We start from the raw sequence: 63,642 nt of genomic DNA, 5'->3' as shown, positions 1-63,642 counted from the left end.
TGGTAAGTGTTACATATGTTGAAAAGTAGAAGACACGGCTCGAGCATATTTCGCATCACAAGATTTTCACATGAAACAGTATAATTCTCGCAGAAATCCTCGATACTTCAATAGACATATCACCAACTAACTCTTCCCCTCGTCGATACTTCCGCATATAAACCAGGTGGGGAATTCTGATTAACACCACATGATTCATATGAGACACGGAGCATCATACAGTGAAATGCCATGCTAACGTTTTTCTTTTTTGAGACGGAACCGGGAACCCCATGTTGAGGTTAAGGAGTAATGCATCCTGACAATCCCAAGGGTGCATTGACTTTTGCCTGGGTCAGGTAAGGCAACACACTTGTACTACACTACGGCCGACTAGCCGGGACGTAAAAGGCGAACCAAAATCCAGCATGCATGCTGCATGCATGTCCACATGTGCTCGATTGCCGAAGCAAGACTACGAAGCTGCAGCCAAGAAATGGCTCAACGGAAGAGACAAGCGACGCATGCAACACCAAACAAAAGCCTCACCCTTTTCCATCCAGACATTACATGGTTGATCGGCTCGCCAGGCCGCATGTGTGCTCCGGAATCCGAACCTACCCCCGCGCGTGCCGCGCGCGTTTGTTCACAACGGCACGGTGTGGGTGTGTGGCGTGGTGTGATCTGCTCGTGCGCCGCGTCCGTTCGCGGGGAGCCGGCCGGGCGCGTGATCTGCTCGGGGCGGGAGGCGCAGGCCGGGGCTTCCACCGGCACCCGCCTCGGGACCCGCGGCCCCTGGTCGGGCCTGCCCCCCTCGCCCGGGTCTCCATCCCGAAGGCTCGATCGTGTTCGTGTTACGCGCGCATGCACACGGCCGGGCGCGCAACAACGGCGCAGGCGCGCGCGCGCGCGGAGACCTCTGCCCCTGCCCCGTCGCGCGCGGCAGGGGGTTTCGTTCCTTCCTCTGGTTCGATCTAGGAATTTGCCTACCTGCGCTGCGCGCCTCGTGGTTTGCCGACTGCATTGCCCTGTGCTGCTACTAGTCACATGGAAGAGAAAATTTCATTAGGTATGCGGACGTATGATTTTTAGATTGTTTATTTACCTTAAAATTCATGCTAAAGATGTGATGAAAAAAATTATAACATAGATAAGAGAATTAATAAATATATGAATATCAAATGTAAGGAAAGAATAGATATCGATGAAATTGTATTTCCCTAAATGCATGCCAACCCTTAGGAAAGGAATTCCGGTTCCTATAAATTGGAAATTTCTCACAAGCCACGCGGGTTAATCCATGACTAGTTGCTGTTGATAACATGAATTGGCATCTATGATCATTAGGACATGAGTATTTATTTGACTGTTTAATTTTCCGGTTTATTGTACAAATCCGGTTTCGCGGCTAGTTCAATGTTCTTTGGTTAATTATGTGATATTTTCAGTTTCGTAATTAGTTTATTGTTTTATGGTTAGTTATGTAACATTTTCTTGTTAGTTATACAATATTTTTCGGGTTTGTTACCAAATCGACTTTTTTCGGTTAATTATACAACATTTTCCGGTTAGTGATGCAATATTTTCCGGTTTCTATAACATATTTTGGCATACTTTGAAAATACATACGACCGAATAAAAGTGATGTTTTTTCAATTTAGAAATGTGGGTTTTCCGTATTTGAATACACAGACCGAATTGTGCGATATGTGAGAGACTATTCAGTTAGGTGTTTATTTTATAGTTTAGAGATATATTTGGAAACATATGTGATTGAATAGAAGAAAATCTTCTCGGCTGGGAAAAGATAGAATTAAGATATTCTATAGTTATGTGACCGAGTTGAAAAATGAGATGTATTCGGTTTACATGAGGGGGAGTCCTGGGTGATTACTAGCAAAGACCCGCGCCCTAAAAAAAGCATGGACCGTTTGGAGAAAGACAATCAATTTCAACATATCGGAATCATTCTTTTTCTATTATCTACTTTTCGCATTCTAAAAGTAGGTTGTAGAATAGATCTATGCTTTACTAATTTGCCTATAAATTAGACGGTGCCCTTATTGAAATTGAGGCATATCCTCTTTGCTGATTTGCTTGTAAATCAGATGAGTGCTCATGTGAAATTGGAGTAGTTATCCCATTTGCTGTTCTTGCTTGTAAAGCAGCCGGTCACCTTGTTGTAATCAAGACTTGTACCCTTTATTTGGTTTGCTTAAAAACTATTCGTGTGCTTCCACGTAAATGGGGTAATATAGTACCTGCGACTTCATATGTTGGAGGTCTGTGTTGGTGCGATGTTTAATTTTTTTATGCCAACACAATTTGGTAACTCCGCTGGGGATGATTGGCCAATTGATCCGGATATCCGTTGTGGCAAAGAAACCATCACTGGCATATGTTATCTGCAATCTGCAAGTACGTTACTTAATCTGACATTTCAGTCATAATGAGTACATATGTTGATGTTGCTAGGCCTATATTTAATGAACGTATTGTATCGGCTATAGGTTTTTGGGACAATTGTTTTAGATCTTCAGATTTTGAATCACGAAGTGATAATATACAACATCCCATGCAAAGTATATACATACTTCAAGTTTTTGGGACTGAAACTTATAGCCGATGCAATACTTTCATTACATATAGGCCTAGCACGATCAACATATGTATTCTTTGTGACTGAAATATCATATTAAGTAACATACTTACAGATTGCTGATAACAGATGCTAGTGATGACTTCTTTGCAGCAACATAGATCTTGATCAATTGGCCAATCGTCCCCATCGGAGTTACCAAATTGTGTTGGCACAAAAAAAATGATCATCGCGCCAACACAGACCTCTAACGGATGAAGGTCACAAGTAGTAGATTACTCTGTTTACGTGGAAGCACACGAATAGTTTTCAAGCAAACCAACAAAGGGTACAAGCCTGGATTATGGCAAGGTGACCGGTTGCTTTACAAGCAAGAACAACAAAGGGGATAACTACTCCAATTTCACAGGAGCGCTTGTCTGATTTATAACCAAATCAGCAAAGAGGATAGGCCTCAATTTCGGTGAGGGCACCGGCTAATTTATAGGCAAATTAGCAAAGCATGGATCTATTCTACAGCCTACTCCTAGAATGCGAAAAATAGATAATAGAAAACAAAAATGATTATGGTAGATTGAAGTTGATTGTCTTTCTCCAAACCATCCATCTCCTTTTTATAGGACGCGAGTCTTTGCTAGTAATCACCCAAGACTCCCCTTCATGCAAACCGAATACATCTACTTTTTCAACTCGACCGCATAACTATAGAATATCTTAATTATGTTTCTATCTTTTCCTAGCCGAGAAAATTTCTTCTATTCGATCACGTATGCTCCCAAATATATCTCTAAACTATAAAATGAACACCTAACTAAATAGTCTCTCACATGTCGCACAATTCGGTATGTGTATTCAAATTGGAAAGCCCACGTTTCTAAATCAAAAAAACATCACTTTTATTCGGTCGTATATATTTCCAAAGTATGCAAAAATGTGTTATAGAAACCGAAAAATATAGCATCACTAACTAGAAAATGTTGTATAATTAACCGGAAAAAGTTGATTTGGTAACAAAACCAGAAAATATTGCATAACTAATAGGAAAATATTGCATAACTAACGGAAAAACAATGAACTAGTTACAAAACTGGAAAATATCGCATAATTAACCAGAGAACATTGAACTAGCCACGAAACTGGAAAATATTGCACAATGAATCAAAAAACTAAACATTCAATCAAATACTCATGTCCCAATCATCATAAATGTCAATTCATGTTATCAACATCTATCCCCGTAGACTTGAAATTTTCAAACAGGTAAATGCAAAGGAAACAAATCCTAACTTTGAGATGCATTCAGATGCACAACAGAGTGGAACTCTTAACCCGCTTGATGTTTTAGCCCCATGATTTGGTACAATTGTTGTCTTATGATGTGTGCAGTGTGTTGTTGTGCCTCATGCAAACTTGCTATTCTATTCAGGTTGTTTTCTTCACAGATTCTAGAAAGGATGTTGTAGCACATGTCAATCACACGACATTGATCCTGCAGTCTGGACAACATGTATGATTTAGTTTGTTCATTGTCCCCATACCTTACCATTGTTTCTCTTTTAGTGAATGATGCAGATTTTTTAGTGAATCTTGTGAGTTTAGCTCTGGAATTGTCCACCACAATTCATCGAGTGGATCTACATCTTTTTTTTTGTGATACTATGTGGTTATTTATTTATCTAAAACTAAATACCATGCCTTGCTCATATGTTAATATTTAGTTATGTTGTAGGTTTGCTTAGTCATGTAGGTTTATTGCCATTCTAACTCTACTGTGTGGTATCTCTGAAATAGGAGGATGGATAGCATCAGAGGAGGTTACAAATGAGAAGTTAAACAAGTTGCTGTTTTTCTCTAAGGGTAAATGTGTTCTCTTTGTTCCTGGTTGCCTCAGATTTGCTTAGAGCTCTCTTATGAAACATAGATTCCCTCAACATTTAGCTTTAATTGTTTTAGGTTCTCAGCTTGCAAATATTCCTTCCCACCTATATCATTTTTGCTCAGTTCAGATGAACCAGTTCAATGCTACAAGGCTATTAAAACATGGAACTATTGCTTTAGTTTTTCATTGAGGTCCTATCTCAGATGAATGCTATAGGGTTGTTATGTGCTAGGTCCTACGATGTTTGGCTATGTGTAATTTCCATGTTTTGCTTTGCTCCAAAGATCAAAATTTTAGAGTCATTTATGGATTTGTTAAGTTTTTATTCATTGATATCCATTTTGTTTTTGGCAGGGAGCAGAATACGAAGAATTTGCGAAGGCAACAACCATAGATAATGAAGTACAGTTTGTAAAAACCAATGATAGGAGTGTTGCCATAATTCTTATTCCATGTGTTACATCTAACGAGCAATTTTTGGATCTTGTTAAAAGAGAACCAGAGAAGTTTGAAAAGTTAGGTAAGTATCTTCTACATGTATTTGGATGCATCTGATGTTCCTTTTACATGCTATTGTTGTAAATCATGAATCATTTAGTAAGATTTTCAGTATGAATCATGAAATTTATTCTAGGCTTGCAACACAATAGTTATATGGTGCAACTTATAGCATATTGCGTATTGTGTAGTGTTTAGCGTAGCCACACTAATTTTTTTTTAATCATATGTGTAATTGTTGCATTTTCCCCTTTCTAAAGGATCTTTTATATCTCCATGGATCAGTGACCCAGCCCAAGTACCGGAAGGAGATGAGCCCTCAAATAGGGATCAATCAAGATGCAAGGTAAGTCAATGAATTTATTCTAGATTTTGATATGTTTAATGATTATAAGTTGAATTGGTTTAATTATAATAATTTGCAGGTCATGGATACATAAGGATCGAGGGCCAGAGTTCGTTGTTGGCGTTAAGATTTTTTTGAGGCTATCGCGGCATACAAGAAGCCAAAAAGGAAGCATGTCGATCACTATATATGATGTCTGTATGTCGATTGCAAAAATGAGAAGCAATTTTTAAACATAGAGCAGATCCATGCACACTTGATTCGTAGGGGTTTCAAGGCTGGCTATACCTGTTGAACAAAGCATGGTGAACTTGAAGATGTTGGGCATGAAGAGCAACCAACAATTGAAGAAAACAGAAGCAACGATATGACGGCTAACGAAGACTTCAATATGTCGGTATTTGAAGATACTTTTATAGAGAACGATGGAGGGGATATTTTTATTGGTAACAATGAAGACGACATAGAACAAATGTTGCGCGATAGGGAGGGGGACTTCACTAGTGAAAGACAATATCAAAAGTACCAGCGCATGATAGAAGACTCTAAAATAACAGTTTACCTGAACTGTAAAGATGAGCACAACAAGTTGCATGTGGTGCTGACACTGATAGAAATGAAGGCTAGCAATGGTTAGACCAATAAAGGTTTCAATGAATTATTAAAATTCTTGAAGGAATTGCTTCCAAAGGGGAACTTGTTACCCAAAAACATGTACCATACCAAGCAGGTTGTCTGCCCGTTGGGATTGAAAGTAGAGAAAATACATGCATGTGAAAATGACTGCATGTTGTTTCGTGGCGAGGATGCGGACTTAGAAGCGTGTCGCGTTTGCAATGCACCACGGTACAAGCACAATGTTGATGATATCGAGAGCGATGGCGTGGGGGTGAAGAGAAAGAAGAAAAGACCCCCCGTTAAGGTAGTTTGATATTTCTCTATGGTCCCCCAAGCAATTGTTTGCTAACAGAGCAAATGCCGAGTTAATGCGATGGCACACCGAACAACGCAAGAAGGATGGAATGCTTAGACACCCTGCTGGTGGCATGCAATGGAAGAGATTTGATACAAAATACAACGATTTAGACATAAAGTGAGAAATATAAGGTTCGGGTTGAGTACGGATGCGATGAATCTTTTTGCCAACACGAGAAGTACTCATAGCACTTGGCCCGTGACTCTCCATATCTATAATCTTCCACCTTAGATGTGCATGAAGCGGAAGTATCTTATGATGCTTTTGTTGATTGGTGGGCTGAATCAACCAGACAACGATATCAATATGTACCTCAAACTATTAGTTGAAGATCTTCTTGTATTGTGAAAAGATGATGTATGGGTATGGGATGAGTACAGACGTGAGAATTTTACCATGCGTGCAATGCTGTTCGTGACGATCTCAGATTGGCCTGTTCTTGGTGACCTATCAGGGCAGATTGTAAAAGGGTACAATGGATGTGCTCAGTGCTTGGAGGAAACCGGGGGAGGGGGGGGGTGACGAATAGTCAGAAAATGATCTTCATAGGTCAACATAGGTTCCTTCGTCCGGATCACCCATACCACAGGAATAAAATAGTTTTTGAATGGACAATGGAGCATCATCAAGCTCCAAGAATTCACACTAGAGAACAGTTATTTAAGATAGTAAATACACTTAGAGTTGTACTTGGAAAGACGCCAGTCATTACAAAAATTCCAGCTGCGCAACATGCTCCTATGTGAAAAAAGATATCAATATTTTGGTTGCTGTCTTATCGAAAGTATTTTATGATCTGACATGCAATCGATGTCATGCACGTGGAGAAGAATGTGTTTGATAGTTTGATTGGTATCTTACTAGACATATTTATCAAGATAAAAGATACACTAAATGCACGGCTAGATCTATAAAAAATGAACCTCAAGAAGGACCTACATTACATACAATTAGATAACGGCAAAAAGAAACTTCCCATAGCTTGCTACACTATGAGCAAGGAAGAGAAGATCAGCCTGTGTGGTTGCTTGCGTGATGTCAAAGTTCCGACTAGTTACTCCTCCAACATTAGGAGCTTGGTAAACATGAAAGATAAGAAGTTAGTTAGCATAAAGTCTTATGATTGTCATGTGATGATGATATAGATGCTTCCAGTTGCAATTAGAGGTATTCTATCGGATAAGGTCCAATACCCAATCATACAGCTATGTTCATTCTTCAACACAATTTCAAGAAGGTCATTAATCCGAACAAACTGGCAAAATTGTAGGAACACGTAGTCCATACTATATGTCAGTTTGAGACTATTTTCCCTCTAACATATTTTGATATAATGCCCCATCTAATTGTTCAGATTGTGGGTAAAATAAAGAGTTTTGGTCTTGTGTTTCTGCATCAGATGTATTCTTTTGAAAGGTTCATAGGGGTTCTAAAGAAATATGTTCATAACTGAGGTGCCTCGGAAGGTTACATTGCCAAGGCTAGAGTACGAAGGAGGTCATTGAGTTTTGCATTGACTACATGAAACTGAACGTGATTGGTATGCCTATATTTTGCTATGAGGGGAGACTAAAGGGGAAAGGGACGATAGGTCATACTTCAATCCATATCAAAGATCATGTTTCATTCACTCAAGCACACTTTACAATAGTCACATGTAGTGGGCCCGTATATCAATATACACGTGAGCATGCTACGCTCCATAAATCCATTGAAGTCAGAGGATTGGATCGCAAGAGGGTACATAGATAATTTTGGTAATTGATCGCAAGAGGGTACATATATAATTTTGGTAATTGGTTATGTCAACACATGACAGGTAAGGATACCGACGATGCTCTATTGGAACTACTGGCTAATGGCCCGTCAACTATGATTCGCACATTCCAAGCATATAAGATTAATAGCTATACATTTTATACGAGAGCACAAGACAACAAGAGCACTAATCAAAATATCGGTGTCCGTATTGATGCCTATGACCGCGCTGATAATAGGGAGATCTACTATGAATTCATAAAAGGAGATTTGGGAGTTTGAATATGGCAAGTTGATGGTCCATCTATTTCGGTGCCAATGGGTTAGACTCCCAGGGAGACTCAAGGTCGATAAGTATGGTATGATTACCGTGGACCTCAAACTCATCGGATACGAAGAAGAATCATTTGTGTTTGTCAAGGATGTTGCATGGGTCTTCTATGTAAAGGACCCGAACCCAGCTAATAAAGAGGAGCGTCACGTGGTTCTTCAAGGAAAAAGAAAGATTATCGGTGTTGAGGGTGATGTCGACGAAGAAGACTGCGACAAATTTGATGACATACCTTCTTTTAGAGAGAATGTCGAACTTCCTCTCATTGATGACACCGAGGAAGCTACCTACATACACCATGACCGTAACGAAGCATTAATCGTTTAATGAAAGCAACTTTCATATATTTGTTGAAATTTGTATAAATTTAGGATAAGCTTTCATTTGTATCGAGAACATATATGGTGAAGAGTAATTTTTTTAAAGTTCTGATCTAAGTGTCGGACCAGGCGATCGGACTTATGTAACACCACTCTTATTCTCACATTGATTTTTATGTAAAGAGTATGAAAAATTAAGACTAACATAATTGGTTTCACACGTTTTTTCTATATGGATATTTTATAATTTCATTATAGAATTAACAAATTACAGAATTATTAATGAAATAAAGATAATCTAGTTCGCATTTCATGCATGCAAGTATTTTTTATCATGTAAGCGATAGTAATACAAACTCAACAAATTTGGTTTCATATTTTTCTCAACTCTAATCATTTTCTATAATTTTTCAATTTTTAGCCAAATTTAACAATAGAAGAATATTTTTAAGAAAAAATAATTATTAGTGCCGGTTCTAAGTAGTAACTGACACTGATACTACACATGTCTGTGCCGGTTGGTAAATAGAACTAGCACTGATACATGTATCAGTGCCTGTTGGTACCTAGAACTGACACTGATACATGCTTCAGTGCCGGTTAGCAAGTAGAACTGGCACTGATGCTTCTACTACATAAATATCCAACACTTAGCCGCTCTCCTCGTTCGCTCCATTCAGCATTTCAACTCGCCGCTGCTCCTATGTGCTTTGCCGACGTGCCATGCCGACATGCCGCTCCTCCTCCCGACGCGTTGCCGCTCCTCCTCCTGACGTGCCGCCCTGCCGACTCCTCCCCGACATGCTGCCCCATAGCTGGCCACCACCTCCTCCTAACGCAACCCTAACATCGGCCACCTCCTCCCTGACGTGTCATCTCCCCCGATTTCAGCTACCTCCTCCCAATCGGCACTCCTCCCCGATGACGACCTCCCTCCCCTACTACACTCCTCCCTGATGACATGCCTCCCCCGATTTTGGCTTCCTCCTCCACGCCATCGACACTAAGATCCTCATCCACTTTCAGTACCACCGACGCCTCCTCCTCCGATCGGCGGCCGCGACGGCATCCCGCATCCAGAAGAGACTTATCGGCTACCTCTACATCATCATCGACCTCTCCCGAGTTTGTCCCCTCATGTTATGTGCTGTTTATTTCTCTCTTGGTCATTCGGCTGGACGCTCCATCGAGCACCTGGCGAGTGTATTTTTGTGTGAAGCCGGGTTAGTTGCTTAGGATCAATCGAGCTGGCTAGCAATGTCGATCACGTCAATATCATATTGTCCTACATAGTTCCGAGAGTGATGTGATAGTGCTCAGGCTCTGGATTTGGTTCACTAAATATGTTGGCTTGAGCTAGGATTGGTGGAGTGGTGAGCACTGGGATTGTGTCTTTTGCTTGTTTCATATGCTAGGTTCATTTATGTAGTGGAGATGATGCATGTTTGCATAAACAGCTTTGGTTCATTTGTTTGTTTAGAGAACCGCATAAGCGAGATGATTTGATCGGTGCCCTTTAGTGCCATTTGTTTAGACTCATGGCTTATTTGTGTCGATTATCCCATTAGGGCTCATGCATTTCCTAGGCTTGGGTGATGCTTTAAATGGCGGCTATGAGGTCAATTTTTGAAATCTAACCATGTTGCTATGACAGTAATATCAAGGGCAAAATTATAAGCTTGAAGTATGGGAGATAAATCATTTTATGCAAGGACACTGTTAGTTAGAGTGGTAATAGCTTGGTGTCTGAGAAAGACTAAGCTCAAGCATTTCATTGAATAATTTTTATGCATAAGAAATTTTGTGTTAGATGTTTTGACCTCTGGCAAGGCATGCTCCTATAAATCCTGACATCACAATTTTGTGTTAGCTCAAGCACATGCTTTGTCCTCAAAACACTTATTAGGAGTGTGAGGTTCTTTGTTGTTAAGAATATGAAAACAATAATGTCTTTTCGACTGATTGTGCCGTATGTTTGTGTCAAAATAGAAGGAAACTGATATTTGTGGTAGGGAATGAACCTCTCATTTGTTCATCATACGGGTTCTTTTCATAATACAATGAAAACATTGTTATCCGAGTTAACATGCGTGGTAGGGAATCTCATTTTTTTTCTTTAGTCTGTTATAACCTTATAAGTTAGCATCCATAAATGATTTTGTTTTAGCCTAGTCAATTGTTTTTTGGTGAAGCATTGTTCTACTGCAAATTATTGTTACACTGTTCTCTTTGCACCTTTTGCATTCTCAAAATTGGTTCTCTCACACATTATGTTTTTTTGCCTACCTCATGACTACCTGAATCAGCACAAGGGTTTAATACTTACTTGCAACGACCTTGGTATAAGGTACTCAGTATGGTGAACTTATTCAAGGGTGCCATAGTCTGGATCCATTTGTGGTCTTTGGATGATGTGTAATTGTAAAATCTCATATAGTCTAGAATGCATAGTATGATAGTACCATTTTTGGGGGCTCAAAGTTGACAACTTGAGTTCTTCTTACAACAGAGTTGATTTCTATTTGTTGATCAACTGTTGTTGATTGCAAGAAGCTATGTTATCTATTTTCCCCTATATGTAACATACTGTTCCTAACCTATGTAATGTAATTGTAATTTCCTGAAAAATATCTTGGCATGTATTGTTAGTGATCAATTCAGCTAAAGGCCGAAATGGTTAAGCACTACGCTCCTTACCTAGGAAAACTTTTAATCCATGATGGTATGTGTTGTCCCCCTTATCTTTGAAAGGGGATACTGTGTTTTATATTGTAGTAAATAACTAGTACAAAATTATTATCATTTCTTATTGATGTGGTGTCATAATGTGTGATACTTGATTTGTATTGCCTGCAATTGAAATAGATTGTGAAGTCACATTTAGTCGTGCAAATCTTTGGCTCCCGTTGCAACGCACGAACATTTAACTATATTACCTCATGAATTTTAATTCATATCTTATTAATTTTAACTTTAAATTAAGTGCTTCTTGTGTCTAAATTTTTTATGTAAGAATAGCATTTACAAAATCCAATCGTCGTGCATGGCCCCGTCCCATCCCCTCTTTGATACAAGACCCCTCCTCAGGTCTGGGTCCAGCCTTCGTACAAGATGAGTATGCAAACATGGAGCTGGATCAGACAGGAGGTAGTAGCCTGAGTGTATAGCTCAACATGGATCAGTTTGAGTTGGAGACAACCACTGATGCTGTGCAGAGCATGACCGAAGATGATGCTCCGGATGGTCAGGTCGATCCTGAAGCTGATGCTCCGGAGGTTGAGATGTTTGGAGAAGAGAGGAGTGGACAAGGTCCCAACAGGATGTCCAAGGGAAGTTTCATCATCACAGAGATCAATTTAGTTCGGGAACTCACGAGATATAAAGTTATTTTAGAGTCGTTCAAGACAGTAATCGGGTGTCTAGTGAGGGACCATATTGCAGTAACATATAGAAGTTGAAGAGGCAGATGAGATGACAGGTTGGTGGTTCCTGATAATATCTAGGATCTTATATGGGGTAAGTTGGCGGCAAAGTTTAAATACCCTGAAGGATGCAACATGGCCAAAGAGAAGAGTCATGCCATATCAACAATGGTCATCGCGTTTAGTAAATTCAAGGGTAAGCTATGGAGAAATTATTACTTGATGGGCTGAACATCGAAATGGGATGATTATCGAACGATGGAACCATTTTGGAATGATTTTATAGAGCATAGGCGGTCAGAGAAAGCACAACGACTAAGTGAGGTAAACAAGACAAACTCTCACAAGAACTTGTATCCCCACAAAACTGGCTCGTGTGGGTACGTGAGTAAATATGACGAGTGGGAAGAGATAGAAGAATAAGTAACCCGCAATGGTGCCACACCTCATACGGTCGACTGAATTGAACGAGAAGAGCACTACTTGTATGTGAGAGGGGTGACTTTGTCGACAGATGTCAGCCTAATCTTCAAAAGCGACAGAGAATAGAAAGTGACTCAAAGAATTGTAGATATCCACACCCAGTCTTCCCAAGGCTCATTCATGCCAGAAAGGGAGAAACACCAGCTAATCTTGGCACTAGGAACCAAGGAGGACCCAAGTCGCACCAGAGGCAAGGGTATGGTGCTTTGGAAAGAGGGATTCCCAGAAGCTGTCAAAAGTTACAGGAGTCGAAAGAGAAGGAGAGAAGAATTGAAAGAGCTGCTGGCTTTAGTACGATAAGAACTTGTATAAGAGAGACAGATGATAGACGCTGAAATCAAAGAAGTATTTCAGCAAGGAAACAAATAACAACAAGCCAAAGATAATGTTGTGAGCCCTAGTGGTCGTTGGAGCAGCTACGCGTCTGCGGGATTTGTAGAAAAAGAATTGGCCCGTTACCCTGTAGACGACATCACATAAAGCAAAGTGTGCAAGCTTGTCATGCCCACCTTGAACATTGCCATCATGGTGGCTATGGGGGCAGGTCGACCAATGCGTGAAAGGGGCTCTCTTCAACGATCTCCTGATATCGTGGGTATACGCTAAGGTTCACGTGGACTCCGTGCGAAGGTTGTACCGTAAGATTGACATAGATTACCCAGGAGAGATGGGTTGCAAGAGGCTCAGATCAAACGTAGGTGGTTTCATTTTGTGACACAAGTACTACATAGCATTTGAAGAAGAAACAGATGAGTCGTATTTGAAGAAGAAATAGACGAGTCGTCTGATGCGGAGTCAAACCCACCACACAGAAGATCTCCAACTCTTCCATGGTCACCGAAGCCATCACCAAGAAGATCTTTAACTCCTCCCTCGCGAAAGTCACCACCAAGAGAGCCAACACATCTCCCTCCGAAGTCAGCACCATTGCCACCAAGAGAGTCAACTCCTCCCCCTCTAATGTCAGCACCACTACCACCAAGGGAGCCAACTCCTCATGTTTCGAAGTTGGCACCACCACCGCCAAGAGCACCTACTCCTCCCCCTCTGAGGTTGACAACACATGCATGTTCTAAGAATTTGAGTTTATCTCAGAAGTCGATTTCATCCCAGAAGCAAAGGGCACCTAAGAAGGTGGCAGCACCTGAGAAGTTGCCTTATGAACAAACTGAAGAGGAAACCAGGGCGATAGTGAACACCAGTGTCAAGAAATGGATGCAAAAGCCAGAGCCTAAGAAGACAATATCAATCTGTGCAGAAACATAGAAGTTTTTCTTAAAGATAGCCACACCTATTGAGACTAAGCATAAATCAGACTACACGTGTATTAAAAGCAAGAAATACTTGAAGGAGTCTTCTATCAAACAGTTACTATAAGAACAAAATTTAGAAAGATTTCTTGAAGATGCCAAAATAACAAGAGAGTAATTTCTAGATGAGTCATTGGCACCAAAAGCAGCCGAGAGATGGTAATTTAAGCTGGATGAACTGTTGGCCATGCCAGACATGTGGGACAAACTGACATTTTAACTTCGAAAATTCCATGTGTGGTATATGAAGGAGTTGAGGGAGGGTAGATAAATGTTCGAGGCCAGATAGAAGGATCGAGATTTTCTCAATGGGGACGGCACTATTTTTATATTATTTGAGAAAATGTATCGAGTGTACCAGCAAGATATCCTCGATATACCTATCTTGAGTTGTTGGACTCTGTAAGTATCGTATACATATAATTCACCGTATATATTTCTGTACTATTGGATTAAATATCTTAATTCATTCCTTGTGTAGAATGGAGGTATAAAGATGCAGGACAGACAACATCTAGCATGTGGGATTCATCGACCCATATCATGTAAACCCGACAATGATCGAATCCGATCAAAAAAATCGAGGACTACACATTAAAGTTTATTCTGGAGCTACAATTAAAAAATACATACTTTACCCTACTACTTTGGATATGTGTTTCTCTCCATGAATGTTCTACTCTTTTTTAGCAATGCATCGTTAGAAATTAGGACCAACTAACATACAATGACCCATGTGCAGTTATCACTGGATTCTCCTTGTCATCAAGCCAGACATTAGCAAGATTGTTGTCTACGACTCACAAAATAATCCAAAATAAACCTACCAACCCGTCATTAACTTGCTATAAAGGTAAAACCCAATCATTTCGTTATTGCTCTTGTAATATTTGATTTGATTGAATCTAAGTTTACTTACGATAATAATTACACACATGCAGAGTGTACCTACAACATCAAGAAGATCGTTAGACACTGGCCATTCACGAAAGAATGGATAGTCTGACATGACTTTTCTTGTAGGAAGCAGGGACTAGATAATAATTTATGTGATTTTTATGTAATAGAATTCATGTACAGATTCAACGGAGATGCGCCGCTCCTGGTGGCTGATGCTAAGGTAGGTAGCATACATATTGATAACTAATTTTCAGATCCAATACGTATTCATAAGGATACATTTATTCAATTCTTGAAATTATAGCTTCTCAAGCTGTCCAGAGATCGTCTCATGCCTATTAAAATCAACACACTTGAAGAACAACTCGTCGGGTTCATTAATGACCAAATCATCAGTCTAACCGACAAGTTCTATGAAATCGGCTCCTCTCTTTTGTTATCTTCATTCAACAAGAAAGGGCAAAATTCAGACCCTTTGATTAACAAGGAATCTTAAACTCTTTATCGTTATTGTAATAAAACTTGACATGTATGCGATGTATATATACTGTGATGAGGCACGATGTTTCATGACTTATATATATATATATATATACATATATATATATATATACATATATATATATAGGGCGCTGCTATTCTTAGCGCTGCGCGTTGAATAGCTATTTAGCGCCCCAGGATACCCCGCGCCCCGATCGTAGATTCGCTCGGGAAATCCGCTCGAAGCCGTAAAACTTTCGACCGCAGCCGTATATTTTGCTTCCGTAACCATATGAAGAGCATATTTGGTCCGTTTCGATCGGGAAAACATTTTTTAGCCGTAAAACTTTCGATCGCAGCCGTAAAATTGCTTCCGCAACCGTATGAAGATGTCCTTTGGTCAGGGAACCGTATAACCATAAAATAATTTTTGTTGAGAACGAGTTGATTTCCAGATTTTTAATCGTACACAAAACAATCAGGGAACCGTATAACTTAGATTGGCCAGTAGTAAAATATACATTTATGAACCATATATGAATCATACAGAGAGTCGTAAATCATATTGTTATGAAGCGTAAAATTTAATTTTATGGTAACGAGTGATCTTTCGTACACATAAACACATAACAAGTGATCTTTCGTACGCAATGACGACAAAATAAAAATAGTAACCGTAATGTGGTAAATGGTAAACCACCCCAAACCGCACTCCGCAGATGGCGCGGTTTCCAAAATATTCGGGGAACAATAACAACCCAAAAAAATAATAAAAAAGAAAAATTGAACAATCGTGTTTTAACGCTCTAAACATGATTGAGTAGAAGTTTTAATGTTAAAACATGAATGACAAAACCGACAGGGCAACATTTTTTTGTAAATTGTCCTGTCGTGAATAAATAACGTATATACGGTTAAAACAAATGAGTAAATACGAATGGGTAAGGTTATGTGCCGCAAGGGGGACCGTGAAAGAATAAAATATATATGGTTATATTATCTAGTTCAGTACGGTTATGTGCGGGTTCGGCGTCAACATGACTGTCAAAGGTATGTTAGATGTATACGACCATATATAATATAAAATTACGGTTGGGAATCGATACAGTTAATTGCCACGTCGAATCGTTAAATAAGAAAGAAATATACGGTTGAAATATGAATGGAACACAGTTGCGGTTGTTTTGATCTGGTTGCTATATGGTTACGGTTATAAAGATTAAATAATTACGGTAAGAATATAATACATAAACGGTCGTAATAACATAAAATTTTATGGTCGTAATAATTGCTGGATTACGATTGTGGGTTGGTTGGCGGGGTTTCGCGAGTTTGGTCTGGGTCGGGGGGGGGGGGGGGGGGGGGGGCGGTGCGACCGGTGCGTTGAATAGCTATTTTTAGCGCAGGGAGTAGAATAGAGAATATATATATAAGCGATGAAACTTAATGTCTCGTGAATTAAATTTAAATGTATGTATCTATAAATATACCGAATACTATTGACGGCAACAGCCAAATTTGAAAATAGGTATAGTATTGGCGGCAACCGCCAGATTTTAAAAAGAGTAAGAAACACCTATCAATATCTGTTGGTATTACCAACCGACACTGTACTATCAATATCGATTAATTAATGATGGTTTAAAACCTAAGTACTAATAACAATTTTAAACTATCACTAATAAAAGATTTTACAGTAGTGACTTCATAAACTATATTAATCTTGTGTATATTTTTTTACTCCGTTACAACCGTACGGATACATAACTAGTTAAAGATGTAAAAGCGTCAACGACCATGTTCAAGAAGGACGATTACATCACTCGTCAATGCTTCCGGCCAATGAAGTCCCGCCGGCCTTTTGTAATCTGGGGTACATGCACAACCACGGTATGTATTGGTGTCGATTCCTTTGAGATCGAAACATGGAGGTGCCAATTGCATGCAGTACGCAAGGTAAACAGCACATTGATGTAACACTATAGCCAGCAGCAGACATCATGTAGTCCTGTGTGTGACTGTGATTACATAAGGCCTCTCCTACTCGGAAACTGCATGACAGTTTCTTAGTTCACTCCACATCATAAAAAAAATAACCAAGAAAATAAGTTTTCAAACACATGATTTCTACTGCATTTAAAATATAGGTCATACTGTTTAATGCTGTAGACCATGACAGTAGTGAGACACTATTTTTCTCTTCAGTACGGTTTCTTTGATATCTATCGATTAGATTTTGTATCTTAAGGAAGACATCAACTCTTCCTCTCTTCATTAAAATCGTTGCCATCTTAGTTTTTATCTTACGTGAACATATAATTAATATCTAAAACATGAGAGTGACCTAAGCCTTCCCACCGGTACATCCTTCGGAAAACTACTGCATGCAATATGCCGGGCAGGCACATCCATGCATCACTGCCACCTCTTTTGAATGCATGCATGGTCAAAACTGAAATGTGCATGCCCCTCACATCTACATTTTTTTCCCGAGGACCTCACATATGCACTTACAGGTGCAGGAAACCAATACGTTCTTTTCCCAAGGGCAAACTTGCCGACAGTATATAACCATCTTAGGGTTCTACAACCCTGATATCACAGAGCCAAAATCTCAAAACACCACAGTATGCGCATCTAACGTGCAGTTAGTGTGACTCGAACCGTGGCCTGTGGCCTGTATGTACAAGATATAGCTTTGGACTAGCCACCGGTCGGTATAGAAACGAAGGTTGTCGTCACTGTAGTTTTTCACCGCTAGCTCAATTGACATTGCATGATGATAACTTGGCTTTCAGTGTCGATCGCGCAACGAAGGCGTAGGTGATGCTTGCACTCATTCATCGATCGACGCCTGAGGAAAAAATAACGCAGAGGAATTATACCTATGCATGCAGTACCGTAGCGGCAAGTAGCATGTAGTTAGACAGCATTGAAGACGTGCACTGGGCGTGCATGCCATGTTGCATTGGCTGCCCATTTCGGCACAGGCGAAGGCCCTCCAGGATCGTTCAAATCGAGTATGACTGTTCACTTGTACAGTGCACAGTTGTACGTGGCCCTGACTGGAGTCACTGGACGACCAACCGGCTACTGTCCCAATTCATTAACCAGCCGCTGCGATTCCTGTGCATAATCCGGTCGAGCAAGCAGAGATCCTAATATACCGCGCGTGGAACAAGCGTACTGATCATGAGTACATGAGTCCTTTGTGATCCTGCCCTAGATGCATTGTAGCTTTTGGAACACAGAAATTTCACAAGAAACCGTTTTACTCGTTATAGGATATTGAAAATGTTCAGTGTTCAGTACCAGGCCTTAACTTTTCTGCACTAAGAGCGGCATCCCAATGGTACGTCTTGGTGGACCCACCTATCAGGGAGATTCAGGGAGATATAGAGGAAGGTCATGCACCTGAACCTTTCACTGACTAAGTAATAACGCACTGATATTATAGTGACAGGAGAAGGTGTGGACATTAATTAGGCATATCGTCGTGGCCTGATGTAAGGTGGAGGATATGATCATATGGTAGAGGATCATATCGATCGGTCCAGGCAGACAGAGTGGGTTCAAGGTATAATCATAAACTCCAAACAGTGAGACCATTCAATTGGAAATAGTGGACAGAGAGCAAGGGACTGTTGGCGTGATGCACACATAGTGTTGTGGTTGCACGGAAGGACAAGATGCAGAGTGAATTGCGATAACATTTAAGCCCATGCCAGAGACTCACTTACTATATAACCGGTTAAAAGTAATATTTCATCAATACTGATCGAACAATAATCATAATTAAATATATATTAACGTCGATTCTTAAGCTCTCGCGTCTCTTACTCGATGTCCCTCTTCTATTATTTCTCCACCGAACTAGTCCAGATCCACTACTTCCAAATCCTCAATCCCCACCAACAAGTTCACCACCCACAGGATCCAAGCCCCACTTTCTTCTTCACCTTCTTCCTGTTGCTGAACGCAAGGAGGATGTGCTGCTGCTGATCTGCTACATTTACTTCCCCTGCTTCTTACAAGACCACTTGTTGTACACCAAGGAAGAGGAGAACCTGTTGCTGCTCTGCTTCCCCTACAACCTCTATAGCAGCGGTTCTTCTTCCTGGGCATCAAGCTGCAACCACAACATACATTGGATTTGCATCTTGCTATCTACCTACATCCATATCTCTCTCTTGATCTTTTTTTACTTGATCTGAATTCTGGAGAACTGTGAGCAATTTTGTGATATTGAATGCTTGTGCTTGTAAGTTGGATAGTGTTGATCTGTTCATAGAGGTAGAAATGGATAACTTCTGTTCATATCATTTGGCACTGCACTGGGACACCGATGACGTCGTGCCGTGTGCTCCAAGGGCGGTGGCTTTGAGGGCGGCAGGTCCAAGGACGTTCGGCTCAATTTTGTTTTGATTTTGAGGTTTTGTTTTGATTTTTTGGCTGCAATGTCTCGAGTGTGGTGGGTTTAAGCTCGGTCGGCAGGGAAGAAGGAGGCACGAGGAGGCACGGAGGAGGAGGATGAGGAAGAAGGGGAGTTCGGCGGTGGTGGCATTGGCGGCGGGAGCTTGGATGGTGCTCCCCCATCGTAAATTTTCTCTTTTTTTATTGACGGAAAATAGCAATAGTGCTAGGTGGATAACCAATATTAATAATAATTAACTATCAATATCGAGCGAAAAGTGTCGGTTAAAAAATGGATAGTAAAATCGTTTTTCAACGAACACAGAAAAACCTTTTTTAGTAGTGACTGCATGCTAGCTACAAACAAGAGGTTCCAATTGAGCTTCTCTCAAGTATCAATCGGTCCTACACAAGTTGCTTTCCTTCCTCTATTAATTTGCATCAAACTAAATCGGTCGCTTGTTATGACTGGTCCCAAAATTGAATTCATGTGGGCAATTAAGCAAAGAGCTTGCTCCCGTATTTCAAGCTTCGTGGGGGCTACCTGTCCCGTCTCATGGTCGGATGTACCGCATAAGTCTGTTGTGAGGTGAGCGCCTGCCGTTTTACAGTTTGGAAAATGTTCGTACCTGCTAACCGATGAGAAATAAACAATTAATAATTATATATATTTAATAGAAATATATTATATCCTAAAAATGGATATCTATCGTCTACGTGCCTATAACTCGATACGGTATGTTTCATAACTATTATAGTGAATAAAGCATGAGCCTTTTATCGTGTCCTATTTGAAAATTATAACTAAATTAGGAATGAGTTTTTTAGATATTCAGAAGTAATACAATCTGAAAAAAATACACTTAGAGTTTCTGAATATAGGACAGTTATTTTACTCCGACTATATAAAGAGAGAAGGGGTACGTTGAGGGAGAGAGATTGAAGAGAGATCTCAAGTCAGATAGAAGCCCAAGCAAAATAATTGAATTCCTAACAAGAGTTATACAAGTAATACAGAGCAAATCTAGTTAGATAGGGGCAAAGATAATATATTGAGATCCACAATAGCGTCATACTACGACGAGATTTATAGACAAGGATTTTAGGATTTAGAACACGAGAGAACTCATCCAAATCTTTAAAATTAGTCTAGTCACGTCCCTATTATAATTATCTTTTTCTAATATTAATTAAGACGAAATATAAAATTAAACTATAATACTAAGGAAGGCCCGAACTAAAATCTCGTGTCTTCTTTATAAGTACTGTTAAGGACCGGATATTTCTACTTTATATAAATATTTGTATAATCGATTTTAAGAATCATCGATAGGAACTAGGTCTATTGGTAGCTAGCTAGTACATTTTGTGGCATGTTCGTCAGAGTACCTGAAATTCATGCATGTCCTGCTGCTGACCAATGTATCAGTGTTAATGCTCTAGCTAATCCATGCCAATCTACTAGAGAAAAGCTTTTCTGAGTGACGGCGATCATGATGTTAAAAAGGTAATTGCTCTGTCAATACACTGCATTTGATTCCTCTTTGTTTCGGGCTTCCATAGTTCGGGGAACGCAGGATTGCAGGAATTCACCAACGGACCAACCCTATTTTGAACGATGGCTTTTTTTTCTTCTCATTTCTCACGTGACTTTGAACTATTTTCTGTAAAGGTATAGGTTATTACGAAATTAATAGCTTTCTTATATTTAGATCATCCAACGCACCTCAAAATTAAGTAAAAATAAAAATAGAGAGAAATTTTAATGAGAGAAAATCGAGACAGCACGGCTCCATAGATAACATATAAACCATATGTTTTATTTAAGATTAATTCATATGTCTTAGCACTTGAAAGAACACAACCTATAAACAACCAAAAAAGATAAATACCGAGCAACGAAAATCTTCAAATTAATTATCTAGAGGCAAGAGAATTCAAGACCCCATCACATAAGCGTGTATATACGAATTTTATGCATCTAACAACAAGAAGAATTACCTCATAATATGCTAAAATTTCAGCCTAAAAATCAAAACAAAAATCAATTTCGGAAACCGAAAAACTTGCAAACTTGCAAGAGAACCGATACATAGAAACTAAAAATAGGTGAGCACAATAATATAAAGAAAAATAAACTTTATTGCAGCAGAAGTCAACCCTATTTTAGGCAGATTACAAAGATTTTTTCTCACAAAGCTCTCACCTAATACATAGGTTAATCACTCATCTTTTTCTCGTTTAAAACCCTAGCACAAGGCTCTCGTATGAATGACATAAGGGTTTCATAATAGCTAGTTCATCTCCCCCTATAGCTCTACCCCTCTATTTATAAGATTAGGAAATTTGACCTCTAAGTTTTCTAACTTTTTTTCAAAATATTACACTCTTGTAGTACACACATACCTACTACCGAGGGTATTCTGGTCTATTTTCTTCTCGATTCATCGAACGGTCACGGCGTCTTCACGACTTAGCTTCGCCTCAACGTAAGCTTCGCGATGCTGTTACTTACTCCTCCAGTCCTCCAATCCTAGCACGCCTCTCAAAGCGTGACTCCTCACTTGCTTACACCTTAAGCAAGTGCTTTGATGTAGACACGTGTGTTCCACCTTGCAGTCCTGACCGCCGGTAAGTCTCTCCCACTCCCGATTCCTTAGGCTGCCTTGTCACTTGCAACGGCATCCCCTTCGCTTGACTTTTTCAACACGCCATCTACATTTGTCTTCCATGCTTTGTTTGACCTCCACGTGTTCAGCTAGGATCACCCTTGACTCCGCCCGCCCTCCTTGATCGTCTGGCACCAAGTACTCCGCTTGGCTCCGATCATCCCATCGTTCACCGTCAAGTTACATCCATCACCTGCGTACCATGAAACAAGCAAACATATATCTCTAACTCCAATTATAGTTAGTCCATAATCAATATACTCAAATAAAATAAAAAATCAAGTCAAGTCACATCAAAGCTCATGCAAAACCAAAGATCATCAAACTAAATAAATATCAATATCAATCACTCATCACAAGTAAACCAAAGCACATTTCAACTTGTTTTCTCAATCTTCCCCTTGATGAGTGCATTGACAACACTCAAAGAACAAAAATTTTGGTTTGAAGAAATTAAAACAAAATAAGCTTATCTAAGTGACAAAAACTCGAGAAAAAATAAAATATATCACATGGCATAATAAATGTATCAAAAACCTTGAGAGAGGCAAAGACAAGCCAAAAACCTCAAAAGAACAAGAAAAGCTTAAAAACCCCGAAACATATGCTCCTCCTTGATGATAGAATATTTTCTATTTTTTTCCCTTTCATTTCTAGATAAATACAATTTTCTCCACCTTTGCTAAATATTTGTGCATAATATCTTTGGACATATTTTCTCCACCCTTGGCAATGCAAACATCAAGAATATAAGACAACATTAAAGATGTGCAAATGAAATACAAGCCTACAAAGCTTCACATATAGATCACAAAGCACTTGCAAGGACTAGAGATGTCAAATCACTATGAGGAGTAAACAAGATAACTTAAATGCGCACACAATCTCAAAGTGATGTCATGTCACAAGCATCAGGAGTGAATCAAGTTTTGTTCATGTTGTTCAATTATCCAAAAGATGTCACCACAAAAGCATCCACAGTTTCATAATCAGTGTAAAGATTAGAGAAACTAGTGCGATGTCAAGTTCAAACTATGCAACCAAATTTAACCCGACGGGCTATGCAAACACCTACATATCAATACAAGCCTTAGTTTGACAACATAAAAAAGAACATTCTTAGCAGATTAAAAAACACAAGTTAACTTTCTTATTTGATAATTTAACTATCCTCAAGTGAGCTTTAAGCAACCATGGGTTCACTTCTTTCACAAACCACATGAAGCCTTAAGACACTGTATTAGATTCAATTTTAGCTTAAAATTTGATCATTCATTTTATTAACTCAACGCAGGATTCAAGATATGCAATTTTTTATAAAGCCAAAATAAGTTGTTCCTTTGTGACACAAAATAGCACATGCTCTCCCAAGGGTTAACCATGGACTAAACATTTACATAGACAAAGATCAAAGACCCACAATCCGCTGAACTGAACAAAGCAGTGTAGCACAAGCTTTTCACAGAATTGGCCTTAATTTAAGTACTGATCTAGCTAAAACAAATACTCAAGGGTGAAAAGAGATTATGTTCACATTTTAAGTTCATTATTAAAAAAGACAAGCTTGCTCAACTGATTTTATGTCATGTTTTAATAAGAGCATAAGCTTGCACAAATTATTATACATCCACTACACTTAGCACAAATTTATAACTAGTATAAGAAAGTGCAAAGAACATATAAGTGAAGCTTTCTAACATGATTATTTTACAAAATGATATGCAATGCAAATACAATAAAACTAAGATAGAGTATGTACAAAGACAACTCCCCTTTACACAATGTTATAGGGATGACATACACCAAACTCTCCTCTCAGAAAGACAAACCTTGTTGGATCTAGAGGTTTGGTAAAGATATTGGCTAGCTGATATTGAGTATCTATATAGCTCAGCTCAATGTCTCCTTTCTCATTGTGGTCTCTCAGAAAGTGAAATCTCACATCTATATGTTTGGTTCTGGAGCGTTAAACTGGGTTATTGGCTAAGCTTATAGCACTGGTGTTGTCACATAAAAAGCGGCACACTCCTGAAATCTAACTCAAAATCCCTCAAAATAGCAACCATCTACAAAATCTGTGAGCAACACTAGCAGCAGCTACATATTCAGCTTTAGCAGTAGACTACGTAATACTAGACTGCTTATGAGAAGACCAATACAAAAGAGAAGTATCAAAACAATGACAAGTAACAGAGGTGCTCTTCCTGTCAATTCTGCAACTAGCAAAATCCACATCCGAAAAGCCACGAAGAGAAAGCGAAGAGGATCCAGAAAACCAGATGCCATACACAAGAGTGTGCTTGAAATACCTCAGAATGTATTTCACCGCTTGGTGGTAAGACGATCTCGGTGAAGGCTGGAAGCGAGCACACAAGCATATGACGAAGAGGATGTTGGATCTTGTCACCGTCAGATACAGGAGGGAGCCGATCATGCTCCTGTACTCCCGCTGATCCTCCTCGTCATCTTCATCCAGGTCAAGCACGGTCAAGGTAGCCATCAGTGTCACCAATGGCTTTGTATCGCTCATGTCAAACTTCTTTAGCAGATCATTGGTGTACTTCGCCTGGTGGACGAAGATGCCTTGCTTGCACTGCTTGATTTAAAGTGCAAGGAAGAAGTTGAACTCGTCTATCATCGACATCTCGAACTCCCTCCTTATAGTTTCTGCGAACTTGGCCACAAGTGTATAAGAAGAGCCAAAGAAATGATAGCATCCATGTAAATCTGAACAAGTAAGAAATCATTGTCATACCTAAGAGTGAATAAAGTTTTATCAGCTGATCCCATCACATACCCATACCCTAACAAAGAAGACCTAAGACTATCATTCTAAGCCTTAAGTGCCTGCTTAAGCATATACAAAGTTTTCTGAAGCTTATATACTCTATGAGGGTATTTGGGATACTCAAAGCCTACGGGTTGCTTGACATAAACTTATTTCTCTATGAAAATATTTAGGAAAGCACTCTTGATATCCATTTGATACAATTTGAAACCTCGAGATGCCGCAAATGAAAGGAGGATCCTAATGGCTTCCAACCTAGCTACTGGTGCAAATATCTGTTTAAAGTTTATCCCATCTACCTAAATGAAACCCCGAGCTATCAATCTATCCTTGTTTCTAACTACATACCTATCATCCCCTTGTTTATTTTTGAAAACCTATTTGGTTCATATGGTATGAACATTTATAGTGGCTCTACAAGGACTCAAATGTGGCTTCTCTCAAAGTTTTCTAGCTTTTCATGCATGGCATTGACCCAACTCGAATTATATAAAGCATGTTCAATATTATGGGACTCAAAGAAAGCAACAAATGCAGAATCGGTGAAATGAACATAATGAACAGATTTGTATCTCGTTACCTTTTCATTGATGTCGTCGATCATCATCTATGGAGGGTGTCGCCGCTGAATGTGTTGAGGAGCTTCACGCTAAGAGATGATCTCCCTCTCAAACACTACTGGTGCAGACTCGAAAGTAGCTGAAGTGGAAGTAGATGTTATAGGACCCTTTACTGGTGTAGAAGAGACAGAAAACAACTCGAGAGCAAGTGGGATAGTAGGAAGTAGTGGATCATCTTCGTCATCCCCAGAAGCTAGAAGGTTTCCATCTACAAAGATGTTTTTGCTCATCTCCTGGTCACCTGCACACTCAAAGACAGAACTAGCATAAGGGGTTGATTCATCAAATATCACATCACAAGACTTCATGATGGTGTTAGTGTCAAGATTAAAGACTATGTAAGAATGATCATGAAAAGAATACCCTAAGAAAATACCATTGAAAGAACGTGACTCGAACTTATCAAGATTACCATGCTTTAGAATGAAGCACCAACAACTAAAAACTCTTAAATGCGAAACCTTCTGCTTCCTCCCAAAACGCAATTTATAAGAAATCAAATTCAAGATCAATTGTAAGAAAATTCGATGATGACCCGCTAATGGCACATTTCATCTTCCAAAATGATCAGGACGCTCCCACGGACTTGGCGACATCACCGGGGCGTCATGACAAGAATGAAACAAATCATCCTGCAGCTGGCACAAGGGAGGATATATGCCCTGTTTCATCAGGCAGCATTCAGCAGCTAAACAGCGGGAAAAAGCTCGACATACAAAACGATTTGCTCAACCTATTAGCCGGAAGGCAGATGCACAATGGAAATATGAAAACAGCAGCAGCAGCCCTGGAAAACTGCCAAAATTACCAGGTAATAAAAGCGAAACCTAATCGATGACAAGAGGATATTGATCCGAATTTTTACTTTACACATGTTAAGAATATATGTTGCTTAGTCGCTGATTTGAGACCTGAAACTAGATTCTACTGCAAAATGGCAAGGCTGCCTAGGACCTACTGCTACTGGACCTTAATGCGAAGATATGCATATATAGACCAGAGGAGAATCAGGCATGAGATAGCAGAAAGCGTCAACATCTCCATCCACATTTTACACCTATTGAACAACTTCCTGCACTTCTTCATCCACTCAGTCCAACTAGTGAACAACAGCTTCGTGCAGGCTATCTCAGTTAAATTGGGCTTTGGGTCACCTGCCAAAGAACAGATCAAATAAATCAATCAGTGGGCTAAGCCTTTATACAACTAATTAAACCCTAACAAATGGATCTCTTATAAGTTTCAGTATTGTGATTGTAATTTGAGGACCAAGTGGAAACTACTTAGATAAGCAGAGAAGGAAAAATCTCTGAAGTTTTTAGAGGCACAGGGAGTAGCATGGAATGCAAGCAGTTGGCTCCATAGCTTCACGACGTAACACACCTCGTCCAATAAAAAAAGCGGAATAAAAGATAATTACGCTCCAATACTTACAGATCGATACGAGGGCCAAAACAAACACAAGGTTGTAGAGCCAGATGAATCCAGCCCATCCCCAACCTACGCCCTTCAGTAGAGCGAAATTCACATCACCATAAACAGCAACAAACGTTGCCACCTGAAAAGAGTGCATTCAATAACCCGTGCATTACTGAGCTTAAAATTTATACTTCACATGATAAGTTTACTGTATCTACAAACTAGTAATAATCATTTACTTTAATGATTATTTATTCATATGCGTTCTAAAATTATTTAAATAGACAAGCGGTCTGACCAGTGGCCCACTGACATGAGGCCTCAGTCGGGTCTAATAACATTACAGAAGACTGTAATATGGTGCAAGACTAGGTTTTCAATTTGTACTCTGTTAATTGGCTTGTCCACCACATCCAAGCACTTATTAATAACTAAAATTTGTCTCTGATTATAGCATGGTACTATGACTGAGCTAAGTTCAAAATGAGCATAAACACAGGCAGTTTAACAAGTATAATTTTCAATTTCCCATTAAGATTTAGGATTCGGGACACGGACAGCAAGTGCATTGCAAGCTCATTTTACATGAGAATTGGCAGATGGTTATTAGAATGAAAAAAACGAAGAAAACTACAGATATTACATTCAGGTAGAAACAGATCAGGGAATTAGCTCACCAGTTTAGATAAAGCAAAAGAAATTGTGACAAGAGGTCCAAGGCAATAAGTTAAGTGGCCATCGTATGATTGGGCAGAAAGTCCAATAGCATGGTTAACCATGCTCATTTGAATGAACAGGGCAGATCCAACCTCTTCATCATTGCCAATCAGCGATCTTACTTTGAATATGTGCTATCAAATACTATTAATTAGATTTGGTACTAGAAAACCACAAGTAAAAATCAGGGCAATAAGTTCTCACAGGTATGAAGTCGGTCCTAGTTGCGACTATGAAAAAAATGACTGTACTCAGGGCTACATAGCTTCCGAAAGCAGCACCAGTTGCAATAATCTTTTTTGTTTTCCAGCTATGTGGTGACTTAGACGATTTGACCCTTTGAAATAACATTGCAGTTGATGTGCCTGGGAATTAAAATAAATTCAGATAGCAAATCATTAAACAAATAATCAGCATTATGAAGCTACAAACTCACAGTAGTTACAAGCAGCAATCACCAGCATCGGGAAACAGGATAAATCAATCCTCCATAGAAGTAAAATAAGACGGACAGCAAACTTCAACAGATAAACAGATTTATTAGCGTCAAAAGTTTACAATTATCAGTGGAAGAAAAAAAAGAAAAATCAATCACAATTCTATATTTCTACTCACAGCATGGAGAGTTGATGAAACAGCATAAACCTACAATTGAACCACAGATTATCCACATGCACAACCTAGAAATCATTGCGAACAGAGGATATTTGAATGGACGTGCACGACTTACCATGCACCCTTTCATGATCTGGCAAATTTCTCTGCTAATTTGAATAGCAGAAGAAACAGACAGTAAGGCATGGTCGGTCAAAACAAGATCAGATTCACTTTTGGTGCTATCAGTGGCATCAGCAACTGAAATTCCAATATTGCTTTGATGGATAGACTCACCATCCAAAAATTCATATCCAACCATTGCACAACGACGCCCATAAATAATTCTAAGATTTGATATAATATGAGGGTTGAATTCTACAATGATAAATTAAAAGAGCAACTTAGTAAGCAAACAATTCACAAAAAGATGTCCTTGGCATCATAAGACAGAAGTAGCAATAATCAGCAGAACTCTCAAGGCAAAAATCAGACCTGTGAAGAGAACTCTCAAGGCAAAAATCAGACCTGTGAAGAGAACTCTCAAGGCAGAAATCCCATTCATATTCAAGAAAAGCTCATTTTTGGTGCGTACCAAACCCCGCATAGAATTGGCAGGCAACACATTCAAATCCAGTTTTCCGAGTCTTCCACATACATGCTCTGTAAATGCCATTGGGCTTTCTGAACAGAGCAAGATACCAAATACAAACACTTGTGAATATTATTATTTAAAAAGCAGATGAAAATATGACATGACTATCAAATTGAAATGGGGGGGATGGCTGAGATCACCTGTAAGTACTATTACTCTCAGACCCATATTAGTAAGATTTTCAACAGCTTCTTCGCTAGCGCTTCTGAGCTCATCCATGAAAGGTAGAAGACCAATGATGTCCAATTGAGAGTTTACTATACGTCCAACAGCAATGGATTTATACCCATCAAGACCGAGCTTATCAATATGTGTGAGTATATGCTCTCTGACTTCTTCGCTACAACTGCATTCACGAACAACCTGTGCCAAGAAAAGAAGATAATTGAAAAAAAAAAACATCTACACGGGTACTTTGCTTTAACAGCCTAGGCCAGAATCCGCTCAAAGCTCAACAACCTTAGGATGGGGCTAATCAAGCATAGGAACCCACTTTCACTTTTGTTCTCGTTTTATGTAAAAGAATTAACCTAGAGGTGCTATAATTTGAGACAACAGGTATTCTAAGCTAGAGTGAGGCAATGCAAACTGGCAATGTGGTACTAAAGGAGGGATTACTTCTTTTGATTTGTTGGTGATAGCGCGAATATTGCGTATATTGAACTGAATAACAGGAGTACAATATATATAGATCTCTACCGAGGATCTTCCTCTACCTGATTTATAGAAACAAGATCAGGGACAAGATCTGGGAGATCAGGCGCATAAGGAAAGGCTAGGCGGGAAAGACTCAACCGCCAGCCATCTAAATAGAGAAGGGGATCACCTAAACAGGGAAAGAGATAAACTCTAACACCCCCCCCCCCCCCCCCCCCCCGCAGTCGGAACGTCCACAGGACAGACGTTAAGACTGGAGCGAAACTCACAAAAAACAGAAGTGGGAAGCCCCTTGGTGAAGATGTCAGCAAACTGGGATGTCGTCGGGACATGGAGAACGCGAACATCTCCAATAGCAACACGCTCGCGGACGAAGTGGAGATCGATCTCGACATGCTTCGTTCGCTGATGCTGAACAGGGTTGGTTGATAAGTAGACAGCACTGACATTATCACAATAGACCAAGGTGCTCTTCGTCAGGGGACTGTGGAGTTCCTGTAGCAACTGTCGAAGCCAGCAAGCCTCGGCCACGCCATTGGCGACCGCCCGGTACTCAGCCTCGGCACTGGAACGGGACACCGTGTTCTGTCGCTTGGAGGACCAGGAAACCAGGTTGTCACCAAGGAACACAGCGTAGCCTGAAGTAGACTTGCGTGTGTCCGGACAACCGGCCCAATCAGCATCGGTGTAGACAAGTAGAGCAGAGGTCGTCGATGGTCGCAGAAGAAGGCCATGACCAATTGTCCCTTGCAGATAGCGCAGGATGCGTTTAACTGCAGAGAGGTGAACGTCACGAGGATCATGCATGTGGAGACACACCTGCTGAACAGCATAAGAGATATCAGGCCGAGTGAAGGTGAGGTACTGCAATGCACCAACCAAACTGCGGTACTGAGTGGGGTCGCTGACAGGTGCACCGACTGTGGAGGAGACCTTGGCATGAGTGTCGACGGGGGTACTGCACGGCTTGCAGTTGGTCATGCCAGCTCGCTCAAGCACATCCAGAGTGTACTGCCGTTGTGAAAGAAAGAGGCCCTCAGAACATTGCTGAACAGCCACACCTAGGAAGTGATGGAGAACACCGAGATCCTTCATGGAGAATTCCTTCTGAAGTGAAGTGATGATGCGACGAAGGAGATCCTGGCTGGAGGCAGTGAGGACAATGTCATCCACATATAGCAGTAAGTATGCCCTGTCGGTCCCGTGGCGATAGATGAACAAGGAGGTGTCAGACTTGGCCTCAGTGAATCCCAAACGGAGCAAGTGCGCAGCAAAGCGACTATACCAGGCACGAGGCGCCTGCTTCAGACCATACAGTGACTTATTGAGATGACAAACAGCATGTGGCTGAGTAGGATCAACAAAACCTGTGGGATGTGAGCAGTAGACCGTCTCAGTGAGAGTGCCATGCAAGAAGGCATTCTTGACGTCGAGCTGGTGAACCGGCCAGTGCTGAGAGAGCGCCAGGGACAGAACAGTACGAACAGTCGCAGGCTTGACCACCGGACTGAAAGTCTCGTCATAATCCACACCGGGGCGCTGGGTGAAACCACGGAGGACCCAACGTGCCTTATATCTGTCGAGGGAACCATCGGCATGGAACTTGTGGCGGAAAATCCACTTGCCGGTGACGATGTTGGCGCCGAAAGGACGTGGGACGAGATCCCACGTGTTGTTGGAGAGCAAGGCGCCGTACTCCTCTTCCATCGCGCGTCGCCAGTGTGGATCGGCGAGGGCGCTGCGATAGGTCTTCGGAATGGGCGAGAGGGCCGTGGCACTGAACGCAGCTGGCAGACGAAAGCCAGACTTGCCGCGGGTGGCCATCCCGTGCTGGTTAACCACCGGGGCGATGGGAACAGCACCAGGTGGAAGCCGGGCAGGTGCAGGAGCCACGGGCGGTGAAGGAGAGGGTGCCGCCAGGACGGGCGCAGCAGTGACAGGGCGTGGACGGCGGCTGTACACCAGCAGGGGCGCAGTCGTCGCGTGTGCACGGGGAGCAGCAGGCGCCAGTGCCGTCGGTGATGAGGCCGTGCGGGGCGCAGGAGACGAGGCCGCGCGTGGCGCGGGAGCCGTTGGGGCCGTGGGTGGTGCGGGAGATGTCGGGGCCACCGGGGCCGCGCGTGGCGCGGGGGATGACGGGGCCGCCGGGGCCGCGCGTGGCGCGACGGGTGAAGGCGACACCATGGCCGCGCATGGCGCGGGCGATGCCGAGGCCGCTGGGGCCGCGCGTGGCGCGACGGGTGAAGGCGACACCGTGGCCGTGCGTGGCGCGGATGCTGTCGTCGAGGTCGAGACCATGGGAGGCGCGGTGGGCAGGTGCGGCATCAGACGCTGCAGGCCTGGGGCGTCAGCAGCTGTAGCGGGTGCGGCGTTGGTCGCAGCTACTGCGGCTGGCGAGGTGCCAGGCGAGGCGAGGCGAGTACCTGCAGGGGAGGGACCGATCGGAAAGACCGAAACCTCAAACTTTGACAAGAAGTCAAGGTCAGTGGTCGATGCTTGAGAGCCAGCGAGGGGAAAGCATGTCTCATCAAAGACCACATGGCGGGAAGTGATGATTCTGTTGGACGAGAGGTCCAAGCAGCGGTAACCCTTGTGATTACTGGAGTAGCCAAGAAAGACGCAAAGACTCGACCGGGGAGCAAGCTTGTGAGGCGCGGTGGCGGACATGTTGGGGTAACATGCGCAGCCGAACACACGGAGGTGGTCGTAGGAGGGATGGGAACCAAACAGGGCAAAATGGGGGGTGCCGAGTGCCAGTGTTGTGGTGGGTAGTCGATTGATGAGGTATGTGGCGGTGTGAAGGCCTTCGACCCAGTATGACGGGGCAAGGGAGGCCTGAAAGAGCATGGAACGTATGATGTTATTAATGGAACGAATCATACGCTCGGCTTTACCGTTTTGAGAGGACGTGTAGGGGCACGACATCCGGAGCAGGACGCCATTGGTGAGAAAGAAGGTGCGAGTTGAGAAGTTATCAAACTCGCGGCCGTTGTCACACTGAATGCTTCGAATGGTGCAACCGAACTGCGTCTTCACATAAGAGAAAAAATTAGCCAAGGCGGGAAATGTCTCGGATTTGAGCCGAAGCGGGAACGTCCAAAGGAAGTGCGAGCAGTCATCAAGAATAACAAGATAATATTTGTAACCGGATATACTGGTAACAGGGGAGGTCCACAGATCACAATGAATCAAATCAAAATTCTTAAGAGCTCGCGAGGAGGAGGTTCCAAAAGGTAATCTAATGTGACGACCAACTTGGCATGCATGACAAAGAGAATCACTAGTATTTTTATTCCAACTGATGGCAGAGGTACTAGCGAGTTTGGACAGAGCCTCATGCCCAGGATGCCCAAGGCGACGATGCCAAGTGGTGAAGGGGGGTGCTGCAACAAGGGCGCATGACTCCGTGGAATGCACTGGGGCGGTGAGAGTGTAGAGGGGCCCGGAACTATTGCACCTGGCGATCACGCTCCTGGAATTGAGATCCTTCACAGAGAGGCCAAACGGGTCAAATTCGACAGAACAATTATTATCAATAGTGAACTGACGAACAGAGATGAGGTTTTTAATGATATCAGGGGCAACAAGGATATTATTGAGATAAAAGGGACCCGGTAGGACAGAGTGGCCAGACGTTGTGACAGGTAAAGTAGATCCATTGCCAACTACAATGGAGGAGGAGCGTGGTGGGCGAAACAAGGAGATGTTACCAGTGTTGGGAGTCATATGACTGGAAGCGCCGGAGTCCATGACCCAATCAGTTGCACCGGGAGGATTGAGGGTCATGGTGCTGAAGTTGTTGGCGAGGGACTGCTGATCCCAAGATCCGGACCACGGTGTCCACGGTGAGGCCTGGTGAGCCGAGGCAGCAGGCACCGTGGTGGGCTGCGGAGGTGGCCCAAGCGGCTGCTGGGCCTGCCCGAACGGCGTCGGCAAGAATGGCCCAGGGGCGAGCTGGGCGAAGTGGGCCGGCGGAGGTGTGTAGTGGCCCGGGGCAGCCAGCAGGGCCTGCTGGTACGCGCCCTGGGGCGCGGGCGCACGCGGCGCCTGGCCACCGCGCTGCTGCGGACCGGGCCACATGGTGATTTGCCCGGTCCACGGGTTGTAGATCGAGGGCCATGGCGCCGTGGCCTTGCCGCCGCCGCCGCCGTTGCCACGACGGCGCCGGTGACCTCTACCGGCAGAGCCGCCGCCGGTGCTGCCAGAGGGCGCCGTGGAGCTGGTGGATCCGCCATGGGGCGCCGCCGGGCCACCAGTGGAGCGGGTGCCGGGGGGAGCAAAGCCGCCAGAAGGCCGCGTCGGAGCAGCGACGAGGGCGGTCGCTGGAGGTGGTGTTGGCGCGCTGGAGTCGATCTCCTCGAGGATGAGGTCGTTGCGGACCTCATCGAAGGAGGGGAACGGCTTGGAGCGCTTGAAGTGGACCTTCATGTGGGCGAATTTCTCGTTTAGGCCGCGCAGCACATTGAGGACGAGGGTGCGGTCGCGGATGACTTTGCCGAGGTCGCCGAGAGCATCGGCCATCCCCTTCATCTTGCGGCAGTAGTCGTCGATCGAGAGGTCGCCCTGCACGAAGATACGAAATTCGGCGTCGAGGCGGAGGGCGCGAGCTTCGTGGTTGCCGAGGAATTGCGCCTCGACGGTGATCCAGGCGTGGCGTGCTGTGCCGTTGCGGGTGCGGGCGGACTCCATCAGCTCGGGGGAAAGCGTGCCCAGCACCCACGACAGGACGACGGCGTCCATGCGCCGCCAGGACGGCACGGCGGGGAAGGCGGCGTCGGAGAGGACGTGGTCGGCGAGGGCGTACCGCTCGAGGGACAGGAGGACGAGGTCGCGCCAGCGGTTGTAGTGGGAGGAGAGGGGGTCCAGAACCACGGGCACGAGGGCACGGATATTTTGGACGCCCGCCGCCTGCGCGTGGAGATTGGCGATGGTGGCGGCCTCGTAGTCGTGGACGTCGAGGTCGTCGACGGCGCTGGCGTCGTCGTGGGCGCCACCGTCGCCAGGTGGGAAGGCAGCGCCGCGAGCAGCGGCCGCGACGCGCTCAAGATCGGCAGCGACCTGGCGTTCCGTCGCGAGAACGTCCTGGGCGGCGCGGACGCGATCCTGAGCAGCGGCGGCGGCCTTGGCAGCCTCATCGGCGGCGCCAACCAGGTCCTGGCGGGTCTTCTCCTGCGCGGCCGCGTCCTCGGCGCGCTGCTGGGCATCAGCGGCGGCGGAAGCGGGCGGAGGGTCACCAGGTGGCATGGCGGCGGCGCGGCACCAGGGAGGCGACGCAGGCAGGTGAGGTTTAGCGGAAGCGAGTTGTCACGGGATCGTGACGGTCTCTTGATACCATGATAGCGCGAATATTGCGTATATTGAACTGAATAACAGGAGTACAATATATATAGATCTCTACCGAGGATCTTCCTCTACCTGATTTATAGAAACAAGATCAGGGACAAGATCTGGGAGATCAGGCGCATAAGGAAAGGCTAGGCGGGAAAGACTCAACCGCCAGCCATCTAAATAGAGAAGGGGATCACCTAAACAGGGAAAGAGATAAACTCTAACAGTTGGCAAAGAAGATTTATTGCTTACCAATGCAGAGTCAACTTTGAGTACAGAACACTTGGAGCCATTTCCATCGATGTAAGTTGTCATGTACATCAATATCATTGCAACAAAGAAGCGGGAGTGGTGCTCTATGACCTCAATGCCGACTCTTACCTACATCAATTGGTATGTTAAGGCTTCTTGAAAGGAATAAGAAGGGAAAACATACAGAAGTTAACCGTCCCTAATAAAGACCTGTTCTGGATCATCTATAAGGCCAAGAATGGCTGCATCAATTGGTTCTTTGTACAGTTCATTGTGAGCTTTTGAAGCTCGTGCAGCCAAAAGAATAGCATGGTCTTTATCAATACCGTCTGCATACACTTCAACTTTGTCCTTGTCAAAACAGGGTTTGTTGCATGTCAAAGTCCCAGTCGTGTTGAAGAGTATATCATCATTTGAGAGCAAAAGTTTATCAATACCAGGTGGAGCACAGCAGGCATGGCCATTGGTGTTACACCAATTAGCGGCACAAAGTGGCCAATCTGCAGCACGCCCTCGTTTTGCAGGAAAAAGAATTTGACAAGAGGCCTCGGCAATGATGCCAACAAGTATCAAGCAAAAGCAACAGGAGCCAGCAGCCATGACACCCTTCCTAAGCTGCCCAGGCGAAGAGAAACGTTTCGGATAAAGCTTTAGAGTGCTCCTGGGGATGCCATTGACTGTCGCGGTAACAACAGCAGTCCCTTCGCCACAGAACACAGCCCAGCCATAGTATATATGGGAGCCCTTCACAGAGTCGACACATCTTTCATCACGGATGATTTTGGTGTCGATCCTTACCAGGTTCAGGACACGAGCATTGGCTGGCACAATGTCACCACACTTGAGATATATGATGATATCCCCAGGAAGAAGATTTGTCACATTCTCATCTTTCCATATCCCATCCCTCAAAACCTTCACCCTTGGTGCGAAAGCTATAGCTTCCAGCGGTGCCTTAGCATGATTAGCAAGGCGCTTTGCAACACAGCATGCATTCAGACTTCCCCCAAGTAAGGAAATGATAATGGCCAGTTCATAGGGAGCCAAGTAAGGAAATGATAATGGCTAGGGACACAGTTGCAACCACCATTGCTGTCCACGACAAGAAATTGATAAGCATGACACACACCATGTCCTTGGACCCGGGATAGATAAGCTGCTCCCATGATTTCCATCCAATTGAGTACTTAATGTACTCGGTGATTGAAGGAATGATCCCATCCCCAGAGCAAGAGGATGCGCTTGAGCGTGGCACGAAGCTTGTCATCCACTTGGAGCACCGTGTTGGAGGCCAGGAACATCAAACAGCAGCACACGTAAGCAGTAGTAAGGTTGCAAAAATTCAATCTTTTCAAAACATAACTCCAATACACATAACTCAAAAGGCATTTGTTTTATTGCTTGCAAGAGTTGCGGGCGACATATGAGAATGCCAATTGAACTCAAAAGACGGTGAAATATACAGCAGCTGTTGCTGCAGCCCATGCCACGACAGTATGCTAGAGATCGACCCACCACAGTTCTTTAAGTGATAATGCAAATTATGAAATTCGGCAGGACAGAGACCCCCCCCCCCCACTCAAACGTCGTTCAAATAGGTCATAGAAACAGGGAGCGAACCTGGGGATGATGGTCGACGATGTTAGGTCCGTACACTTTGAGGCGGCGCGCCGCCGCCTCCTCCTCCGTCAGTCCGGTCGCTTCGTTGGTGCCGAGAAAGCGCACAGCTTCCTCCTCCGCCAGTTTATCCTGCAATGGGGTTGTCAGCAAACTTCATCACTGAAGAAATTAAGCTGCGTCAAGAAGAACATATAGATTATTGAGTTCTAAGTTTAACAGGTCAGCCATGGCTATGCTTGCCCCCGCCGCTGCCGTTTTTTCTCTCCAATCCTCGCAGTTCATAAGGCGTGTTGGCTCGAGGGTTCGCAGCCTCGAGACCTCCTTTACTAGCGATTGTTTCACATATATATATATATAATCAATTTAAAATATAGTAGTTTAAAGAAATAAAAATATAGTATATATATATATATATAATTCATAATATGATTGTATAATTCCAGAGAGAAAGAATGATAAGTACTGGACACAAGGTTAGAGAGGACTATATCATCTAGAATTGGTCGTCCTTAAGAACGTTACGAGGAGTATTAAGATGATAACCGATTTATAAAGGGATGAAAACAATTCTCATATAGTATATTGGTGTAAAGATAGCGTGATAGAGACGACCTCTGTGGTAGATGGCGGCGGAGATGACGTATGGGCGGTGGTGCACCCTCTCCAGAAAGCTAGCGCTGTAAGCGAAGTGCGAAAGACGTCGTATCATCTGGAGAAACCCGATGGTGAATATATGAAAGACAAATATTGGATGTCTAGGTATAAAAGACAAATAATGGGAGATTGAATGTATTTTTAGAAGGAGGATTGGGGTTCAGCTTTGCACGATGATTATTTGATCAATTTAGATAGATGGTTGAGATTGATTGGATTTGCTGTAACTCGTGTATTTTATATAAATATAAATATAAATTTATTTAAGATGATAAAGGGGACACACACCACACACGTGTGATGAGATATATATATATATATATATATATATATATATATATATATATATATATATATATATATATATAGATGGAGACTGACTTGGGAGTAGTGTCCCTGTGCGTAGGCCATGCTGAAGTTTCTAACATATTGCACGGCCCACTGGCCCAGTATGGCCTACTGTGGGAGGAGCACAGGCGCAGCCCACTATTCCACGTTTTCTTTATTTTTATTTTTCATCCCTATGATTAATCACATTGCGTTCTAGGTTTTATGTTTTGGGCCTTTTATATGTACTTAACAAATAAAACAATCGATTTAATAAAAATATAAAACCTAATTCAACTATTTAGAAAAAACATTTTCAACATTTTGGATGTAATTTACAGAAACAATATATTAGATTTGTTGAAATAGCATATTCTAATTTTTAAAAATTCAAAAATAAATAAGATATATTTAACATGGATCTTATTTTTCTGCTACTTTTAGACAATACCATGGTTCAAAATGCTTTTTAAATGGATGCGATGTTTGAGATAAAATGTGTTTCAAGTTCAAAATCAAACTTACTTCCTCATCCACTCGTCCCTCCTCAAACAACAAATCGGTACATGTCCAAATAGATCCACACCTGCTCCTGCATGCACCTCCCCCCCCACTCAGCATCGGGCATCGCATCACAATAGACCCATCGGCTCAGGCATGAATCTCAAACAATCGTACAATTTCACGTTGATTGGGCGTGCAATATATAAGGTTTACCAATTGACCATTGTTAAGATTAATTGTTGAGAAAGTGCATTTGAAATGTTCAATTGTTTTATAAATAAAAATGTTTGTACCAGAGTTTAAGCGATTTTGAAAACAAACAGCCAGTTTGTGACAAAAAATAGCTTCATGTTTGAGAGAGAATCTATAATAATATAAAAAACACGAGTTTGCTAAGAACATTGGATCTCCACGGTACATCTCAAAGAGATCTAAAGAATCATATTGCTCCAATATCATCACACTTCATTCCAATCAATTTACACGCTAATTTAAAATCTCCAATCAATTCACATAATAATTTGGCAATCTCATCAATTCTCACATTGATTTTGCAACCCCAATCAATCTACAATCCTTCTTCCAACATTGCCCCGTCCCCTAGTTGACACCCTCCCGCACCTCGCCGCCGTTTTGGACGCGCGAAACTTCTCCGGCACCACCACGACGCCCACTTCTCTGACGTCGACGACCTTTGCCATCCAGGATGCACCACCCCGGCTTGCCTCGACCTCGTTGAGACCCTTTGTTGTCTCGATCGCCTCTTATTCACTGCGTACCGTGCCACCAGTCCTTGCTCAGCTCCATATGCATGCAGCCGCATGTCCCACTGTGTGCCCTGCCATTGAGTACCCAACCCAAACAACCAGGAAGGCGTCTTCCTTCAACTGTTCAACATTGCCCACTGAATCATGATTTTTGTTGAAGTTGCTTAAAATTGATCAAGGCACATAGCAGCCGAATCATGATTTCCTTATGCAGACTACAATAGTAATCAAACTATCTTGGTACACTTAACAACGTAGGTCTTGAGTTAAAGCCCGGTGCAATTGGTGTTGCAAAACATTTTCAATCTTGGCTATGCAGCATTGGTTTTCAAACCAGGTATGGCCAGGTCATGAAAAGGGCTCATTTTTTTATTTTCACATTTTGTATGTAGAGTAATTGGTTTGCAAAGGGTTCGTGGAGATCTTACATAGACCACAATGAAAATGGCTCATTTATTTGATTTTTAGGGAACATTTTGTTGACATATTGTTGTAAACAGTGTCTTTTTTCCAGCTAACTAGCTACCAATATCAAGACCCTCATAATTACTGTAAGCTCTTATTATGATTCTAGGCAAGCAATGTCATTCTTTTTTTCCTGCTCAATAATAATGGCCTTAGAAATCTTCACTGGTTGGCTTATAGTTTTCGAATCTATTTGGTTCCCCATCTCATTTGATGGCTTTTTTGTTTCTTGAGGCTCTGTTTGTAGATTCATGAAGGCATATATTGATTACCTGAAGGTTGGAATCTCATGATATTCACCAATGTCTCAAAGGTTTTGAAACAAAGCGAGGTTAAATTAGGGAAGTGATCTATGCAATGTAAATGCTCTTCTTGATGTGTTGTAGGACACAAGGTGTGTTTACTTGGATCAATGTGTTTGACTAAAATAGCAAGAGCAATCAACGATCCCCCTGCTGACATTTTATTTGAGATGATTTTTTCATTATCTCTGCTGACATTTTAGAACTTCCTTATGCTTTCTATGAAAGTCTTGGAAGCACTGTCAAATGCTATAGTTTTATATGGTTTTAAAGTTTTTTTCTTCATGTTTTCCGTTTTTTCTTTTTAAATTGTTCTTTTCAAACTGACATGATTTTGTGGTGCCTGGCGTATCTAAGAAACTCTTGAGATGTAAGTATGGAGATTGTTAAAAGCATTTATACTTATTGTTAAGACAAGAAACAAGCCTTTCTATAGACAATACATGTGCCTTGGTTCAATACACTGCCTTCCTTTAACTCATGCATTTTAGTTTCAGTTCAGTACACTGCTTTCCTCTCAGATAGAGCAAAGCACATTGATACAATGAAAAAAAAAGGAATTGACAATGCATGAAAAAACATCTATGAATTAAGATGTCACTGCTCATTGTGTGTGTGTGTGTGTGTGTGTGTGTGTGTGTGTGTGTGTGTGTGTGTGTGTGTGTGTGTGTGTGTATATATATAGCCCTTTTATATGGCGTAAAGTGCTGGAAAAGCTTAAACAAAGTTTGCAAGGGCTATAGCCATGTGGCTTATTCTCCGATAATCCATTGTAGATTGAGTTTGGATTTTATGTTACTTTGATGTGTGCAAACCATCAGTTTTTCAACTGAAGTGATTTACATATGTCAAACTGGAACTGATGGGAATTATTGTCATCAAGTCGATGAACGTGTCGATAGGGTAATGTATTATAGTTCTTAATTTTCTTAGACATCGCTAACTACACCGATGTGATATTTTCACCTCTTATATATTGATACCAAGACTTATTGTATCCAAGACTATGGTAAGACTATTGGAAGATGAAAAATATAGACTAGACTTATGATTTTTGTTAACTTGTCTACAACTTATGTCTTCTTTGAGGATCTCGAGCTGTCAATGAGGCGCTTTAGGAGCAACAAAGTACTCGAATGCTTCATTTGTGGTGAACTGAGTTTTGAATATGCAATACTAAAGTTTTTATTTCAGTTGTGATGAATAATTGAATGTGTAGTAGCTTGATCCGCTATTGATCACCATGGCTCTTTTGTTGGACTCATGCTGATGTTTCTTAATTCATCTTCTATCTATATACGAATATTGTGCAATGTATAAATGTACCTAATTCTTGAACTCATTTGCTGGTGCAAAATGTCCTTGTATACATTTGCGAAGTCCATGTAGACGGTTTTCAAGCTTTCATAGAAATCACAGGTATTACTTTTCGTAGTACAAATAAATCTTTTATCTTCTCTTTTTTTATGGTCACGTGGATTCCACGGGCATGCTTACTGGTCTAATGGAAGGGGAAATGCTCTATTTGGACACGGGTTTCCTATGAAAGCGTGTCTAGTGGGTACCCATGAATTAGCAAAAGGGCAAAAGCGTATTTCTTTTGCTAGAAATCATGTGTTGCAGAACGAACACGGGGTACTAAGCCCATTCAAAGCCCAGAAGGACAACAACTTGCTAGAGACTAGGGACCGATTCCCCCGGTAAGCCGGTAAAACATTGTCGTCTTCTTAGATCACCATGCCTCGTCCCCAACGCAACGCCCAGCCCCACCCCGCTCACCCTGCCCTATCACCATTGCACCAAGTAGTCTCCGTGCGGTTGATGGATTTCACATCATCTCCACTCATCGGAGCCCTAGGTATCATCCAAGGTGGTCTGGGCATCGTGAAGATGCAATATCCCTTCATCTCCGAATTTCCATTTAAGAATTCATGCCACTGCTACCATGTTGTAGGATTTTGTAGTGGTCGGTGGCTGTAATTTGCGTTGCATTCGCCTCCTTCGCTGCATTTCTTTTGTTGAAGTAACAATGCATACTTGGACTTCTCTAGAATAATTTGGAGATGACAAGAGACTAGATTTGTCATTCTTCATAGCAAAGTAAATAAAAATGTAGAAAATAGAAAATTTTGCATGGTAGGAAATATATGGATTTTAGATAAGAATGAGGAAATTTCAAGAATTTGGATATTTTGTAAGAAGTATGTGGAATGTGCCACATGGCAACATTCCAAATGTCTTGCACAACTATAAATAGGGTGGCCTCATCCCCTGCCACCAAACCACCATAAGTCATAGTAGGAGTAGCCACCATAAGCATGACAAAGTTTTCATGGTATGTTGTAGAGCCTAGGAGTATGTCATGGTGAGTCCTTAGTAGTAGAGTAGTTGAAGTAGCCATTACTAAGAAAAGTGTAAAAGTCTTTGTGTTGTACCAATCGGAAGTGAGAAGGTGGCTCTATCGTCAAAATGACCTGATGCACTAACTAGAAATTAAAATAGGCTAATTGATTCACATGAGTTGGTGTAGGATCCGAAGAACATTTCGCATGAGTTGGTCATCAACTTAGTGGGTATTATGGCCACCTTGATTCTCAATACCTTCCAAAACTCTAGGTATCATCTGAAGAACCTCATGAAATACATTTTCATTTCGTACCTGGATTTTCGTCTTTGCTCTTACGCCGCTACTACATGCCATAGGATTTCACAGCGACCGAACTAAACATTGCCTTAGTACGCTTCATCTATTAAACTAGGTATCAATCAATGTGAAATGCAGCACCCAATTGTCTTTGGGTTTTCGTCCCCTATTTTGTGTTGTTGCACCCTTTTCCTAGATTACTATCGGTGACATGGGAACCGGGGGTCCCCGAGTCCCGAGGCCAGGACAGTAGAGTGCCACGTGGCGCCCTTCCTCGGGGATTATCTCCCCGAGGTCCGAGAAGACCAAGTTCCAAGAGAGGGTGCTCGGGGTCATGAACAGTGGTCCCCGAGCACCCGAGTTCCCCGACGACCCGAGCAGTACAGGTTCTGGGAGAGGGCGCTCGGGGCCATGAACAGTGGTACCCGAGCACCCGAGTTCCCCGATGGCCCGAGCAGACAAGTTCTGCGAGAGGGCGCTCGGGGCCATGAACAGTGATCCCCGAGCACCCGAGTTCCCGATGACCCGAGCAGTACAAGTTCCGGGAGAGAGCGCTCGGGGCCATGAACAGTGGTCCCCGAGCACCCGAGTTCCCCGATGACCCGAGCAGACAAGTTCTGGGAGAGGGCGCTCGGGGCCATGAATAGTGGTCCCCGAGCATCCGAGTTCCCCGATGACCCGAGCAGACACAGTTCTGAGAGAGGGCGCTCGGGACTATGAACAATGGTCCCTGAGCACTCACAATTCCCCGAGGACTCGAGAAACCCCTTGCCGGTGGATCCCACAGGGGATTAGCGGTGAGGTGTCAATTGGTGAGAGGCCTGATGCTGCATTTAAGAGGGTGTGTGGCCTGTCACTTCCAGCCACTCCCCCCCTCCCCGAGCCTGCTGTCAGCCCCTGCCACTGCCTGGCATGGAGGCATGGGGATATTTAATGCGGCGGGTCCCATCGCGCACCATCCAGCGCGCCTCGGGATAACGTCGCAGGGCTCGAGTCATATCGCCTGCCGCTCTGCTGTGTTAGGTTCACTCTGACCGGGCGAGCACGCGGGGTTGCTCGGTGGCTGCCCGGTGGGCCCTCCCCGCAGCACCCGCTGAAAAGTGGAATGATGACGATAGGGCCGGACGGGGGGCGCATTTTCAACCCCCCATCACATCAAATTACAGCCCATGATGGTTACTTTACATTTATGGCGCCTTGGAACTCGCTTCATCCTTTCTGGGCACGCTAACCGCCCCGACGGGTATAAAAGGAGGGCGGGCTCCCCGGAGTCCTAGAGATCGATAGATCAAGCTCAAGACAAACACACAGAAGACAACAGCTTCCTCAGGACCGAGACAAACCGACGAAGAACAAGAAGCACGAAGCTCTAGACTTAGACAAACATCCTTGTAACACAAGAGATCCTCGGAGAGGCATTTTCAGAGTATTTATAGCATACACACAGGAGTAGGGTATTACGCTCCGTGCGGCCCGAACCTGTCTAAAATCCCCAGAACATTTATTTTCTCCTACATCCGATCATCTGTCCCACCTGCATCTCATTTATTCCTATTTATTTCATATACGAGGTAGATTCAGAATCATCCCCCCGTCCGAATCTCAAAGGGGATCCCTCCGGATCCTCGCTTGTGGAGTTCATCCTCCGACAGCTGGCGCGCCAGGTAGGGGGTTGCATCTCTGAGTTCGCCTTGATTTCTGCAAAAAGGATGGCAGGAGGACATCATCTCCAACGCACCGGATCCAACTCCAGCGAAGAAGTGGAGCCCATCGCTCAGGAGGCCCCAGTTTCTGCTGCTCCTCAGCAGCAGCAGCGGTCCGCCCGTACGGTGCTCCCCTCCCATGGGGACAACAGCGCTGGGCCCAGCAGGGTTTGTGAAATCCCCCTTCTATATCTATATCTATATTTCTATATAATTCACCAGTTGTGATATATCCGAACGATCTCCACTGTTCACTAGAGTTGATCAAACAATCACTATGCAAAATTGGACTACGTTTCTCTTTCCAAAAATACTATCAAACATGCATTATTTGCCTTTTATTCTAATATTTGTCATCCATACTTTTTTCCCTCACCATCCACGCTCGCTCCCGAGACGCCTTCGCACTGCCAGCAGGAGATTCTAGCACCCCGGGGACTCCCTCCATCCCACCTCTAGCACCACCAGTGTAAGACCCTGTTCTCGGGTTCTCTTGTGCCTCTGTATCAATCCCTAGATTAAATAGCTAATACGCACAGTATAACAGATGTAGTATCATAGTCAAACTTCATACATAATTATTAAGGTTACAGAGTATAAAAGGTTACAAATCATAGTATATTCATTATAAACCTGGCCAAACAGCCAACTAAAACACAGCGGAGAGCAACAACCCAAGCCACACGCAGCTAGGGTGCGAACGTGACTTCTAGGACTACTCTTCATCCTAGCCTTCACCTCCTGGAAAGTCGGCATCGGCTTCCTCATCTGAATGATAGTAAGTGTGAGTACAGAATATACTCAGCAAGCCATATACTACTTCGAGGAACATTGCATGTTGCCGCAACGAGGAACATTGCCGCCCCAGTCTTCACCGTGATTTTTGTGGTTCTGCTGCTTCTAATCAACGGTAGCATGTTTTCATGGTTGAAAGCTTTGTGCTTAACTGGCGACCATCATGCACAATCTGGTATGTCTTCATGGATGCACGCTAGGTGCTCGCCAAAAACTACCCATTGGAATAATTGTGCTTTCTTTTATTCATCATGCATGTGCTTACTTGAATGACTTTGGTGTAATTTGTGCTGCTTGTGCAAGGTAGATGCCCGAGGAAATCCAGTTTTCCTTGCTAGCAGGTTGGGACCAGGTTTGGTGAATCCACTTATTAGCTTTTTTTCAAAAAAAAAATTGTTTCTAAATCCCCCCACCCCCTATTCTAATAGATGGATACAGGGGAATGACATATATGATCACAGTTCTTGCCGACATGCTGCCACAAGCTTCCAACACCTCACCGGGTCATGCTCCACCCCTATCCATGAAGAATAGGCCTACTTCTCCACATAGGCCACTGTCCCCTTTTATGATATGGGAATAGGGTAATTCACTTCTTTTCAGAGAGATATGTGTTCATTAGTTGTTTGCAATAGGATGATGGTTGTGATCATTAGTATCTCAATTTTGTATCCATGTTCACTCATGAAATGATGTTTTTGTGGTTTGAACTCATACAATTTTTTAAAACAGATAATCCAAATTGGCTTGTATGTCTACAAAGTAGATACTATTTTGGATCTAACTTTAAATTCAGATTTGAAGACCAATGTTTTTGCACTAATTTCTTGAGCAAGTTGATGTGGGTATGGTGCTAGCTCATGGCCTTCACTTGCTTAGGCTATTAACGTGAGCTTCATTCTCTACCTCACTATTGCTCTAATTTTTAAATGTCAGAATTCAATTAAAGCTATATAGTTTTCCTTTTGAGTGAAATTGTTGATAGTCAGTGGGAAAGTAATAATGGAAAATGTATTAGCATAAGAGCTTCTAAGGTGCTTATTGTGATTGACTTCATTCTATGTTCTGTCGTATACAAATGGATAGCTTTGAATGGGATTCCATTATGGTTGACTCATGCCTCCCATCCTTTTCTATTGCACCACATCTACAAATAAGGAGTTTACCTTTTGCACTGTCAAATTCTTTACTGCATAGAGTTATCCATATTTAATTATGTGCAGAAAAGATTTCTCAATTAAAAATACCTGCAATTTTCCCTTTTCTATTTTTTTTCATTCCCCTTGTGTTGTAGCAAGCAGCATTCAAACAATAGCTAAAATTGCTCCAAAATAAGGAACTGCAACAAACCAAATTTGTTATGGGCTTTGTCTTGAGACTTCATTTCAGGTATGTTGTGTTCTCTTGGCATCATCAATTATGCTAAAATTGCTCCAACATTTCATGTATCCTGTTGCATATCAGAAATGAGAAAATGGTAAGATAATTGAAAAGGTTATTCAATTGTCAGGTCTTGAAGGGCAAGTAGCATGTGTGTGATTTTAGTCATCTATATAGCATTCTTTTTAGGAAATAAATCTATTGTGTTTGTAGGGTTGGGAGCCAGACCTTGCACCGATGCACGCGGCAGAGAAGTGTCGGATTGGGAGCCATGACTGCGAGGGAGAAAGCAGAGGATGAGATCATATATGGTGTCGAGCCATGGAGGACTGCATCCAAGGACATCATCACGCTGAGAGGCTCCACTGCCATCGTCAGCGAGTTTTTTGGTAAGCATGTGTCGCCTCCCTCTCGTAATTAATTTGGTGCTCTCGAAAGGTGTTTGATGGAATGATTTGGTATGCATCGTAGGTTACACGGCAAACAGGGACGCTACACTGGTCGGGTAGGGGAATGACAGCGTTAGTGCTAATTCGTTGTCGTAGATCGGTGAGAATGTTTGGGTTTTATATTGATTGATTGATTGATTGAGTTGTGTTTGGTGGGTTCGATCGAGTTACATTTGGTAGGTTGTGGTTTCTAGCATCCTGTACAACCGCATGGTGTTCCAGGAGGAGAGCTTTGTCAAGGTGAAGAAGTATGTGCTTACCATGCTGCTCAAACAGGACAAGGGGCCAACCTCACCTCCCACCTCTCAAGTCTCCTCCCATCTAAGATCTCTCTCACTCTTGGTTTGCTTGTGAATGTGTTTAGGTTTCCTCTTTACTTTTGTGTGTCTGAATCTCTATTGCAAAGTGGCTGCAAGCCGGGAAACTACGGAGGATCATGACTCATGAGCAAGGCAACCTCCAAGATGCTCGACCGATGGAAATTCAACAACCTGAAGAAGATAGTACTGATGATCATGAGCAATGCCACCTCCGAGGTGCTCGAGCGATGGAAATTCAACATCGATATCGACACTGAGGTCACCAATAAGGGGTATGTCAAGTTCACTCGCTTCTAAATATTCATCCTCCTTTCCCCATTCAACCCAATCAAACTTGAATGGACCCGACATACGTCAGGATGGAGAACGAGCTGAGTGACCTCGACATCCATATGGTGGATCATAGTGAGTATGAGCAGACAGGGCAGAGCGGATGCTGACTGGCATAAGCTCACACAGGCAGCAATGCACTTTGTTAGTGGTGGTACGACATGCACACTTTGGGTTTACACATGTGTGGCACACGTGAACGATTACTAGTGCTATTACAGTCTTTACTAATTTCAATATTAACATTATTGTTTTAAAAAGGTAACCTGCTAGCCCTGTATTTTTATTTTATTTCCATGTGCATTACAAACTGCTAGTTGATTCCTATGTATTAATCGGGTAATTAGTTTTATATTAGTGTGCATCAAAGTAAATATTATGCGCACATGGTAAGTTTTTTGCTTGATCTCTATTGTAAAATGACAATCATGTTAAATGTGATTTGTTGGTCCCTTATGGCAAGGAATTACTGGCCAAGCATCATATTTTATCGGGTAGTTTGGATCTTTCTAGTGGCTCGGTGCACTTTTGTGTGCGCGCGCACAAATGTTATTTTTTGAAGGTTAACAGCCTTGAAGGGCCTTATATTAATCAGGAACATAATATAATACATCACGTTTACATGATAGCATGGGGATGGATGAGAAGGATTATTACATAGCATAATAGAGTCAGAGAAAAAGAAGGATCTCGCATCTTTAGCTATTTAGTTTGTCAGCCAACTTGTTGAACTTTCTTGGTATAGGAGACTCTTTTTTCCGATAATATCTCATGCATATGTCCCAGAATAGGCCTTAGTTTCTAGTCATTAAGTGTAAGAAGATTATTCCTTTTGTTTATATCTGAAGACACATTCGTTGATGTTCAAACATTAGTCGCATGAGTAGCCAAGCAAAAAATTGTAGCTTCCTGCAGAACAGATTCAGTATTCTCTTGTAGAGCTAATTAGATACATGCCACTGTAAAGTGGTAGGTTTTGAAAAACGCCATTTCCTAGACCTGATTCCACTGTGATTGAGACATGTGATGGCACTTTTCAAAACTACGAACTTTGGAGTGGCATGTACGTAGAACTTGTATTTGATGACACAGATTTGTATTGCCAATCATACCATATATATATATGCTCAAATCGTTTTATTGTTGACAACAAATGGTTTGATGTCTGCTGCTTCGGAAGTCTAACGAGGGAGTTGGTGATGCACGGCCCTACGAATAACTAGATCTTCCAGTTCTAGTACATTATTTCTCACCCTGGAGAGGACGAGAAATATTTCTCTTCCACTCATAGGATGATAAGATACTTCTTGCCCGTTCAGGAGGCGAGATTTAAAAATCAACGGGCGAGAAGGGTACATTTTTGTAAATTTTTGAAATAGGTGCATATTTCCGCTAAATTTGAAAATAAAAGATATCAGAACATCAGCACATTTTGGCTCTATATTTGGCGTCATAAAATTCCTCTGCTGGAAACTGAGAATGCTTCGGGTCTCAGTACAACGGTGGAGATAATCTCCAAAAACTTCTCCCGTCCAATTAAATTACACTATGCCTCAGTGCTGTTGGTGTGACCAGTATGTATGAAGTAAACAAAATGTGGTGACTCTCATGATCAATAGCTTAGTACAACAATACTTCTGTCTCAGCATCCAAGACCTTTCAGTATATTACTCAACTCACTTATGACATCTGTGATCCTTGCATATGATCCAGGGAGATTTATGGCATGGTACTCTAAAGCCTTCCAGTGTGAGATCAATGCAAAATGTGGGCGCCGATACATGCTGCTGATGATCTCAAGAACTTTCGTATCGGGAGTAGCAGAAACTAGGTGTGTTAGACCAGCACCATGAGCCCCTATCACTACCGAAGCTTCCAGGATAGCACGGAGTTGTTCCTTCATTGTCATGTGGGCGAAAAGACCATTGACGACATTTATTTTGCATTTCTGACCTTTTGCCCACTTGTCAATTGCATCATACACCTCTGGCTCATTGCTTAGTCTAGATTCAACCTTCCCACTGTGGCGTGGGTGGGCCAAGTAGTCTTCTCGCCGAACAAAGAGAACATTGAGCCCATTTAATTTTTTGGTTGACATGATGTCATCCTGTAGAAGATCAAACGAAGCTACAATCATCTCTCCAAATTCAGATAATCGTGATGTTTTCCCATAATCCGGCTTTTCTCTGAGGGACTGAGCTGAGGCACCTTCACAGCTGAAGCTTTCGCTAAGCCCCTTAAATAGAGCAGTCTCATACCCCAAAGGTGAAAGAATTGCATGTCGGAAACATACAGGACCAGAGAAGTTCTTAGCATATGTCACACTTGAAAAAAGCGATTCCCATGTTTGCTCCAATTGTGCCTGTGGATGTCAGTCACATCTGTCACAAGACAAGAATATACAGAGAGAGGGAAAGCAGAGATAAATCATTGAAATGAGTTGTCTTGCTAACTAACAGATCAAATTGCACTCGGAATAAATAAGAAAATATGCGAGTACAAAGCAGCTGATCTCAAAATGCTGCCGGTTTCATCAAACAATACTTCCATGTATTGCATGTTAGCTCTGTAATAAATAAAAAATATAATAATAAAGCCAACATCAATTGCAAGACTGAGCAATCACATAGGATGCTGTTTACTTCTTCTGTTAGGTGAGAAATTTACGTAAATTTGCTGGAGGAAGAAGAAATCATCGCGTGAAAGTTTCATCCTTAACTTAGAATGAAAACATTGCTAGACAGCTAGTGAACAGAATTACCTTTACACATCACAATCATCCCTGCCTTTGTATAATCTAGTAAAGAGTTGCAAGCTGCACAGACACACTCCAACTTTCAAAACCATGGCACTGTTCTAACTATTCCAGGGACAAGTATTCAGATGATTGATGAGGAAATATGCCACAATAGGCAATATGGTTCACCTCAGTTGACTAATTTTAGCATGTTATGGCCTATAATTTATAAAAGTCAAACTCTACCTCCTGTTTCATTTTCACATATTATTTCAACTTTACTCTATGAAGGACAACTACCCACAGTGATTCTGACACACTCCTGATGACCTGATGTTTACTTCAATATATTAGGCATGATATACCACATTAAGTTATGCTTGTTAAATCTTAAAGAAAATCACATGACGGAAGAGTAATACAAACATAACATTAGGCATATGTGGAAGCATGGACATGTATGACTGGCAAATGTTTGAATGAGACATTGGGACAGAGGTCTCAGCCTCTCAGGGCTTTGCACCAGAGTGCTAGTTGCCATAAACATAGAACGTGGGAACTGACAGATTGTGGTAGGATCCAGGAGGACTTCTGATTGCAGTTGATCTCCAAACATGAGCGGCAGATATGGTACCCAACACCAAATGAGAAGAAAAAAAATGGGAAGAAGAAGACTATGCTGTATTATCAATGCACTAACCAAACTAAAGATCAAGCGTACAAAACTGTGGCTAATGTTGGTTACCACCGCAATTATAGTAGAAGAAACAGACTGGTTGGCCTAACTCATGCAACAAACATAATGCACTGCACCAATAACAAAAAGCGTGCAATAATTCGTAGTGCTTGACATACCTTGCAATGCCCATCGACAAATAAAACATTAGGGCGGCTCGGTAAATTCGTGACTCTGGAACTAACATATGCACTGTACCAGTCTGTAATTGTGTGGAAAAGATTTGCATATTCAAAACGAGTGACCAGAAGTGTCGGTTCTTCAACCCACTGCAATAAGTGTCATAACACAGTTAAGAAGAAACTACTGAAATTTCAGAAGATAAAGGAATGCAAGAAGGAAATATAAACATTGGTCCAGAAATAAATCATGCTATACAGGAGTAATGGTCAATGTCATGAAATGAAGCTAAAGGTCTGCTTCTACAGGAAAACACACGCTCCTGTGTCAAAAACCTCTAATCCAATAAGAGCCTACAAGGCTACACTTTCGAGCCTCAAAACGTATCACCAAGTAACTCATTTTGTTCAATTGCAAGATACTCTACTATATCTGCATGACATAAGTGCAATCACTTTATGTTCAATCTAACTGAGAGTAAACATAAGCTATGTGATAGAATCACTAACTAGGCAACTATTATATGCCTACACAGCATCAATGAGAGAAACTAAAATTAAACCAAATAAACCAAAAGCAGAATCACAATCTTTATATGCTAGTGATAGGCTCCCATGAAGTTCTCACCTTAAACAGAGCATAAGAAAATCTTATAAATTCCAACATTAACCGGAGCAAAAAGATAGAAACTCCCAGTCTCCCACATTACTCACTATCCACTTACTAAGAGAAGAATACTAATCTGGCTGTTCATTTGTCAGGTCTTTAGTTATAATGAACAAGTTCCTTTTTTACCTTATAGGATTATAATTCCACGTAGCGTACAATATCACTAATTTTCTTCCTCCAAATTCCTTTTGATCACGTAAGATTGCAACTTGGAATTGCTCGTCCCTACATCTCTAGGACAATACTAATCTTAAATTTCAACACTCACATTACAAGAAAACAATAAAAACGAAAAAAAAAACACAAATATTGGACAAACGATTTGTTCTGCTGCCACATTTATTTACTGTGGTATAATTCCTACCAAATATGTGCTGTGTATGAACAGCAGTACCAAACTTGAATTCGCACCACTTCAGATCTTAATTATGAATATGATTCATATTCCTACCTTCCTGGTTTGTTCTACACCCCAGGGCTCCCCAGAGTTGGCTCCGCAGTTGTTTTAAGAAAAAGTTTGGTAATTACCAATTTACCATGGAAGAACTAACTATGGCATAAATTCTACTTTTGTGCTCTTTATAAACATTTTTTTCCCACTTTCATCACTCACCCTATAAGTGCGAGTGGAGTGAGCCGAAGTGAAAAATCATGTGAACTGGAGTAAGGTTGGAAAGCCTTCTGATAATTAGTACAGCACCGAAGCTACCCTCTTATCCCTCTCAATTTGCTCTTCTCTTAGAAACTTCATAAATATATCAAATTTAAAAGCAAGGTAGTTCAATAGCGAATGAGGACTGGATCCAACAGATTTCCACTAAAACCTCACAAATCAAACACTGAGTTTACTCTACTCTTCCCAATTTATTGGGCAACCATGTATGGTAGCAAATTCTTCAACAATCAACTTCTCATCAATCACCAAACCAACTAGCTAGCAAGGCAAAGAGTACCTGGGAGCAGTGTAGCTCACCGGGCGGCACAACGCGCGCCGACTCTAGCAGCGCCCTCATCGTGTGCATCGCGATCCCGCCGGTGTTCACGTAGGCGTCGAGGAACCCCGCGTCCACCAAGGGCGTCGTCCTCCCCGCTGCCGCCCCCTCCACCTGCAGCGCGCCGGGCTCGTACTTGGGCAGCTCCTCCTCCTCCGCGCGGCCCATCACCTGCTCGAGCAGCTCCCCGCCGCGCGACATCGTGATGAGCGCCGGGTCGAGCCGCACCCGCGCGCCCTCGCAGATCGAGCTGCTGAGCGTCTCGCTGTGGTGGCATCGGAACCAACCACCGCCGCCCGCGGGGAGGACGTCCACGCGGCGGGAGAAGCCGTTGCCGAAGTAGGCCTCGCAGGAGTGCGGCGGCGGCGTGGGGCCCGGGACCCAGGGAAGGAAGGAGGGGAGGTGCGGCCACGGCTTCTGGGAGGACGGCACCCGGGCCTCGTCGCGGACTGGGGTTCGTTGGGTGGGGTTGGGCGACGGGTGGTGGGACTGGAGGAGGAGGTAGAGCGCGAAGGAGACGGCGTGGACGGCGAAGACGAGGAAGAGGGCCCGCGGGATGAGGCGGCGGAGCCGGTTGCTGTGGTTGTGAGCGCGGCCGGCCATCATCGCCCGCGAGCCGCGGGCGTGGCGGTCGCCGGAGAGGGCACGGGGAAAGTGCAAACCAGAATGCGTGTGTGGTCGGATCGGACGGTTTCTGTGTGGAGTTGGTGTACTACGGACGGCTGTGATATGCAGTTCACTCTGTCCCCTTCTTCCTCTCTTTCCCCCTTTGCAAAGTGATAAAATCGTCGCCGATCTCGCGGAGGCGGACCGCATAAGCGGCCGCCGGAATCATGACGTCGGTGGGATTACCGGCGGCCTCCTACTAGCGCTCGGTACGGGAGAGCTTAGCAGGCAGCAGTTGCGGCGCGGCATGCCTGGCCGATGCGCGAGTCGGCCAATCAGGCCACGGTGCTGCCCGGCTAGCCTGTGCCGCCGCATTGATCGGTCAATGGTCCTCGCGTGTAGTAAGTTTCAATCCCGCTGCTCCTTTGGTGTAATTTTACTGCGAGGAAATTGCATAAAACTTTCATCTGCTTGCTTCAGAAAAGGGAAACGATTTTTTTTTTATTTGCTTTTGCACGGCGGAAGAACACAGAAGAATGGGAATAGTGGGATAGTTCGATGTATCTTGGGGGTATGATTTGTTGCCGACAGTCATATTTGTTAAAAAAAAATAGAGGATTGGGTTAGTTGTATTTGTCTAGATAAGTTGAGTTGAGTTTTTATTTGGTTGATTGAATCTGAAACCTTAGGAGCGGATGTCAGATTATAATTGGTTGTATACATGAAGATGATTTTGTAATACTAACAAGTAGGTCCAACTATATGAGCGGATATAGGAATCTGTATCTGTTGAACCAGATTGAAACAGTGCACATAATCAACTAAACACGTTTCTCCTTAGTATTATATGCATCCGACGGGCCAGAATCCTCTCATGCGGATCATTAGCCCCTTGTTGGTTAATGGGATTTGAGCGTGACGAGCAAACTTAATCTCTGCAAACAAAATCTCGGCAGGATGAATAATCCTACTCGATTGAGAAGAGCACTGCTGCAGTGAACACATTGAGTCACGTTTCAGAGTTCAGACATTTCGTTTTACGCATCAGTATTGCTTAGGATCACATATGCATATACTAGTGGAACTCGTTACAAAAGTGCAAAACTCCCCAGCTTTACATAGTGTTTACCCAGACGTATCGTGTATAGCACCACTGGTAGGATACTGATCTTTCCAACATTTTATCACAGTTTTGTCCGTTTGAAAACCATCGTCCTTTATGTGGTGAAGTTTTGGAATAGGATGAGCTGAACATGTTATGCCTAATTTTTTATAGGATGGCCTGAAAAGGTACATGTTGAAGTATAATTTGTTCTCCCTTTGATTTCTATAGGAATTTCCATCACTAATCTTCATTCACCTATAAAAATAACCTGCGAAGGAGAACATAGTGACCAACAAAAGGAGACCACCACTGCCAGTATTTGAAGCTTTCAATTTTTTTACTAAGGCCACAAAGTCAATTTCCAAACATGTTCGGTGCACTTCGTAGTTGGTATAAATTTGAGGCTACCTAGACTATAAACCATGTGGAACAAACGAAGGGACACTAAAAGAAGAGATGATTAATCGGCTCTGGTTTGTGACAAAAGCAGCACTTCTGATTACTTTATATTGTCTTTTAATTAGGTTATCCTTTGTTAGAAAAACACCTTTGCATAAGTACCAAAGGAAAATCTTAATTTTGAATGGTATTTTTAGTTTCCACATCTGACTATACTGAATTGGCTGCACCTCGCCGCCTCCAGCCAGCAGTGCCTCTACTGATCTGGTGAGTAGCCATGCCATGCCATGCCATGCTTCCTTGAGGAATTTTAAGTTTGTGATGTGCGATGTTAGTGCCGAAGTGACTCTCACACCAGAGGCTTTGCAATTTCCATCTGCTATGTGCAGAAAGGAAATGAAAGGGCCATATATATACATACATTTCGATCTGCTACGTTTGTTTCTTTAGTGGTTTTCTTCCCTTGATCACATACAGATACAGTACTGTTTTTCTTTGGTCGATTTTTGCTACTTAATCTACATGCTGGATTTGGACCTCATTAGCATTGTGTTTTTGAAACAAAGTAGCAGCAGTTGTGGGCTATGTGAGAACTTGTTATTTTCTTTTTTGCTACCTGTCAGTAATCTACATACTGTTGTTATGTGTTGTTATTTTTTTAAGTAGAACATGCTACCTGGTTCTTAATTTGTTAATTCCTTTAATGTGTTCTAAATTGAGACTTCAAGTATGTTATGTAATAGAATTTAAGTAGAATATGTGAGTAACTTATTTATGTTTTTTTTTAATTTAAACGTATCAGTGTATCGGGTTTTTTTTGGAAAAATGGCGTATCCCCTTATCCGTATCGGTCGATACCGATACATGTATCCATATCGGTGCTACATAGGACATGATGATAAATATTTCCCCTCTAATGCAAAGGCAGCAATGCTGGTCTGGAAGGGAAATGTTTCATTTGGATTAAGGCATCGTTTGAGTACCTTTCCTTTCTGATTTCAGTAACCCTTCAGATTGCTGAAACTTTTTCATAGTATATCTAGTGCACATTATTGCAGTCTGAGGGCTGAAAAAATATGATCAAATTGGTGCATTTCAACTATATTCACATAGAACGACTGCATACACATCTCTATGCTTACTCTTGGAGAAATAAAAGAGTATTACCCACCCTCAACTAGGGAACAGAGCCACAGACATGACATAACGAAAGTACTGTGCAAATATACTATCGGAGTAAGTTGCACTCCTATGACCTGCTGTCAATGCCAAAAATCTGTGATCCTGCATAATTACATAAGTAAGAAGAGTATCAGAAGAAGTAACAAACGAGTTCTGAATTTACTGACTACTGACTAGTTCTTGATTGTGATTTGTGCAGTTATTACCTAAGCTTGGCAGCAAGATTGTCAGAGCAGCGATTGCGACCACCTTCAGGGGCAGCCCGGTGGTCACAAAATCCTTGATGGTAATGTGACCAGCACTGTACCCGACGACGTTTGACGGTGATCCGGTAGGCAACAAGTATGACAGCTGAGCCCCAATTGCTCCAGAAACCATAAGCAACGCCGGGTTCACATCGATGGACTTCGCCAATTCTGCAAACAGAGGCAGCACCAGTGTCGTAGTCGAATCGTCAGATGTGAACTCCGTGATGATCCCACTGACAATGCAGGCCACAGGAACAGTGACCACGGTCGGTGCACCCTTCAGGAATATGAGCCCATCGGAAAGGATGTCGGTCAAGCCGCTAGACTTGAAGCCCTCCGCAATGGCAAAGCCTGCCCCGAGGAGGAGGAGGATGTCCCACTGGATCTTGCTGCACTTGTTCCAGTCCATCAGTTTCTCGCCATCGTTCTTCCGGCTTGGGATAATGAACAGCAGTGTAGCCATCATGATCTGAATCGCAAGTGTATTGTGAGATTAGGTGGTGCATGGCTGCATAAGTTTGATATCTCTGCACACTTACGGTGACTGTTCCATCTCCAACATTGTTGTGGAAGAGAACTCCCCACCCAGGTATGTCATCTGTAAGGCTTCTGGTCATCCATAGCACAATCAGACCCTGCAAAATTTACTTTTTAGTGTGTTGCCAACTAGCAAGTCATAAGTTTACATACTGTATTACACAAAGCAACCCTCTATTACTTTCTTTGGAAAAAAAATTGATCACACAAATTGGGTAGAACATGTGTTGGCATAGAAGTAGAATTTACCCCAAACACAGCCAAGACCATCTTCTCTGCAAAAGCCACGGGACCTGTCATAGATCATGATAGTAATCACATGAGACTAATGTTCCCTTGGATTGCACTGGAGGAATTATTGTTTCTAAAACTCTAGGAATTAAACGTGGCCCAATTACAGTTGTCCAAATGTTCAGACCTGCAGCAAGTTGACCAAATCTCTGTCGCATTGTTTGCATGGTGAAAAATAAATTGGATGATGACATAATGTTGAACTAGCAATGCTATTTTTTACGGTGGCAAAACTTTTCGGTAATAAAGAACAACTCCGCCCGAAAAAGTAATCACTTTTACTGCGTACGAGTTATAAACAGAAGTACTTACCTAACAAGCCGAGCTCTCTTTTCAGATGGCTTCTGTCCAGGTAAGCAGAGAGTGCCTTGCCGGTGTTCTTGGAGCAGTACATGAGGCAAAGGGTGACCCAGAGCGCCAAGAAGATGATCAGCGCCATGGGGAGCCCGAAGGACATCCAGGAGCTGAAGGTGATGGGCTCCTGCTCCGGGAAGTAGGACGACCACATCCCAACCAGGATGATGTTCACGCCGGTGCCCGTCAGTGTCGCCATCCCGCCGATGGCCGACGCGTACACCACGCCGAGCACCACCGCCTTGGAGAACCGCTGCACCTCCTCCTGGCTTCCGGGAGCCCCGGCGTCGCCGCCCCGCGGGAACCTCTGCAGGATCCCCATCGCCACTGGCATCATCATGACCGTGCACGGCGTGTTGTGGATCCACATGCTGACGAAAAAGGTCGTGCCGGTGATGCCCAGCAGCAGCAGCGGCGGCCGCACCGGGTCCCCGCAGAATAGCGACGTGATCTGCGTGTGCATGGAGCCATGGACCGTGCAGTTTCAGATTAATCTGTCATGAAGAGTTAACTAACGACGTATCATGAATCGATGGCAGCTAGGAATGGGAGGAAGGAAGCGCACATTGAGAGCCAGGCGGCGGTGGATTTGGTAGTGCTCGATGGCGAGCGCGAGGATGAAGCTGCCGAGGACAAGCGAGATGACGTCGTCCATGTACGCCTTGGCGACGGCGCCAGCGGAGGAGACGCCGAAGAGCGGGAAGAGGAACAGTGGCGCCATGGACGCGACAGCGAGGGGCACGGCGCCAGTGACCCACCAGAGGAACACCCACGCGAGAACGCCGAGCATGTTGCGCGCCTCACGGTGCCCGCCGAGGTCCACGAGCGCGCACACGGCCGCGCACGCCACCGGCCCGGACGCCACGGCCGGGTACCTGTGCGTGAGCAGCGCGTGCACCCGCGCTGACGCCGCCGGCCGCTCCTTCGCCCCGCCGCGCAGAAGCGGCGCCTCCACGTCCTCCGACGAGCCCTTGCCGAAGCTACCGTGCTTGTCCATCGCTATGACGACCGGCCGGCTGTGGATCGATCAGAGCTCGGTTTGAGGCGTGGTGGCGTCGTCTAGCTCGTCTCGGCTGGTTTTATAGCTGCTCCAAGCTTAAAATGGACGGAGATATTATCAGAATTTTCCTGCGTGAAACAAACGAGAAATTGGCATGCCGATGGGTTGTTCAGCTCAGCTGGCAAGGCAGGAGAAGCCGGTGCTGTCCATCTGGCCATGAAATCAGGAGGCAGTTAGCTGTGTCCACGTGGCACGGTGGCTCCACCAGTCTGTCTCTGCCCCCCCCCCCCCCCGCCACGTCAGACGCTTGGACCCTGATTTCTAGCTCGAGTTGTGCTGTTAATCTACTTCTTAATCGGGCGATGCTGGATAAGCCTAGAGTTAAGCTATATTTTGTAGCAGCAACTGCATATACGAACCAACAGCACTGTACGGATATATACCTCACGTTGCATACGCGTCCAACTTCCTCAGATAAATGAACGAGGAACAGCACGATCCTGATCAATTCGCGATCTCGCTGCGAATTGTTACGCGTTCTAGGATTCCCTGGATAGTAAAAAAAAAACTACGCTGGCATCCATGCGGCGGACACCGCACATCCTCACGCAGTCTCGATCAGGACGATAACCCTGTTAGAATTTTATTACAGTACGTGATCAATTAGTAAATAGATGTCTTCGTTTAAGAGATATATCCTTCGGTGAAGAGACTTTAAATTTTTTTATTGTGTTCATTGGAGAGCGATATGCTCTTCAATGACACATCTTCATCATGCATATATATGTAAACGGTTTATTGGATCAATACAATAGTTTCATTCTCTACTTCTATTTCGTACTTCAATACGTTATTAGACACACTTGTTCTCCACTGAGCAATCACAAAAGACAGAAGAACCAAGGGCGGTAGACGGTTCTAGTCCAGATCTTCATCATTCGGAACACGGCAACATTCAGGGAGGTTCATTGTCACGAAGCACATGTTATCCATCACACGAACAGACCGACACCCACTGTGAGCAGATCGACAAACCGCATGAAGGCGGCGCCCAAAACACAATGACAAGCCACTCAATGGTGGTGCAGAAGAAAGGATGATAGTGCAAATAAGTAATGCAGCGCCAACAGCATACACGACCGGATTCATCGAGAACCAAAGGTAAGCAATAATGAAGGATATTAATCTTATTCCGCTGTTGTTTGCACACGAGGAAGGAAAAACCAGATCGTGATCCTTCACCAAGGTAGCTGCACCATCAATCACATCCGGTGTCCATGGCAACCGACAGCCCCCACCTTCCGACCGGCCACTCGGCTCGCACAAAAGGGCAGTGGCAGACCACACAACGTTGCAACCCGTCCTCAAGGGGCGTACAGTCATGCGGCAACCGTCTGGTTGCCATCTCCGAAGGCCGGCGGCACACCAGCCACAAGCGACGGTGCAGCCTGACCGTCGTCCACCCTCCACCAACACCAATCGATGCGGTGAAACTTGGCCACGGTGACCGTGCGGGTGGCGCTTGTCCAGCCACGAATCGACAGCCGGCATAGCCCCTACCCCCAGGCAGGCGATGACCCTGGCGGTGGCCCTCCATGGCCACATTAGATCCTGTGGTTCCCTTCCGCCCTTCGGCAACGCCCAGCCTCCACCCAGTGACTCCTCGCCCTCCTGGTGGCGGCACCCCACACCGCCCAACGCCGACAGATCACAATACCAAGGACGACGGCGCGCACGACATGCAATCCCGCCATCTTCTGCTGCGCATTAGCCCCATCCGGCGACGAACATCGTCGGCGCCCCTGCTTCCCCTCGCGGCTGCACCCGATGGTGGCGACCTACCTGGTGGCAACGGCATGCTCGCACACATGCCGACCAGCTAGTGGCGACTCGATCTGCCTAATGGCGGCCAACCCGTGCTGGCCAGTCGACAGCGGCCCGACCCAGTCCGTAAGCGACGGCGGCTCCCAGGGCACCAGGCGGGAGGGGTTTGGAATCCCTAACCCCACCCCCCACCCCCCCCCCCCCGTCATCCCTTTTATATGGGGCGGTCCCCCTAGGCTAAATGATCCTCTAAAGGCATGATGGGCCTCAGCCCAGGTTGCCTTGACCCATTTGGCCTGAGGCCAATGATATTTTACAGAAAACACCCTATGTTTCTATTTAATTGCATTACAAAATACAGTGAATTGCTATTTTACATTTAAACCCTTTGTTTTTAAATGTATTACACTATATTATATTTACATCATGTAAATATGCAATCCAGACTCTGTATTATCTGGAATCATGCAATGTTCAATGTGTTTTCTATTAAGCATTCCCTATAACATGTAGCTGAATTTTGCAATTGAGAATTTTCTTGCAGAATGACATATTAATTCATCTTAATTAATCCTAAGGAGCTCCTACACCCAAATGTGCTTAATTCAAGCAGAATTAAAATGCAAGATGATAGAACCAAGCATCCACTGCACCTTTGCAGATTATGCCCCATCACTGTGAGGTCTACATAATGTCATTTTTACATTATGACTACCTTCAAAGTGTCCCTCCAAATATTTAATTTTGCATAACACAAGGTAGTGGAATTATATCATCTACTGCATTTTGGCAGATTATCCACCACTATTATGCGGTTTACACCACTTTTGGTGACTAGCGTCCACACATTAAAGCACTACATTAGAGGTCTACATCATTTTGATGATTATCTTCTTTGTGATTACCTGATATTCTAAAAGCATAACACAAGGTAATATGAATATAGGCATCTGTTGACAAATGTTAGATTATACCTCCTACTACTACGAGATCTACACCACATTTGATGATTATCTTCAACATGTTAGCTACATAATTTGAGGTCTACACTATATAATTTAAGTGTCAACTTGACTTTACAAATTTTGCATCATCATTACACCATTACCATGATGATTTTTAATTTACCTACCGCAAATTAATCAAATATATGGTCAAATCCATATAGGATATAATGATTGGCAAAGAGTTCGATAAACTCGCGCTTGACGATCACAATTATCCAACATGAGCATAGACGTTAAGGTCAGTCTTGCATCCTGTGGAATAGTAGTGGCACTCCAAACCTCCCCAAACGGGAGATCTACCGCTACCAGATCAAATAAAATATGGAGCTTTATACATAATAAGGCTGGGTATCTAATGGAAGAAAATTCGAGCACTCTGTGACTAGCTCTTAAAACAAGGTATGAACAACAAAAGGCAATCATTACCTGATGCAAGTCATGAATGGACATATCTCCTACTACAGGATTTCAAATCCGCCAGAGATTACAATCATGATGTTTATAAACTCTGCTCAAAATTGTGTTTTTACAAAAAAAAAAAACTACATGTGCGGAAGAATAAAGAAAACTTTATCTTTTATGCTTCTCGCTGCTAGGATCTTACAGCAATAATACCGTGCAAGAGAATACCAAGTTTATTCTGACTCAATACATGTATTACTTTAGGCCAAATAGCATGATTAAATCCTTCTAAAGAATTATCATTAGCATCCAATCGGTGCTGCTCCTTTACCTGAAGTACATACTAATGTCCAGAAGAACAACAAGTTCGATGGCTCTTTTAGATATCATCTAAAGAATTTTAATGGTAAATTCAAACACAACAAAAAGTAGAAGCACTATGCATCGGATCAGAAAAAAAGCATTTCTAGACCTAAAATTGACAAATATATTGTTTGTCGTAAGTGTGGATGCTACAAGCACTCCACTAAGAAATGTTGTAACCTGAGACATTTAGTTGATCTGTATTTACAATCTGTGGGACGTAACCGACCTGCTCAATGATAAATATTTGAAGTACACTTCAATCTTGAAACTGACTCCACCAAGAAGACTAGTTGTTAATAACAAGTTCTACAAGAACCAAGTAACAACTAGACTCTTCTAGAACTAGAAAATCTCATGAGCACGAAAAATATGTTCATCAAATTTGTTTAGCGCGATATGTTTGGAGATCTTAATAAGTCATCCAATTCCTTAGGTACCATGTTATCTATGTCCTATTAAATATTGTAATACAATATTATATTAGTACTATGATACTATAATAAAGTATGGACGTATTCTATATATCTGATAAAAAACTTCATATTAAATTCTTTATTTCTATATATAGATTTCTACGAGAATCAATCCGATAGTGAAAGAAATATGACTTATGGACATATGTACCACAAACTCTATACTATAGGGAACCAAAATATTTACAAACTTTTACTAAGAGGCAAGAAAATATTTTGACAATCGCTAGACACGATGCGGTGATTGTTTGCTCTGATCGTACCATAATTACTCCCCTTTTGTGTACACAAGTCATAATCGATGATCCTCTATTGTATCTCGATTCAACCTGTACCTTACTAAGTGGTAGAGATATCCGTCAAAATGGTTTCCATATTGAAACTCATTATGACGAATAAAAGAGGAATTTCTCCTCTTAATCAACGGATATGGAAAGCATCACTATATACTATCTGGATTATATTATACATACATTAAACTCGTACCACATATTGCGTAGAAAATAATTTTTCTATCCTTATCAAATAAAGACTTGACATGATTGCCTTGGTCACTCTTTCGTAGAGATGATGAGAAAAATTATTAACAATTCTAATTGTCATAGTATTCCTAAAATCTTCAGATTTATGTGCACCATATGTGTCACAAGGAATTTAATTTTAAGCCCTCTTACCTTAAAATTCAAAATACGTCACCCAATTTCTTGAACACCTTTAAGAACATATATGTGACTCTATTTAGCAATATTATGAACTATCTAGGTAGTCTACAATGTTGATTGATGCATCTACAAAATAATATCACCTATGTCCTTATATATAAGGCACCACAATTATACCAGACTCATTGATCACATAATTAAAATTAGAGCAAATTATCCTGGACGCATGATCAAATCCATTCACATGGATAATGTCGTTCCTTAACGTACATTAAATTA

General features: G+C 42.9%; 3 protein-coding genes across 3 annotated transcripts; all 3 read right to left on the bottom strand.

The window, feature by feature from the left end:
* Positions 1 to 35,207: 35,207 nt before the first annotated feature.
* On the bottom strand, positions 35,208 to 39,199 carry LOC133895180 (plasma membrane ATPase 1-like). Its single transcript, XM_062335348.1, has 5 exons — positions 39,071 to 39,199; positions 37,014 to 37,142; positions 35,604 to 36,458; positions 35,394 to 35,522; positions 35,208 to 35,228 (listed from the first exon to the last, which is right to left on the bottom strand). Exons 1-5 carry the CDS (start codon positions 39,197 to 39,199, stop codon positions 35,208 to 35,210), a joined length of 1,263 nt encoding a protein of 420 aa, XP_062191332.1.
* A 9,897-nt stretch (positions 39,200 to 49,096) lies between these two features.
* Positions 49,097 to 53,875, bottom strand: LOC133895434 (beta-1,2-xylosyltransferase RCN11-like). Its single transcript, XM_062335741.1, has 3 exons — positions 52,869 to 53,875; positions 51,246 to 51,395; positions 49,097 to 50,015 (listed from the first exon to the last, which is right to left on the bottom strand). The coding sequence occupies exons 1-3, from the start codon at positions 53,721 to 53,723 to the stop codon at positions 49,296 to 49,298; spliced, it is 1,725 nt and encodes a 574-aa protein (XP_062191725.1). The 5' UTR covers positions 53,724 to 53,875; the 3' UTR covers positions 49,097 to 49,295.
* Positions 53,876 to 56,094: 2,219 nt separating this feature from the next.
* LOC133895531 (tonoplast dicarboxylate transporter-like) lies at positions 56,095 to 58,793 on the bottom strand. The gene is made up of 6 exons (XM_062335927.1): positions 58,195 to 58,793; positions 57,588 to 58,080; positions 57,234 to 57,277; positions 56,987 to 57,082; positions 56,406 to 56,916; positions 56,095 to 56,301 (listed from the first exon to the last, which is right to left on the bottom strand). The coding sequence occupies exons 1-6, from the start codon at positions 58,624 to 58,626 to the stop codon at positions 56,267 to 56,269; spliced, it is 1,611 nt and encodes a 536-aa protein (XP_062191911.1). The 5' UTR covers positions 58,627 to 58,793; the 3' UTR covers positions 56,095 to 56,266.
* Between the last annotated feature and the right edge of the window lie 4,849 nt (positions 58,794 to 63,642).

This window comes from Phragmites australis, chromosome 16, assembly GCF_958298935.1.
Source record: "Phragmites australis chromosome 16, lpPhrAust1.1, whole genome shotgun sequence".
Classification (NCBI taxonomy): domain Eukaryota; kingdom Viridiplantae; phylum Streptophyta; class Magnoliopsida; order Poales; family Poaceae; genus Phragmites; species Phragmites australis.
This window is presented reverse-complemented; position numbering and strand designations above follow the sequence as displayed.

What these genes read in the sequence shown, in the direction of transcription:
- LOC133895531 (XM_062335927.1), bottom strand. Translation starts at nt 58,626, where the DNA reads ATGGACAAGCACGGTAGCTTCGGCAAGGGCTCGTCGGAGGACGTGGAG. An exon ending in TTGGAGATGGAACAGTCACC is followed by an intron (nt 56,917 to 56,986) that starts GTAAGTGTGCAG and finishes CTTGCGATTCAG; the next exon opens with ATCATGATGGCTACACTGCT. An exon ending in AATCTTGCTGCCAAGCTTAG is followed by an intron (nt 56,302 to 56,405) that starts GTAATAACTGCA and finishes GTAATTATGCAG; the next exon opens with GATCACAGATTTTTGGCATT.
- LOC133895180 (XM_062335348.1), bottom strand. Translation starts at nt 39,199, where the DNA reads ATGGCAAAGGTCGTCGACGTCAGAGAAGTGGGCGTCGTGGTGGTGCCG. An exon ending in TCGTCGACCATCATCCCCAG is followed by an intron (nt 36,459 to 37,013) that starts GTTCGCTCCCTG and finishes CTGTGTCCCTAG; the next exon opens with CCATTATCATTTCCTTACTT. An exon ending in TTATAGATGATCCAGAACAG is followed by an intron (nt 35,523 to 35,603) that starts GTCTTTATTAGG and finishes CAATTGATGTAG; the next exon opens with GTAAGAGTCGGCATTGAGGT.
- LOC133895434 (XM_062335741.1), bottom strand. Translation starts at nt 53,723, where the DNA reads ATGCGGTCCGCCTCCGCGAGATCGGCGACGATTTTATCACTTTGCAAA. An exon ending in GTGAGCTACACTGCTCCCAG is followed by an intron (nt 51,396 to 52,868) that starts GTACTCTTTGCC and finishes CACTTATTGCAG; the next exon opens with TGGGTTGAAGAACCGACACT. An exon ending in TTGTCGATGGGCATTGCAAG is followed by an intron (nt 50,016 to 51,245) that starts GTATGTCAAGCA and finishes TGACATCCACAG; the next exon opens with GCACAATTGGAGCAAACATG.